A 72089-nucleotide genomic window follows, 5' to 3' on the forward strand; every position below is an offset into this window, starting at 1 on the left:
AATAAAGAGGGAATAAACAGTGAGCCGTTGAAGAGTCACGAGACAGAAGGGCTCATCAGTGGAATTAGACTCTGAGTTGGCAAGACTGGAATACGAATGAAAAGAGGACGGGGGAGCTTAGATCAAAGGAGAGGAGTTATTATTATTACTACAAAAGCATGGGAGAAAAAATTGTTGAGGGTCTAAGGAGGTCACAAAATTTCGTGGAGAAAGTAGAGAGTTCCCGTGAGACTAATTCTATTTTATTTGTGAAGTGACAGGAGACGTTAACTGCTGACACTAAGCAGGGAGATGGCGGGGTAAGCTTCGCTCTTCGTTTATCTCGCAGAGTCAATACTGGTGGACTCCTTGTGGCCCTTTCCTTTTGTGCGTTCTTTTCTTTTGCCGGAGAATCAGCGCTTGATGTTGTTTATGACAAGTTACCTACCAACTGTGCAACAGACCGGGCTATAAGCCAATTGGAACTACCATTCCCAGAATGCAGTGCGGCTGCTGGGAAGTGTTGGGGATGGGAATGCAGCAGACCCCGCCCCCCCAGCCCACTCCCATTGGAGGAGCGCTCACATTCCCAGGAGGCCGCGCGCGGGCGGGGCGCTTTACGCGGAAGCCGGCGGCGTCGGGTCCCAGCCTCCTCTGGGAGCTGGCAATCGGCGGTCCGGCTCTGACTTGCGCCCCTCTGTCCTGAGCCCACGCGCTCTCAGGGGGTGCCCGGACAGGTAAATGGAACGGGGCACGCTCGGCAGGAGGCGGGGAGACGACGGCGGAGGGAGGGTAGAGGTGTGGACTGGAAGGTGCTGGGGTGGATTGAGGAAGCAGTGCAAGGGTGACTTGGGCTTCTCTGATGTCGACGGTTCGAATTGTCGGGTAGGTTCAGTTTTGGCGAAGTGCGTTTTCTGCCTCTGAAAAGGCCTCGATTTAAAGAGTGTCAGAATGCGTCACTCAAGTTGTTACAGCAGGAGGAAAATGTTAACTTTCCGTCAGTTCGTATTCTAAAAGACCTCTCTTGAGTCTTTTGACGACTCGTCTCTACGCCCTTGTTTTGATGACGTCACTTTTCTGCTTCATCTCCTACTTCTGAACTCCTTCGTGGGTTTCTATCCTTCCGCGTGCCGTTTCTTCACCACCCATTGTTGACATTCCTCTTCTGCCTCAGTTCGGATAGGTACTCTGTATTTCTACCCAGATCTATTTCCACAGCGTCAGACCTGTATGTTGTTATAATTGGCCAATATTTAACAAACTCTGGCCATGTAATGGACACTTCGGTAAATGCTTTATATCTCCCTCTCCCATAACCCCCGCCCCAAACGACCAGTTGTCAAGTCCTTTTCTTTCTGTCTTATTAATTGCTCTCAACTACCTGTACCTCCATTGCCCCACACTTGATCCCAGAGACATGTTTTCCTTTGAATAGCTGTGGCTGAGACCAGACCCATTCATATATCTAACAAATATTGATTGAACAGCTAATATGTTCTAGATACTCTTCCAAGTTCAAAGGATATAGCTAGAAACAAGACATACGAGATTGCTACTCTCATTAGTTCACATGTTTGTGTGTGTGTGGGGGGGGAACAGGAGTAATCCAGATGATGTGATGTGGTGGTGGTGGTGGTAGTTAATATAAAATAGAACAGGTTGTTGACTTAGCAGGGTAGGCTTCTATCCTGAGAAAGTCAGAGGGATTGGGTTGGGTTCAGAACATCACCCTGAAAGAATATTTGTAACGCCAAGAAGAATACACCACGTCTGTGACCAGACTCCAGGCTTTTCATAAACACATTTTCCTCTGCCATATCAATATTTGTTCATCATTCTTCTGTCTCCTCTAAGGTTATTACATCAGAATTGGTAGTTTATCTGCCATTGGCTTATTTCCTCCTAAGACCAGGACAGAAGAGTTGGGGATTAGATTAGATTAAGGCAGCTCAACTGCTTTATCTTACTTAAGGAGATAATTTAGTTATCAAAATACCCTTCTTACCAGGTCCTACTGAATATAAAGTTATCTGTTGTTTAAACCAAAACATGCTCGGTATTCATTCATTTAACAAATATTTGTGGGAAAATTATATGCCAGGCACTGTGCTGGGCACTGGAAAGCCAGTAATGATAAAATAGACTTTGACCTTTCTTCCAAAGAGAAATAATTTTAACAGTATGTTAATGAAATACTTTTGTAAAAATCTGAGTTACATATATTTTTTCCTTTTCAAATTTTTATTTCTAGTTAACATACAGTGCATTATTTTTTTAAAAAAAATTAATGTTTATTTATTTTTGAGAGAGAGAGAGAGAGAGCAGGGGAGGGGCAGAGAGAGGGAGACAAGGAATCCGAAGCAGGCTCCAGGCTCCAAGCTGTCAGCACAGAACCAGACACAGGGCTTGGGCTCATGAACCATGAGACCATGACCTGAGCCGAAGTCGGACACTTAACCAACTGAACCACTCAGGTGCCCCAACATACAGTGCATTTTTGGTTTCAGGAGTAGAATCCAGTGATTCATCACTTAAGTACAACATCCAGTACTCATCATAACAAGCGACCTCCTAATACCCGTCACCCATCGAGCCCTCCCACCTCCCTCCATCAACCCTCAGTTTGTTCTCCTGTCTTTAAGACTCTTATGGTTTGTTTCCCTCTTTTTCCTCCCCCCCCCATATGTTCATCTGTTTGTTTCTTAAATTCCACATATGGGTGAAGTCGTATGGTATTGGTCTTTCTCTGACTTATTTTGCTTAGCATAATACCCTCCAGATCCATCCACATTGGTTAATTATTTTTGATGGCTGAGTAATATTCCATTGTGTATATATACCACATCTTCTTTATGCTGAGGAGATTCCTAATACATAGGCTGACACCTGTTTTTTTTTTCTTCACCCAGGTGAAATAATCACAAAACTTTAAGAAATCTGAACAATTGTGTGCATTTTTAGATCATTCACTGGTTATACTTTATTTCATTTATTTGTTTATGTCTTTCTTTCCAATTATACTATGGCTCCCTTGAGTATAGAGGTCCTTTCTTAATGGCCTTCATGCCACCAGTGTCTACTACATTGGTTGCCATATAGTAAACCCTTAGGACATATGTGTTGAACTGAAATAGAAAAACTATTTGATCCAATCCATTAATTACTTAACTTATACAAGGCCTTCTTTATATAAGGTCATTAGACTTATCCCTAGTCCTTCCCAACCACCAAATGTGGACCATTCCATCTCATCAGGCTAGTTTACCTTCCCTAATTTGATCTCACTCCTATAGCTTCTCTTGTTCCATAGCTCCCCCCTAGAATGAGTTCCCATCCTTTCCTGAGCACTTTCCATGCCCCTCTCCCATTTAATTTATTGGGCCAATTTAATAGTATAAAAAGGTGGAAAAAATCTAATTGCCATTATGTATTTCCTGTGGACCATTCTGCTAATGAACTGTTGCAGGGATTAACATAACACATCCCCTTGCAATAATATAAATAATGATACAGAATGTGTTCTTTTGATTTTACACTGACTATAACCATGGGCTATGTCAGAAGTTAATTCTTCCACTTCTTTTTTGTTTGAACAGTTGCACATCCTTTATTCATAAAACACATTATAGTATCATTTGGTTTCTGCTTGGTTCAGACATATCTTTAAGTATTATTTTCTCCTTAGCCTGAGATCATTGTTAATGTTATTCTGCTACTCTGTCATCTGCAGCATGTCAAGTCTTAATTCTTCAAATAAAAGGTTTTTATTATGCAGATAGATTTCAATTGTAAATTGTTACTGCAAAAGATAAATTATGTCTTTGTAACTGATTAAAAAACACAGCAAGAATACAGGAGTTCTTGAGTCATTATTGTCATTATGATTTTAGGATTTGCTAGCCTAAGAGCAGCCAGACACATGCTTCCAAGACATTCGAAATTAGGCACTGTCATTTTAGAGAATTTCTTGGCACTTAGGCCTTCATAATGCAAATGCAGCATGGAATTGTGTGCCATTGCTCGTTTATAAGGTGTATGTGTAGATCCAGAATATTTACATAAATTTTTTGATGTTATCAAAATAAAAATATAGAATTAAAAAATTAGGAGTGCCTGGGTCGTTCAGTTGGTTAAGCATCTGACTTTTTGACTTAGGTTATTATCCCACAGTTGGTGAGTTTGAGCCCCACATTGGGCTCTGCTGTCAGCGCAGAGCCAGCTTCAGATCCTCTGTCTCCCTCTCTGCCCCTCCTTCTGTCTCTCTCTCTTTCTCAAAAATAAATCAACGTTAAAAAATTTGTCAGAACACATAGACTTGAATGTGAGAAAAATTGACTTGGCCTTTTTCTTTGCTCAGTTCTCTAAAACAGTCTTCAACCTCTACTTGAAGATGCCTCCACCGAGGAGCAGTGTTTGTATTGTTGCTGTGCTATTTTGTTAGCAATTTGTTTTTATTTTTTTATTTTTATTTTTTTTTCTGGATGGGGTATGGGAAGCACTTTGTTTTTAATACAGGTAATCCATTACTTACTAATGGATATATTCCAAAAATTCCTTTTTAAGATTATTTGAAACTTGATGCCTTTTCTTTATAAATAATGCTATTCAGGACATTTCAGTTGTTATGCCAGCTGGTAACATCTTACTTAATCTTTAATTGAATGGACTTAAAGACCTTCACCACAATTTAATAATTCCTCTATAAAAAACTACATCTAGAATTCTCAGTTGGATTCCTCCATAGCATATCTTTTTTTGGAATCCCAGCAACTGAAACAAAAATGACCTTTCCTTGGAATCTTCTAGGCAGTAGAAACAGGTCTTTCTAACTCCAGGCTGTTGGAGGTTGCCCTTATGGCCCATCACCCTAAAGACAGGCCTATAATGTGAGTAAGGAAAGAGGATAACGGTTTCAGAGAGAAGTGGGAGGCAAGTTGGGATGATGTGAATACATGTAGAAGAGAGAGTAGGAATGATTGGGGGGAACAGTGAGTTTCTAAGATGTTTTGTGTCCTCAAAAATGACATGTTGAATCTTGACCACTGGTACCTATGAATGTGACTTTATTTGGAAATGATGGTCTTTGCAGAGATAATTAAGATGTAAGTTAAAATGAGGACTTACTGGAATAGGTGTCCTAATAAGAAAAGACACAGAGACTGCTGTGTGAAGACATGGGTACACATGGAGAATGCCATATGACTATGGAGGCAGAGATTGAAGTGCTGCATTAAAAGGTAAGGAATGCGAAGGATTGCCAGCAAACTGCCAGAAAGTAGGAAGAGATAAGATTCTCCCCTACACATTTCAGAGGGAGCCTGGCCCTGCCAACATCTTGATTTTGGGCTTCTGGCCTCCAGAAGTAGGAGACAGTAAATTTCTCTTGTTTTAAGCCTTTGCAGCTTTTGATACTTTGTCAAGGAAGCCACAGGAAACTCATACAGGACTCTTAGCAGGAAGGAAGTAGAATTGGGATAACGGCTCTGGGACCCAGAAAGGAATGAGAAAGAGAACTGTGTTGAGACAGGGCTTTCCTTTATATTTCATCATTGGGTTTTTTTTCCCCTTCTCTTTTCTCTCTGGCTTATCTTTTTCATTCTTTTTTTCTTGAATATTATATTTATATAGCATGTTAGGATTTATTAGACATTCACATACTGCTAATAATTAGCAGAGCCAGGTTTTCTCACTTTAAATGCAGTATTCTTTTACAGCTGTTTCTATTATCCCAATACTCATGAAGACATTACAGGTTCAGGGGTGCCTGGGTGGCTCAGTCGGTTAAGCGTCCAACTTCGGCTCAGGTCATGATCTCACAGTTCTTTAGTTAGAGCCCCACGTTGGGCTCTGTGCTGACCGCTCACAGCCTGGAGCCTGCTTCAGATTCTGTGTCTCCCTCTCTCTCTACCAGTCCCCTGCTCACACTCTGTCTCTCTCTCTCTCTCTCTCTCTCTCAAAAATAAATAAATGTTAAAAAAAAAAAAGACATTACTGGTTCAGGTGATGGGGATTAAGGAATGCACTTGTGAGCACTGGGTGTTCTATGTAAGTGTTGAATCCCTGAATTGTACACCTGAAACTAATTTTACACTATGCGTTAACTAAACTGGAATTAAAAACTTAAAAAGATTGGGGCTCCTGGGTGGCTCACTCAGTTAAGTGTTTGACTCTTGATTTTGGCTCAGGTCATGATCTCAGTCATGAGACTGAGCCCCACGTCAGGCTCTGTGCTGGGCCTAGAGCCTGCTTAAGATTCTCCCTCTGCGCCCCCACCCCCACATGCATGCTCACTGTCTCTAAAAAATGAAAAAAAAAAGCTGAAAAAGACATTAAAGATTCTATTGCAAGAGAGTTACAGTGGGGGAAGATGAGACTTGATAATAGGTGAGGTTTTTAACAGTCTAGAAGAGAGTAAGAAATTCCTATTATTGACACATGAGAAGAAAGTAAAAATTTCTGTGGCTGTGTACCTGATGTTTAACAGACATTTGTTCCTAATTATATTCCAAATAATGCACTCCCTGTTCTAGGTGACTGTACTTCATGTAAACTTCAAGGCTGCTGTCACGTTCTAAGTCTTCTTTTTTTAATGTTAAATGTTCCTAGTTTCTCTAGCCATTCTTCAAATGATAGCATGTCCAGGTTCCTTAACCATAATGTTGCCCTTCCGTCCAATCTTGAAATACCATACTCAGAGTTGAGTTCAGTATTCCACATGTATTCTAACCAGCACAGAGTATAATGGTAATAGTACTTTAAAAGATCAAGACACTGTTTCTTAATATAATTTAGGATTATGTAAGCATTTTATGCAATTACCTGATGTCAGTTCATAATGAACTTCTGGTCCACTAAGACAGTAGACTTTTTTTGTATTGTTGCCAAATTGAGTTTACTTCTTGAAGCTGCTAAGGGACTGAAGCTGCTACTTTTTCATCTGTCTCATGGACCATATAATTTCTTGTCTCTGTTTCTCTTTGTGGTTTTGTTCCATTCTACTACATATCTCTTTGACTAATGACTTGCTTCTTTATTGAATTTTAGTGGCTCTTTTACAGTCTCGCTACTATGCATCAGTGAACACAGGTAGTAGCTGACACTTGTTCCTTCTTGAAGCTTGCTTTCCCTTGGGCTTTCAGGCCACCACACTCTTCTGGCTTTCCTCTGACTTTCTCAGTTGGTCCTCCTCAGTCTTCTTTGTGGGTCTCTGTTCATCTACTTTTCTCTCAACTATTTGTTGTGCCGTGAATTTTGTCTTTGGTTTTCCCTTAACTTTGGTTGTGCCTTTGTTTTTTTTTTTCTATATGCAATGTCTTCAGCAAATAAATCATGTTTAAAATAACAGGTGTAGATGAGCTCTTCTTGGGATGAGAGCGTAGAACTAATACCCATGGAAAGTCAACATTTAGAAGTTAGCTAGAAGAGGAGGGCTCAAAAAGAAAACAAGGAGCATGCAGACATGTAGGAGTGTTTCAAGAAGGAGGGTTAGTCAGCAATGTTGACTGTTCCTAAGAGGTCAAGTAAGTGATAATAGAGAAGTGTCCACTGAATTTTGTAGCATAGAGGCTGTTGATGATCTTAGCAAGCATGGGTTTGTGGACTCTTTAGGGCAAAACCCAGATTATAGTAAGTTGAAGAGGTAAGAACTAGAGAAGCAGAGATAGTGTGTAGATTGTGATTTTAAGAAGTGAAGCAGTACCTGAGGCATGTTATAGGGTCAGTTGAGGCTTTTAGGATCAAGGGATATAATATACAAGAAAGTGATTTGGAAATTGTAACTTGATACATATGTGTAAAGAGAAATCCAGAAAGAAGATGATGGCGAAGGACACAACCCGGGGGAATACCCTTATTTAGAGAGTGGAGTGAAGAAGAGACCCTGGAGGTGTTTAGCTCAAGTGACAGATGAGTGCTTCTTCTCTGTATGCTGTCTTTTAGTGTGAGATTCCAGGAAGGAGTCTCAGGATTCCCTGACCTCAAGCATTTTTATGGTCTGTTGCTGTATTTCACAAAATATGGTTGTGTGAATCACCTGCATCCAGACAGGCTTGTCTTAAATACGTATTTCCATGGTGTCACCTCAAGCCTACTGAATCAGAATTTCAGGTGATGATGCCAAGAATTTGAATTTTTAATAGTGACTGTCATTCTTCTGCCCAGGATAACTCATTAACCTACATTTTAAGAACCACTGGCCTGTTGGATGAAACTGAACATGTTAACAAAAAACATTAAGTTGAAGAGTTAGAATAGAAAAGTACTTTGTCATCTCTTTTTATAAATTTATTCTATAGATAAGAGAAATGAGGAAGTTACATGGAAAAAATAGTACAAATTCATTATATGAGAAAAATAGACCTAAACTCATGCTGTATATTGTTTTAGAAATGTTTTGTTTATGAAAGACCTTACCATAATTTATAGAGCCATTCCTCTTATAGAAGGTTTGGGTTGTTTCCAGTTTGTTTCTATTATGGATGATGCCTTTAAAGTAGAGGCACTACATAGTTTGGGATAAGATTGTGGGTTCTAGAACCATACCACCTGGGTTTAAATTCCAGCTGTTACCACTTACTAGCTCTGTAATTTTGGGAAAACTGTGTAAGTCATCTATACTTCAGTTTGCTCAGTTTAGTATAAGTATCATAATAGTGTATAATTTAATTGATGAAAGGATTGAGTGAGTTAATAATTGTAAAGTGTTTAAAATGGTCTCTGGCACACAGTAAACAATAAATATGAGCTGTTTTTATTGTTATTATGTATTTTTTGTGAATCTAGAGTCAAACTTCTGTTGAACTATTTTCTTAGGATAAATTTTCAGGATGGGATTACTGCATATGTGGAATTTAAGAAACAGAACAAAGAAAAAAGGAGACACACAAAAAACCAGACTGTTAAATACAGAGAACAAACTAGTGATTGTCAGAGGGTGGTGGGGGGGTGGGTGTTGAGTGAAATAGATAAAGAGGATTAAGAGTACACTTATGGTGATGAGCACTGAGTAATGCACAGAATTGTTGAATTATTATATTGTACACCTGAAACTAATGTAACACTGTTAATTGTGCCTCAGTTAAAAAAAAGGATGAAACACCTCTATTTATGTCCCTTTGCTTATGGTAATTGCTTTTCAAGTGGTGATATCTGATTGTGTTGTATAATTTGTAAATGCACCCTATCAATGTGTGTGTGTGACATACATTACGTTGTATACACACACATGTACATATTTGGTGTATCTCTATATGTCTATGCATATCAACATGGTTTAGGGTCGTAAGTTTGTACAAGACTGTGACCTTTTTGTTAAGCCTGTTTTTAAGTGTCTTACATTAGTGTTAGTGTTATTGACCTTGGTCAATACTGTTTCCAGGTACACAAACAAATGGAAAGGTACCCTGTACTCATGGATTGGAAGAATTAATATTGTTAAAATGTCCATACTACCTAAAGCAACTTTCAGATTCAGTGCAATCCATATCAAAATAGCATTTTTCACAGAACTGGAACAAATAGCCCTAAAATTTGTGTGGAACCACGAAAGACCCTGAATAGCCAAAGCAATCTGAGAAATAAGAACAAAGCTGGAAGTATCACAATCCCCGATTTCTAGATATATTACAAAGCTGTAGTGATCAAAACAATATGGTATTGGCACAAAAATAGACACATGGATCATTGGAACAGAATAGAGAGCCCAGAAATAAACCCACAATTATGTGGTTAATTAAACTTCAACAAAAGAGGTAAAAATAAACAATAGGGAAAAGACAGTCTCTTCAACAAACGATGCTGGGAAAACTGGACCACTGTCTTACACCATACATAAACTCAAAATGGATTAAATACCTAAATGTGAAACATGAAACTGTAAAACTCCTAGAAGAAAAATAGGCAGTAATTTCCTTGACATCAGCTTTAGCAACATTTTTTTCTAGATATGTATCCTGAGGCAAGGGAAAAAATAAAAAATAAATTATTGGGACTACGTCAAAATACAAACCTTCTGCACGGCAAAGGAAACTACTGACAAAACTAAAAGGCACCCTACTGAATAGGAGAAGATATTTGCAAATGATAGGTTCATGAGCGATTAATATCTAAAATATACAAAGGACCTACATAACTCAACACCATAAACCCCAAATAATCCAATTAAAAAGTGGGCAAAGGATTTGAATAGACATTTTTTCAAAGAAGACATACAGATGGCCAACAGACACATGAAAGGAAGCTCAACATCACTAACATCAGGGAAATGCAAATCAAAACCACAATGACATATTATCTCATTCTTGTCAGAATGGCCGCTATCAAAAAGACCAGAAATAAGTATTGGCTAGGATGTGGAAAGAAGGGAACCCTTGTGCACTGCTGGTGGGAATGTAAATTGATGCAACCACAATGGAAAATAGTATGGAGGTTCCTCAAAAAATCAAAAATAGAAATGCCATGTGATTCAGTAATTTTACTAGATATTTACCCAAAGAAATCAAAAACATTAATTTCAATGGGTGTATGTTCCCCTATGTTTATTGCAGCATTATTTACAATAATAAACATACAGAAGTAACCCAAGTATCCATTGGTAAATGAATGGATAAAGATGTGGTGTACACACGTACACACACACACACACACACAGGAATATTATTACTCAGGCATAAAAAAGAATGAGCTATTGCCATTTGCAACAACATAGATGGACCTAGAGAGTATTATGCTAAGTGAAATAAGTCAGAAAGACAAATGTATGATTTCACCTACATGTGGAATGTAAAAAAACCCCAAAAAGCAGAATCGGATGTATAAAAGCAGAGGACAAACATGGTTGCCAGAGGGGAGAGGGGTGGGCAAAAAGAGGTGAAGGGGAGTGGAAGATACAGGCTTCCAGTCATGGAATCGATGTCATAGGAATAGAAGGTATACCGTAGGGATTATAGTCAATATGTTGTAATAGTTTTGCATGGTGAAAGATGGTAACTACACTGTGGTGAGCATAGCATAACTTATAGAATTGTCAAATCACTATGCTGTATACCTGAAACTAATGTAACATTGTGTGTCAACTATACTTCAATTAAAAAAATAAATGAGTATTGAAAAAATACTGGTCTTGGGTAGGTGTTGGTATATGATAGTTTTCTTTTGAAAGATAATATCAAAGAAATATTCTAAGTTTTGTGTGTCTTTTTTCCTTTTGATAGATTGAAGCCATGGCCATTCTTTTTGCAGTTGTTGCCAGGGGAACAACTATCCTTGCCAAACATGCTTGGTGTGGAGGAAACTTCCTGGAGGTGACAGAACAGATTCTGGCTAAGATACCTTCTGAAAATAACAAACTAACGTACTCACATGGCAAGTGAGTTCTGCTCTGCATGGGTAGAGGGTGAAAGAAGTAAATTGTATTATAATCAGCATAGTAGAAAACTGGAAAACGAGGTTCTTGGTGGATAGTTTAAATAAGCTGACAGAACAATAACCTTTACCAACTTAGAAAATGGTTTGCTTCCATTCATTATAAATTTAAATTATTTTATTGAAGTTATATTACTATTTTAAAGAAAGATATGGCAATGTTACTCGTAAAAATGACTTTGCTATAGAACTCTAGGATATGTGCAACATGGAACAGATAAGAGAGATGATATTCCTTTGTTCATTCTTTCAGTAAATATTTACTGAGCACTTGACTGACTATTGCCAGGCACTGGGCTTGGTGCTGGGGATACAACAAGAAATCACACAATATTTGCCCTCATAGAGGTTAGAGTTTAATGGAAGAGAAAGTCAAATCCATAATTGAAGTAGATGGTGGGAGGTAGCAGGTAGGGAGATCACATTCTAGATAGAACGAACAGCTGGTAGAGAAATATGGAGTCATGAGATCATAGGGCATGTGTAGGGAACTGCAGGTGGTATTCTGTGACTGGTACCCAGCCTGGTGAAAACAAAGCTAAGAGGTAGAAGAGAAGTCATATAGGGCCTCATAGGCCATGTTAAGAGACGGGACTTTACTCTGTGGGCCATGGGAAGGTGTTGAAGGTTTTCAGCTGGGTGTGACATGGTCAGGTTTTGCTTTAGAGTCTGGTGGGCAGTTGGAGAATGGGTTGGGGGGGGGCACAGATGGGAAGTCTTAGTAATCAGATAAAAAGTGCCTCCACCTTCCTCATCAGTACTTAAAAAAACTTTTGTTATTTAACTCATCCTGATTTCCTTAGTTCTTATCTCAGAAGGAGGTTCTTATTGCTTTCCAGAGCTACCTCCTTGTATAATTTAGGACCTACTCTAAATCACTATAAGAGAGATACCCCAAATTATGGTGTTACTTAAATGAGGTATCCCAGAGATGAGTGCTTCCAGGCTGGTCGGGTGGCTCTGTCCTTTACAGTTAGTGTCTTTGATTAGCTGTGGCCAAGGCAGCTCCTTTAGTCTTGTTAACTCCCTGCACTTGCCCAGTGTTTTTAAAGGCCAAGTCCAGAAGTAGGCCGATGTTTTATTGTTCAGAAGTTTCTGCTTACGTTTTATTTTTCTCTACATAGTTATGTAGCTAACCGAGCTAGAAGGGAGGTTAGAATTTGTCCTTTATAGCTGTGCAACTGTATGTTCAGCTAAAATTCTGTTGCTCTAGAAGTTAGAGGATATTAGGAGACAACTTGTGCAGTCTTCCATTCTGCTCTTTTGGGCCACTCAAATATCTGTGTGTACTTTCCTTTCAAACCTAGAACACGTATCCTCTCTGCAGGAGATGGCCCGAAAGACTCCTGGTCACTGTCCAGCTCAGAGAGTCTGGGTGACATGCAGTCTTCTCCATCAGGCCCAGGTGTGGCTCCTGTGACCTACTGACCATAAACTAAAAGAGAAGTCATATGTTCCCCCTGCTCCCCCTGCCAACCCAATAGACAATTGTAGAAGAAGAACAACATCACCACAGTGGAAGTTACAAACTCCAATTTAGAAAAGGGAACAATGAGAAACACGTAGAGGTCACTGCTTCCCAGCAGTGTTCAAATAACTACTTCACAGCCATTTCAAAGACTTCCTGTTCTGATCCTAGAGTGGTTAGTGGTTCTGCTTTATTGGAAGAACTCCCTTGTCTTTTCTCCCTGAATCTTGGCTTTGTTCTCCACGAGGCTCTTCCTGGTCCGTTATCATCTGGCCACATCCAAAATGGGTGTTAGAGAGTGTGTCATCTTTGGGAACTATATAGGTTTTGTAGTCTGCTGCCCGCTGGTATAGTTTACCGGTCCAGACGTGGTCTTAGGGGTCAAGTGATCCCAGTTTCTTGTGAGTCTGGCTTTATAATTTTGTCAGACTTATTAGGCTTGTGGTCTCTGTGTTCCGAGTCAGTTCTCAGGAAAATGCCCAGGAAAAGCACATTCAGACCTTCTAGAGGCAAGACTGGGAAGTAGGGGATATACCTTCCACTCGCAGTTTATCAACCAGAACTTAGTCACATAGCCGTATCTAACTACAAGGGAAGCTAGAGTATGTAATCCAGTGAAAATATGGTTATAGTACAAGAAGGAAACATTATGCACCTGCCATGCCTCCCCACCTGCTTCCTAATCTACCCCTGCCCGGTATTCTCTAGAGTGAGGCTCCATCACTGAGTTTTTTCCTTTTAATCTTCTGTCTTTGTTTCTTTCTTATAATCATGTTCCATCATCTCTATTAAAAATATCTTTAACTATTGTACACCAGAAGAAAAAAGTCCATTTTTTTACTGTATTACAACCATTTCTGCCTGAATCTGATCTTCCTCTTGCTATTTCTTTCTTCTTTAACAACATCACCAGTCATTCAGTTGGCTAAGCCTAAAATTTAAGAATCGTATTTGACTTTCTCACCAAATCCTTGCCATTCTCCTACAAGACATTTTTCAATCCATTCCATTTCCTCTGTCCCCACTTGTCATAGTGGTAGTTTAAGCCTTTATTGTTTTTCATTTTTAATAGCTTCCTCCTAACCATTCGGCTTCTGGTTGCTCCTTCCTTTAATCTGTTTTGCATATTCCTGTGATTACACTTTCTGGCTTAAAACCCATTGCTTTTAGAGTAAAGGCCGAACTCTGCCTTCACAATTTTGTCCATTCCTGACCTTTCTACCCTTATCTCTTTAGGACTCCTTGCCATACCCTGTCCTAGCTGTGTTATTCCCGGCTTTGTTATATATGTATATATATTTTTTTTCATGCTTTTGGACTGTCTTCCTCCTCCTAGCCCCCTGGTAAACTTTTGCTAATTTTACAGGTCCCAGATGAACTATTTTCTTCATTATTACTTTAGTCCTAAAAGGGCAGTTCTGATCATGTCCCTTTTCTTCAGCAGTTACTCTGTGCAGTCGGTAAAGTTATTAATGTGACTAGGAAGATTCTTCAAGATCTGCCACTGCTTCCTTCTCTGGTCTCATCTGTCACTACTTTAGCCTTTGGTTTTGTTCTCCAGCCATACTCAGCTATTTTCATTTCAGTGCTGGGTTTTTTCTCTCTTCCTATTCTTTGCAGCAGCTATTACCTTTTACTGGAAAATGTTTATCTTTTTTAAAAATCTGACTTTGTCTTCCTGAGCTTTGATATTTCCTTTTCTAGAAACTCTGAACTCCAAGACCAGACCAAGTGCCTCCCTTTTGCTTGTCTCCATAGCATCCTTTGTTTATTCATATTGTAGCACTTAGCACTCTGTATCATAATTGCAATCTTTATTTTTTGTCTCTGTCCCCTGACAGTAGGCTCCTCGGTGGCAGGGACCATGCCTTGTAATTTTTTGTGGTCTTTGCACCAAGTTACTCCCTAATGTAGTTTAGGAGAAACAAATTTTGTGGGGAAACTGATGACTTCCATTTTGAACATTGTGTTTAAGTTGTCACTGGTATGTCCAGTTGGGTATGTCTAGTAGACAGTAGTGTATGTAAGCCTGGAGCTCAGGAAGTAGGTCAGATCTAGATGTGAGAATCATCATCATAATTGTGGTAGCTGAAAACAAACAACAACGAAACATGACAGTGGATGCCACCATCCAGGGAGTGTGTGAGAAAAGAGCAGGGAGCTGAAGATGCTGGAAAACATCAATAGAGAGGGAAAGAGACTACCACATTAACCAGGCAAGCCTGGTGTTAGGAAATCTAGTGGAGAGAAAACACTTTTCAGAAGAAGGATAGTGGTCAACACTACCATGTTTCAGAGAGAGCCACTGGACATGGTGATGTGGAAGCCATTGATGGAATTGATGTGAACGGTTTTAGAGTAGTGGAGGAAGACATTTTGCCTGAGTTCCCCATACCTCCTTGTTATTCATATTAAGCTTCTATATGGACATTAAAAGTATAATTCAAGAGGTACTCCTATCTATCCACTTGCCCAAGGTAAAATCCAGGAGGCAAAATTGAGTTATCCCTCTGCTTCACTTCCAATAGCCAGTTGTCAAGTTCTGTTCTAGTTCTTCTCTTTTCTTTTCCATTGCCCATAGTACTTTAGTTTATTTCCCTCCTCATTTGCTTACCTGCTCTACTACAGCAGTCTCCTGTCAGGTCCTCCTTTCAGTCTGTTTTCCGTGTTCTAGCCAAAACATCCCTTTACGTGGCCGATCTTACCACATTCTCCTCAGGCTAAAACCCTCTGATGCTTGTTCATTATTCTGGGGATAAAGCATAGTGAGGTTGTAACATATTCTATAACCTAGTATTTGCTTACTTCCATAGCCTCATCTGTGCAGCCAAATTGTCTTTCCATTTCATACTCTAGTCATGTGGACTCTAGTCATGTGGACTCTTTTGACTTTACTAAACCCATTATGTGCTTTTTTTTTTTTATTTATCTCCAAGCCTTTATGTTTATTGGTTTTCTACTCTGGAACACTCTGTTTGCTCTTTACCTTGCCATCTCTTACTTACTATTCAGGTCTTGGCTTACACATCACTTGCTCCAGGATGTCTTTCCCGTTACCCTCTGCTAAACTCTGTAGGTGTCTCCTTTATGTTGCCAGAGCACCGTGTACTGCCTCTCCTCATCCTATTTTACCATGTTGCTCTGTAATTCCCTGCACTGTGATCTTGGTGTAGGCAGGGACTGATGGTTTTGCCTATTTGTATCCTCAGCACCCAGCCCAGTAACTGGCTCCAAGTAGATGCCAAACAAATGTTAATGTTGAGTGTTTGGTAGAAAAAGTGTTTGCTTTGAGATCGTAAAAGAAGGCAAGGAAGACCGGATAACCCATTGGAGGTTAATCTTAATGATGTGTCCCTCCTAAGATGTCATCCCTTGTTCAGGCCTTAAGAGTCCAGTTGTGCTTTTGCAGCTGTCATTTTAATAGGTAATGTGCATACTGTTGTGCTATGTAGTTAAGGTAGAGACTTTCTTTTAATGTCTTATTTATTCTTATCAGTTTGACTTGAGAGAAACAGGTGTATAGGGGAGGGGGAGAGGGAGAATAGATAGTATCGGTAAATGATATGGTCACATTGGCAGTACTAAATTTGCTTATACATAGAAGATGGAAGTGAAAGCAATATTGCTCATAACCACAGTAAGTTTTATATCTTTTATCCTACAGTTATTTGTTTCATTACATCTGCCAAGACAGGATTGTATATCTTTGTATCACTGATGATGTAAGTAACTTGAAGACATGTTGCTATTTAAGTATGTATACTGTTAATAGAGTCAGTTCTTAATTATCTATATTTATGGTAGGTAAACATGATGTGAATATAAGTGTCCATAGATACATTTTTTTCTGTACTTTGCATTTATCATATGGAGCAGCAAATGACAAGAAGAGGTGATGTCTGGGTACATGCATATCAGCTCAGTTTTGGTAGAGTTTTAGCTTAACTAATTTCTTGCAGCTTCTACATTTATCCTATTGTGCAGTGAGAATTGGTCTTCATAATCATGATTTTTTTGTATCCAGTCCAAAATTTATTTATCTGAAATATTAAATAGGTTATTTTATTCAATCAATAATGAATTTTTTAATGTATATAGACTTTCAGAAAACAAAATCACAGTATATCATAATCAGTTTTGTAGACCTGTAGTTCACATTGGTAGGCTGTTTTTAGAGTTTGTAGGTTCTAGACCAAAATGCTCAGTAACTTAACAATGCCATCAAGGTCATTTCTCTCTCCTCTGCTATCCTTGGTGTCAGCTTCTTCCTAGATACATTTCCCTATGGTTGCATGCAGCCACATGCTTACTTATTTTGTATTCAGAGAAGAGGGACTATGTCTTCTCAAATCTCTTATTGTAAGAATGAGGGAAGTTCTCCAAAGCACACTGTCCTCTCTCCCTGCTTTCGAAGTGAACTTCTTTTCATGTCTTATTGGCTAGGAGTAGGTTACATACTTATTTCTAAATTGATCCATGACAAGAGGCATGGAATTGGCATGATTGCCATAGGTCAGGGTTTAATCTTTACTGTGCCACAGACTCCTTTGACACTCATAGGCCCCTCCTAGGATGTTTTTAAGTGTATGAAATACGTTATTATAAACAAAACCAATTATATTGAAATACAGTATTCAGAGTATTTTAAAAATTGATAGAGTAATGTATATGCTTCTTTATGAATTCGTTAAGTAACAAGATCTAGTCAGAGGTCTAATGACTAATAATAATTTTGAAATGGCGATGATATAAATGAGATTTTGAGATATCTATAACTAATGGTATGTGAAAAAAAGATTTCTTTTGGTGACAGAGTGACAGATACTGTTTGGTACTGTTTTGGTTTGTTACCTACACTCAGATTTGAAATTTAAGTTAAAACTTACTGAAAATAATGTCATTTTTCTTTCTATTCAAGTACATGGACCCCTTGAATTCGGACCATTGACCCCAGCTTACGAACCCTTGGCATAGACTAATAATCATCTTGGGTGAAATGGAGATGAGTGTCAACCATAGTGACCATCACAATGATTTTTATCCCTGGTTTCACAGTAGTTTTTTTTTTTTTTCATTTTAGAGAGAGAGAGGGCACGAGGGGTGAGAGGGGCAGAGAGAGAATCTTAAGCAAGCTCCATGCTCAGTAAAGAGCCTGATGCAGGGCTCGATCCCATGACCCTGGGATCATGACCTGAGCCAAAATCAAGAGTTGGATGCTCAACCAACTGAGCCACCCAGGCGCCCCATTGTTTTCTAAAATTATTTTTAAAATCCAGCTATATCTGAAATTGCTCATTGGCTAGGAGTAGGTTACATACTTATTTCTAAATTCATCGATGACAAGAGGCATGGAATTGGCACGATTGCCATAGGTCAGGGTTTAATCTTTATTGGAATAGATGAGAAATATCACTAAATTTGGCTTCATCAGAGTTGAGTTTTCTGTTTCTTGAGTTGTAATTTTATACATATGTAAATACTTTTTGGCTGGGACCAGACAAGAGTACATCACTTGATCTTTTCAAGTGTACCATCACTACTGAAAAAACCCAATTCAAAGTATTTATCAGTAGTGTTATCTTTGTGTGTGAAAGACTGCAGTATTATTATGGATTTATTAAGCATCTTCTTGTGCTGGGCCTTCTTATTAGATGCTGTGAAAGATATGAAGGAAGTAAAGCCCAATTCTTGCTCTCAAGAAGCTAACTTAGATCCTGTTATCTTTAGTAGGAAGTAATCAAACATTTGAATTGGACTCTCAGCTCTTTCTTTTACTAGTTGTTTAATATTTAGATTGGACTTTCAGCTCTTTTACTAGTTGTTTGACCTTTGGCAAGTTACCTTTTCAGAGCCTTTGTTTCCTTATTGTAAAATGAGGTCAGTGCTAGTTCCTCTTCATGGAATCATTGCTCAGTAATGTTAGCTGTTCTTATGGTTGTTGTTAATCATCCATATCATCTTTGTTTACTTTCTGATGTGAACTCTGTGTTGGTCTCTTTTCAGGATTTTGAACGTTCCCGAGCATTTAATTTTCTGAATGAGATAAAGAAGAGGTTCCAGACAACATATGGTTCAAGAGCACAGACAGCACTCCCATATGCCATGAATAGCGAGTTCTCAAGTGTTTTGGCTGCACAGCTGGTAAGATATTTTTAGGATGTAGTATTTTGATTCCTATCTTCTTTATTACCTTAAGGCACTTTGAATAAAGGAGACCTTAACCTGCAAATACATTTTTCTGATTTTGCCATTAAATGTGAACATAAGAAAACTTACCAGATAGAAAAATTTTAAATAACGTGATATTCTCTATTCTAGTGTTCAAAGTATCTGGGAATGGGGAAGGACATTAAATATCATCTACTTTAGCTACCTGTCTAGTGCATAAATCCACTAATATGCCAAATGGCCTCTTTAACTCATACATTAACCTTCTACCCTCCCATGAGGCAATTGTAATTTTTGAACAGCTCAACTTAGTCATTTTCAAGTCTGCTGATCTATATGAATACCTAATCATCAGCTCGGTGAAGTTTTGCGTATATATACACCTGTGAAATACCACCCTTTCCAAGATATATCTCCATTACTCTAAAAGTTCCTGATGTCCCTTTGCAGTCAGTCCCCTCCCCCACACTCTGCCACAGGCACCCTATGCTCTGTTTTCTGTCACTATAAATTAGTTTTGTCTGTTCTAGAATTTCCTGTAAAGGGAATTATACATTATGTACTCTCGTGTGTCTTGCATGCTCCGTGTAAAGCTTTTGATACTCATTCATGTTGCATAAATAAGTAGGTCTCTTTTTTGCTGAATAGTATTGTATGCATATACCACAATTTGTAATAAATCATCAAACTTTTTTCCAAAGTGGTTGTACCATTTCCAATGCTTGCCATAGTCTATCTTTTTAATTTTAGTCATCCTGGTGGGTGTGTGGTGATATTTCATTGTGGTTTTAAGTTACATTTCCCTGATGACTAATGATGTTGAGACCTTTATAAATGCTTCCCTTTTATCCATGAAACTATTTGAGTGCAAAGACATATGTTCTGTGATTGTGTTGTGAATGAGAGAAAAAAGAATTAGTATAATTGAATGCGTTCCTTTTCACTTCTCCTTTAAGTGTTTTTTTAAATATTCTTTTTGAGTATTACACTTATAAATATGCATTCTTCTGGGGATGAAGTTCCTTTATATAGTTATAAATCTTTATTCAGTCAGTTCATTTGTTTCATACTTCCCACTAGAAAACAATCAAATATATGAAACCATGTAAAACATCACCAACCAGAAATATACCAATGCACAGTCGAAGGTAAATAGGGGGAACTGGCAGCAAAACTTTCAACTTAACCAGTTCATCATTAGCTCCAGATCTGTGGGTGACCTATGAATGAATCTGTGCCAGGATTGTTATCTATAGGTGGAGATAATAATAAAAGCATCTTCATCATGGAGTTTTTGGGTGGATTAAATAATGTTTCTTCTTTGAAGCATTTAGCATGGTGAAGTGACCAGAATATTGTATATTAAGCACTCCATGGATAGCTATGGATAATAATTTCAAAATATATACTATTGGAGAGAGGAGCGGTAGTGGGTCTAGCAGTGAGGAGGTGCTGGGTGTAGGGAAGAGTGAGGGAGGAAAAAAAATATATATATATACACACACATATATACATATATATGTGTGTGTATATATATATATATATATACACATATGTATATATGTGTATATATATATATATACTATTATCAGTGTCTTAGATTTCTAGATCCTATAAGAAGCCAATGAAAATAGGATGTATACTCAGATCTCAACAGATAAAAGAACAGATGCTCAGAAGCTGGGCCAGTCCCTACTTCATCATACCGAAGAAGTGGGGAACAATTTGGGGTGCTTTTATTTGTCCTGTTCCCCCTGCCCCAACTACAGTCCTCTTTTTTCCTTTCTTGTGTGAGCATAGATTATAGAACCACATACTTCTGTCCCAAGGCAGAATGTATATTGATATATTATAATATACATACCTTTATATTATTTTATTTAATTTAATTATTTAAATAAGGTGATATTTTTATACTATAACACGTGGTATCACTTTTTTATTTAAAAAATCTTTAATGTTTATTCATCTTAGAGAGAGAGAGTGCAAGCTGGGGAGGGGCAGAGAGAGAGGGAGACACAAAATCTGAAGCAGGCTCCAGGCTCTGAGCTGTCAGCACAGAGCCCAATGCGGTGCTCAAACTCACAAACTGTGAGATCATGACCTGAGCTGAAGTCGGACGCTTAACCATCTGAGCCACCCAGGCGCCCCTAGATTGTCACTTTTTTATGCTGCCTATATTTTTCCCTAGGTCTGATAACAATTTTTAAATGAAATGGCATGTATCCTTTGTGTCAATACCAGCATAATTTAATAGCATTCCTCAATGTCATTCCTCTTCTTTTTGTTTTCCTATTGTAAATAATGTCTGGTAAGTTAAATCTTATTTTCTTATAGAAGCATCATTCTGAGAATAAGGGCATAGACAAAGTGGTGGAGACTCAAGCCCAAGTGGATGAACTGAAAGGAATCATGGTCAGAAACATAGGTATGTTTCATGGCATAGTTCACATGCATGTGGGCAAAAATGATAATAGATTACTTGATTGGGATCAAATTATTCTAGAAAGGCTGAAATAATACTTCCTTATTCTTACTATTGGAAACTAATTATTGGCTAAGATATGGGTATTACCTACTTATGATACTGCCTGCTATATGAATGGTTTTTTTCTTAGTACTATAACTGTTCTTCATTCTAATTTGTTAGTTTACTTAGCAATACTAATTTCTGAGACTCTTACAAAAAAGTTCAGCAGTGAAGAATAAATTAATCAGTTTTGGCTAGAGATACCCAGATAGCTGATGTTATCAGTAGATGCCTAAAGTATAACTATTTGACCTCCTTAGAAAGTTTGTAGCTCTTGATTGAGAGAAAGAAAGAATTGGTCCAAAAAAACTGTTGTATTCTTCAGAGGACAAACTATGATAGAAATTCAGTCAGCCTGTGTTTTCTCAAGCTGTTCAGCACGTTAAACTAATCCAGAGAAATTCATCAAGTTTATTTTATTTTAATGTTTCTTTATTTTTGAGAGAGACAGAGTGCAAGCAGGGGAGGGGCAGAGAAAGAGAGAGACACAGAACCTGAAGTAGGCTCCAGGCTCTGAGCTGTCAGCACAGAGCCCAACACAGGGCTCAAACTTGTGAATCACAAGATCATGACCTGAGCCAAAATCGGATGCTTAACCGACTGAGCCATCCAGGCTCAGTTTATTTTTTAATTGATTATGTAGTTGTATTTAGATTTGGGATGATGCTAATTTTTCTAAAAACACTGGTTCTCAAACTGTCCCTGGGCCAGTAGCATCAACATGCCTTGGGAACTGGTTAGAAATGCAAGTTTTTGGGACCCACCCCAGACCTGTTGAATCAGAAACTATGAGTGGGGCCTAGCAATCTGTGTTTTCAGAAGCCCTCCAGAGGATTCTAATGCATATTCAAGTTTGAGATCCACTCTTTCTAAGGGGAATATCTCAGATGATAACTTGTATAAAATTGAATGAAGCTGATTATATTATTGTTTTATAAGATACTTAATTGAGATTGTTAAATTTCATAAATGTCAGTTTACTTGTAATTTTGGATTTACTATTTGAATTACTTTTACGTTTATTAGAACAGGTATAAACTGTAAAGACATTTTTAAAAAGATTACTTACTCTTGGTCTCACCATTCTAAAGATTTATTTCCATTTTTTAAAAATTTTTTTATCCATATATACATATTATAATAATAGTTTATATTCAGTTTTGTTTGGGCAGTATAATACAGTGACCAAAATTTGGAGTCCTATGTGCTGGAGTTTGAGTTCTGATGTCACTTCTGCCTCCAGTCAGTCCTTGGTCAATCCTCTAACTTCTCTGAACTTTGTTTCCTAATCTGCAAAAAGGAGATGATAGCACCTAAGGTTACCAGGAAAAAGGAGAGAATATTTGTGAAGCATATTGTACAGTGCCTAGCATATAGTGAAAGCTGAATTACTGTTAGCTATCATGAGTCTACTTTTTGCTCATATAGTATGTAATTGGGTTATATTATAGGTTACAAATCATGTCCTTATTTTGGACCTTTGGTTCTTTAGAGAAGTGGTATTCAGAATACTGTTTTACAACCAGATAAAGAGCTTGCTCCAGCATGTAAGTCAGTGCTGTGCTTCCTTCATTGAGAACATCTTGTTATGAATATGTCAGTTGGACTGAACTCTGTGATTACAGATAGTTGAAGCAGTAGCAAACACTCTTAGGTAGCACTGATTTAGAGGTTTGTGTTACAGTAATAGTACTGTTATATATGGTTTTGTGCCTATTCCCAGGAATGAGATTAATAGTCAAAAGGGAGGAACTTTTTTTAAAATTTTTATTTTCATTCCAGTTAGTTAACATACAGCGTAATATTAGTTTTAGGTATACAATATAGTGATTCAACACTTCCATGCAACACCTGGTGCTCATCACCACAAGTACAGTCCTTAATCCCTGTATTAATTCCCCCACCCACCTTGCCTTTGGTAACCATCACTGTGTTCTGTATAGTTGACATTCTGTTTCTGGTTTGCCTCTCATTTCCTTTTTTTTTCCATTTACTCATTGGTTTTGTTTCTTAAATTCCACATGTGAGTGAAATCATATGATATTTGTCCTTCTCTGACTGACTTATTTCGCTTAGCATTTTACTCTCTAGCTGTATCAACATCATTGCAGATGGAAGGTTTCATTCTTTTTGCTGGCTAATATTCCTCTGTATACATAAACCACATCTTCTTTATCCATTCATTAGTCTATGGATACTTGGGCTGCTTCCATAATTTGGCTATAGTAGATAATGCTGCTATAAACATTGGGCTGCGTGTATCTCCTTGAAGTAGTATTTTTGTATCCTTTGGATAAATACCTAGTAGTGCAATTGCTGGATTGTAGAGGAGCTGTTTTAACTTTCTGAGGAACCTCCATACTGTTTTCTAGAGGGACTGCACCAGTTTGCATTCCCACCAACAGTGTGAAAGGGTTCCCCTTTCACCACATCCTCGCCAACATCTGTTGTTTCTTGAGTTGTTAATTTTAGCCATTCTGACAGATGTAAGGAGATATCTCATTGTAGTTTTGATTTGTATTTCCCTGATGATCAGTGATGTTAAGCATAAAAAGGGAGAAACATGCAATTCTTGATATGTTTTGTCTCTTGGTTATTTGAAGTGATTTCCTACCATTGATTTTAGTTTTAGTTGTATGTCTGGATGCAAACTAGAGAACCTATGGAATGAACTACTAATACTTAGTTTTCCTCTATTTTTGGTTGTCAGATGTATTTACTTCTCCTGAAAGTGAAGCATCCAACTGCTACAGTGTTATTACAAATGCATAAATTTCTCAGAAAATGAACCTTTTAAGTCAACTTTTAAATGACTTACTTATTTTTAGAATTACAGAGATATCCAATTAAAATTTAGCAAAAGCATTTCTAATAATCTCAGTTTGATTTTTTAAACAGCTTTATTAAGATAAAAATCACACGCCATACAATTCACCTATTTAAATTATACCATCCAATGGTTTATAATATATTCAGAGTTGTGCAGCTATCACTGTAATCAACTTTAGATCATTGTCATCACCTCTAAAAGAAATCCTATACCCATTTACAGTCACTTCTCTTTCGCTCTCAACATCCAGACCTAAGCAACAATTAGTCTTCTGTTTGTCTCTATCGATTTTCCTCTTCTGGACATTTCATACAAATGGAATCATATAATACGTAGCCTTTTGTATCTTGGCTTCTTTCACTTACCTTAATGATGTTGAGGTTCATTCATGTTGTGGCATGTATCAGTACTTCATTCCTTGTTATGGCTATGTTATAGTCCATTGTATTGAAACCAGTTGATGGACATTTTTGTGGTTTCCACTTTTTGGTTATTATAAATAATGCTTCTGTGAACAGTTGGGTATGAGTTTTTGTTTGAGCCTATGTTTTCAGTTCTCTTGGGGAAATACTGAGGACTATTATTGCTGGGTCACATCGGAACTCTACATTTAACATTTTGAGTAAGACCAAACTTTCCTAAAGTGGCTACACCCATTGTACATTCCCAACAGTGTACAAGCATTCTGATTTCTCCACATGTCCAAATTTATTATTGTGTTTTTTGTTATAGCCAAGCTAGTATGTGTGAAACGGTATCATATTGTGGTTTGGTTTGCATTTCCCATATGACTAATGATGTTGAGCATCTTTTCATGTGCTTATGGGCCATTTGTATTTATAGATCTTTGGAGAAATTTCTATTCAAATTTCTATTCTATTCTATTCTATCCATTATCATTTTATATTTTTTATTTTTTATTTTGATTTACTTACTTATTTTTTAGACACAGAGAGAGTGGGGGAGACGGGCAAAGGGAGAGAGGGAGAGAATCCCAAGCAGGCTCCATGCTCAACATGGAGCCCGACACAGGGCTCGATCTCACAACCCTGGGATCATGACCTGAGCCAACATCAAGAGTTGGACACCAAAATGACTGAGCCACCCAGGTGTACCCCATTGTCATTTTTTTTTTAATTTTTTATGTTTGTTTATTTTTGAGAGAGAGAGAGAGTGAGTGAGTGAGCATGAGCAGGGGAGGGGCAGAGAGAGAGGGAGACACCGAATCTGAAGCAGGTTCCAGGCTCCGAGCTGTCAGCACAGAGCCCAATGAGGGGCTCAAATTCACAAACTGAGATCATGACCTGAACCAAAGTCGGGCATTTAACTGACTGAGCCACCCAGGTGCCCCCCACATTGTTATTTTTTAATTGGGCTGTCTTATTAATCTTGAGCTGTAAGAGTTTTTTGCATATTCTGGGTATTAGGCCCTTATCAGATATGATTTGCAAATATTTTCTCCCATTCTATGGGTTATCTTTTCATTTTTTTGATAGTGATCTTTGAAGCACAAAAGTGTTTTTTAATTTGTTGAAGCCCAATTTATTTTTTTTCTTTTGTTGCTTGTCTTTTGGGTGTCATATCTAAAAAACAATCCATTGCCTAAGCCAAGGTCACAAAGATTTACTCCTGTGTTTTCTTCTAAACATTTTATAGTTTTAGCTCTTACCTTTAGGTCTATGATCTCTTTTGAGTTAATGTTTGTGTATAAGGTAAGGAAGGGGTCCAACTTAATTCTCTCAAATGTATATATCCAGTCATCCCAGTAACATTGGTTGAAAAGAGTTTTCTTTTCCTTTTGAATGATCTTAGCACCCTTATCAAAAATCAGTTAATCCATAGATGTATGGGTTTATTTCTGTACTCCTAGTTCTGTACCATTTATCTTTATGTCTGTCTTTATGCCAGTATTACACTGTCATGATTATTGCAGATTTGTAGTAAGTTTTTAAATCAGGAATTATGACTCTTCCAACTTTGTTCCTCTTTTTCTGGATTGCTTTGTCTATTCTGGGTACCTTTCCTTTCCATAAGAATTTTTTGCAGTTTCTGAAAAAAAAAGGTAGCTGGAATTTTCATAGGGATTGTGTTGAATCTGTAGATCAATTTGGGAAATACTGCCAAATTCAACAATATTAAGCTGATCCATGAACATGAGATGTCTTTTCATTTATTTAGGTCTTTTTAATTTTTTTTGACGATGTTTTATAGTTTTTGGCATACAGATCATACATGACAAAGACTCTCTGCTTGACCGAATGTTAGACCATCTCTTCTCAGCCCTCTGTTTGTCCAGGCCTCATTCTTAGGCTATGTCCCATGTCTACCTGAGTCTTAACCAAAGAATCCTGCTAAGTCAATCCCTTACCCTTGATATTTGATCACCCTTGATAGGTGATCAAGTTCCTCATCCTCTACCTTTGATGTAAAGTCCTTGGCTTGCCTTTAGGAAGATACTTTTAAGCCAGTTTAGGCCTACCCTTGATTTCTGCCAGTAATTTTTCATCTACTGACCACCCCTTCACTCTACTTGTTGGTTAATAAAACCCTACTTGTCCTTGTTTTTTTATTTTACTGAGATATAATTTACATAAACATCATGTGAGTTTAAAGTGTACAACATGTTAATACATTTTAAATAATGCAATATGATTGCCACTTTAGCTTTTGGATAACACCTCTATCACATCATATAAATTGTCATTTCTGCAGTGAGAACATTTAAGATCTAGTCTCTTAGCAATATTGAAGTATATAATACAGTGTTGTTGACTATACTCAGTATGCTGTACACTAGATCTCCAGAATTTATTCATGTTCTAGTTGCAGGTTTGTACCCTTTAACATCTCCCTGCTCTGCATCTTCCAGCTCCTGGTAACCTTCATTCTACTTCCTGTTTCTACAAATTCAGCATTTTTAGATTCTTGCATTATGTATAAGTAGTATATAATCTTTGTCTGCTTATGTCACTAAGCATAGTGCCCTCAAGATCCATCCATATTGTCACAAATGGCAGAATTTCATTCTTTTTTATGGCTCAATAATATTCTGTGTGTGTGTATATATATATATGTGTGTGTATATATATATGTATATATATATGTGGTGAAGTGTGTTGGTCATATATGACTTTTATTATGCTGAAATATGTTCTATACTCAATTTGTTGAGGGTTTTTATTATGAAATGATGTTGTGTTTTGTAAAATGTTTTCTTCTGCATCTATTGAGGTGATTATAAGTTTTTATCTTTCATTATATTAATGTGATATATCACATCTGTTTATTTGTGTACGTTAAACCATTCTTGTATGCCATAGATAAATCCCAGTTGGTCGTGGTATATGATCATTTTAATGTAGTTTGAATTCAATTTGCTAATTTTTTTTTCAGAATTTTTGCCTCTGTGTTCATTAGGGATATTGGCCTATAGTTTTATTTCCCTGTTGTGTCCTTATCTGGATAATGCTGACCTTGTAAAAGGAGTTTGGAAGTATTCCTTCCTCTTCAGTTTTTTGGAAGAGTTTGAGAAGGATTGGCATTATTTTTTCTTTAAATGTTTGGTAGAATTCACCAGTGAAGCCATCTGGTTTTGGGTTTTTCTGTGTTAGAAGCTTTTTGGTTACAGATTTAATCTCCTTACTCATTATTGGAATGTTCATAATTTCTAATTCTTTCTGATTCTGTCTTGTAGGTTGTATGTTTCTATGAATATATCCATTTCTTCTAGGTTATCCAATTTGTTGTCATATAATTGTTCATAAGAATCTCTTATGATCCTGTGTATTTCTGTAGTATCAGTTGTAATGTCTCTTCTTTCATTTCTGATTTTATTTATTTGAATCTTCTTTTTTTCTTAGTCTAGCTAGAAGTTTGTCAATTTTATCTTTAAAAAAACAGCTATTAGTTTTGTTGATCTATTATTTTTCTGGTTTCTATTTCATTAATTTCCACTCTGAACTTTATTTCCTTCCTTCCACTAACTTTGGGCTTAGTTTGTTCTTCTGTTTCTAGTTCTTTGAAGGGTAAAGTTAGGTTGTTTATTTGAGGTCTTTTGTTTTCTTAACATATTCATTTATCACTATAATCTTCCCTCGCAGAACTGCTTTTGTAGCATCCTATGTGTTTTGGTGTCCTATGTTTCTATTTTCATTTGCTCAGAGGTTTCTTTTTTTTCCCTTTTGATTTATCTCTTTAACCCGTTAGTTGTTCAAGAGTGTGCTGTTTACTTTCCACATATTTATAGATTTTCCAGCTTTCCTCTTATTGATTTCTATTTTCATGCTACTGTGGTTGGAAAAGATACTTGGTATGATTTCAGTCTTCCTAAATTTGTTAAGATTTATGTCCTATCATATGGTATATCCTGGAGAATGTTCCTTGTGCACTTGAGAAAAATGTGTATTTTGCTGTTGGATGGAATGTTCTGTGTATGTCTGTTATGACCACTTGTATGGTTTAAGTCCAGTGTTTCCTTGTTGATTTTCTGTTTGGATGATCTACCCATTGTTGAAAGTAGTGTATTGAAGTCCCTTACTGTTATTGTATTATCTCTTTCTCCCTTCAGATCTGTTAGTATTAAAAATCTTATTTAGGTGCTCTGATATTGTGTGCATGTATATTTAAGATTGTTATATCTTCCTAATGAATTGACCACTTTATTATTATATAATGACTGTATTTGTCCTTTTTTTTTTTTACTGTTTTTCTGTACAGTCTTATTTTTTCTAAGTATAGCTATCCCCACTTTCTTTTGGTTTCCACTTGCATGACATATCTTTTTCCATCCCTTCACTTTAAGCCTATGTGTGTACTTAAACCTAAAGTGAGTCTCACGTAAGCAGCATATTATTGGATCTTTTTTTTTTAAATCCATCCAGCTACTCTGTGCCTTTTGATTGGTGAACTTACTACAGTTAATTTTTGAAATATAAGAGCTTACTAATTCCATCTTATTCACTGCTTTCTGGTTGTTTTTATAATTTCATTGTTCCTTTTTCCTTCCATTTCTGCCTACTTTTTAATTTTTTCCTTTTATTTATTATTTCCCCCAGACTATATATATATATACGTACATATGTATGTACGTACATATATACGTACATACATACGTGTGTGTGTGTGTGTGTGTGTGTATCCCAGAAAATATATGTAGTTTTTAATTGAAATATAGTTGAGGGGCACCTGGATGGCTCATGCGGTTAAGTGTCTGAAGCGTCTGACTCTTGATTTTTGGCTCAGGTCATGATCTCATAGTTCATGGATTCGAGCCCCACATCGGGGTCTGTGCTGACAGCGTGGAGCCTGCTTCAGATTCTCTGTCTCCCTCTCTCCCCGCCCCTCCCCCACTTGCATGCACGCTCTCTCCCTCTGTCAAAAAAGAAAAGGAAAATAGTTGACACACCGTATTGTATTCGTTTCAAGTATACAACATAGTGATTTAACAATTATATACATTATGAAATGCTTACCACAAGAAGTGCAGTTACAGTCTGTCACCATAGAAAGTTATGATATTATTGACTATATTCCCTATGTTGTACTTTTCATCCATGTTAATTATTTTATAGCTGGAATTTTCCACCTCTTAATCCACTCCACCTATTTCACCTATCCCCCCCTCCCCTTCCCCTCTAGCAACCACCAGTTGTAATTATTTATGATCTGTTTCTGTTTGTTTTGTTTCTTAGGTTCCATGTATTAGTGGAATCATATGGTATTTGTCTTTATTTCATTTAGCATAATACTCTCTAGGTCCATCTATATTGTCCAGAATTTCTGCCTACCTTTTAAAATTGGTGATGTTTTGGGATTGTGTGCTCCATTTTCCCTTTATCTTTAGTGAATCTATTCTAGGCTTTTGCTTTGCAGTTACCATGGGGCTTACATAAACCATCTAATAGATAAAATAGTCCATTTTAAGGTGATAGCGACTTAACTTTGACTGAATACAAAACTACCTATTTATTCCCCTTTTATACTTTGGATGTCATAATTTACCTCTTTTTATATTGTGTATTTGTTAAAAATTTATAGTAGCTGTAGAGATTTATAATACTCATTTCCTTTAATCTTTATACTATAGTTAAGTGTTTAACACACCATCCTGTTACAGAATTAGAGTTTTCTAAATCTGTATACTTAACCTTTACCAGTGTATTATATACTTTTGTAAGTTTTCATGCCACTAATTAGTGTCTTTTCCTTTTAGCATTTCTTGTATGGCAAGTCTAGTGGTGATGAACTCCCCCAGCTTTTATTTGTCTGAGAATATCTTTATTTCTGCTTCATATCTGAAGAATAAATTTGTTGTATAGAGTATTCTTGGCTGGCAAGTTTTTTTCTTTCAACACCTTGGATATGTTATTCCACATTCATTTCTGGCCTTTAGGGTTTCTGCTACAAAATCCATTGATAGCCTAATGGGAATTTCTTTGTAGATTACAATCTTGTTTTCTCTTTGAGTGCTTTTGAGAGTTTCTCTTTATCTTTGATTTTTGACAGTTTTATTATAATGTATCTTAAGAAGGTCTTTTTGTGTTGAGATAATAGAGTGATCTTTTAACTTCATGAACTTGGATTTCCAGGTCTCTCTCCAGGTTTGGGAAGTTTTCCACTATTATTTCTCTAAATAAGCTTACTGTCTTCTTCTCCCTGTCTTCTCTTTTTGGAACCCCAGTTATTCTAATATTTGTACATTTGATGGAGTCCCATAGATCATGTAGGCATTTGGTTATTTTACATTATTTTCTCCTTGTTATCCTCTGTGTTGTTTCAAAGTTCCTATCCTCTAGCTCACTTATGTCTTCCATTTGGTCTACTTTGAGGTAGATGTTTTCTATTGAATTTTTCATCTCATTCATTGAATTCTTCAGCTCCAGAATTTGATTCTTTGTCATGATTTCTATCTCTCTGTTAAATTTCAGATTTTATTCATGTAGTGTTTTCCTGATTTTGTTAATATTTATTTGAGAGAGAGACAGAGTGCGAGAGGGGGAGGGGCAGAGAGAGAGAGAGAGGGAGACACAGAATCTGAAGCAGGCTCCAGGCTTTGAGCTGTCAGCACAGAGCCTGACGCGGGGCTCGAACTCACAGACCAGACTGTGAGATCATGACCTGAGCCAAAGTCGGACACTCAACCGACTGAGCCACGCAGGCTCCCCTCCTGATTTTGTTGATTATCTTTCCGGGGTTTTTTTGTTTTTTGTTTCCTTTTTTTTTGAGGGGGGGTTGCAGATTGTTGAGTTTCTTCAAAGCAGCTATTTTGAATTATTAGCTAGATTGCAAAATTTCATGCTTTTGATTTCAGTTATTGGAGGATGGTTGTTATCTTACAGTGTTGACATATTTCCTTGATTCTTTATGTTCCTTGAACTTTTGTGTGGCTGCCTTCACTTTTAAAGTAGCGGAAACCTCCTAAAGTCTTTGCTAGTTACCCTCAGGTAGGAAATAGCATTCGTCGTCCTCTTATCCGGGGTTTTCTGCAACTTTGGATATTCCTGCTACATGTTTCTTACTCTTGTGGCAGAATTCTTAAGCTTTTATATCTTTTCTGGTCTTAAAATTCACCATGCTGGCAGCTAGAAACCTTTTTATTGTTTTCCAGAAAATGACACTACAGTTTGAGTTTATGGTTTCTCCCTTGCCCTCAGACCCTGATCTGATATTCTGAGAGCACTCCTTTTACTGGAGCGCACTCTTGCCATTGCACTTGGGAGCATGCATTAGGAGCTGGCCACAGAGTGGGAGGAGGTGACTTTGTGACTGGTGTGTGGGGAGGAATCATTGGGTGAGGGTCTCCAAGAGGTTTGTGGGTGGACTTCCTGCTTAAGTTCTGAGCACAGTCATCAGGAAGTATGTTCTTTTCGTGTCCTGTGATATTTTTATTCGCCTCTTTCCCAGTCTCCTCCCTGCCCACAGTCTTGGAGTTCTTGCCTCGGTACTCTGGGTGCTGCTGAAGAGACGTGAGTTTCGCCAGTAGCTTGTCACATAGCTGATGTAGCCAGGTACTCACTCACTGTTTTTCCTTTCCCCTGGTAGAGAGATTGCCACCAGCTAGTCAGCCCAATGTTGTGTTACCTTGGGGATGGTCAGTGCTGGCAAAGTTCCTCTTACCCTCTCCAATGCATCTAAACTTAATATCTATATTTTATGCTCCAATCCCCTGCTGAAATCTCCTCTTGGCAAAGCTGGCCTTCTATAAATTATGTCTTATCCATGAGTACCTGCCTAAGTCAGTACTCTTCAGGTTTTCTCCAACTGTGGCCAAGAGGGCTTAGGGCAGGTTCACTGGTCCTGCTGGTTCCACAGCCTGCACTTAGGTCTGTCTGCCTGTTACCAATGTATGGGTGCATGAGACCCCCTCAGGTCTTTGGCATATGGTGTTGGATCTGACAACTTCGACATAGGTGCTTTTGTTTGAGGATGGATGCCTAATTAGTTTTTTAAAAGAGGGAACAAAATAGAGGGATGTCTTACACTGCCGTGATGCTGACATCACCCCACTTCTTGTTATATTTACGGTGGAGCTCAATCTTTCTTAACCTATTTTGATAGTTTTGATCCCTATTGCAGTCATCTTGAATAAAATTTTCCTTACCATTTTTGACAGGTGTCAGAATAATTTCCCTTTAATAGTATCTCTCTTCCAACATACTTCTTGCCTTGTTTCTAAGGGTTTTATTTTTTAGTTTTTTGATGCTATTGTAAATGGATTTTTTCTCTATCATTTTTGGATGGTTTCATTGCTCATGTATAGAAATACAGTTGATTTTGCATATTGATTTTGTATTGTCAACGTTGTTGAACTTTTTATTAGTTCTAATAGTTTTTTAGTGAGTTCCTTATGTTTTTCTATATACATAGAATAATACATAAGGATGTTAGATTCTGCCAGGTGCTGTTATGCACCAGTTGATCATATGGATTTCGGATTTATTCTGTTAATACAGCATATTATAATATTTGGTTTTTTGATATTAAATCAACCTTTAATAGTGGAAATAAATGCCACTTCATCATGAGGTATAATCCCTTTAATATATTGCTGGATTTCTTCTAATATTTTACTGTGGTTTTATGTCTTATATTCATGAGATAGTGATCTGTTTTTCTCTGGTGATGTCTTTGTATGATTTTGATATCAGAGTAAAACTGGCCTCATAGGATGAGTTGAGAAGTATTCCCTCCACTTCTATTTGGAAGAGTTTTTGAAAAAATGGTATTAAGTCGTCTTGAAATTCATCTTTGAAGCCATCTAGTCATGGGCTTTTCCTTGGGCAAAGTTTAAAAATTACTGATTCAGAAGTTCCAGTTCAAGTTGGCAATGTAGGAAGACCCTGAACTCACCTCCTCCATTGAACGCACCAAATTACACCTATTTACAGAGCAAATCCTCCCGAGGACGAACTGAGGGCTAACTGAACAGCTTCTGTACAACAGAAGATAGAACAGCAAAAGACAATGGCAAGAGAGATGGAGACACAGCAGTGAAGGGAACCCCCACCCCTGACGCTGTGAACTGCAGTGGGGAGAGATAGTACTGAGGGACCAGGAGCAGTCATCTGTCCTTGGGCACAGAAAAAAAGGCATGGTTTAAAAGAGAAACTAGCTCATAAAAGAGCTACTCTTAGAACTCCACCAAACACCACATAGCTGCTGGAAATCTCTGGGTCAGAGGAGGGACTGGTGAGCAACATGGTTTATGCTCCTGCTTCCCCTTGAAAGCACTGACCCAGCAAGGTCTGGATGCCATAACTAGTTTGCCACTTCTTGAGACCCAGGTTCCCTAACGCACACCAGCCCTGGGTAGCTGGGGTACAGGGAAAACTCAGTGTAAAAGGGAAACTAGCACATAAAAGAGCCAGCCCTAGAACTCCACCAAATGGTGAGGGAGCTGCTGGCATACTCTGCGGGTGGGAGGGACTGACAGACATGGTCTGTGTCCCCCGCTCCACCTTGAAAGCACAGACCAGTACACAGTCTTGGCATGAAAACTGACCTGCCGCCTCAGTGAGCCCCAGGCCTCTAGCCCACACCACACCACACCAGCCCAAGCCATCCCACCAAGGTGGCCACAGAGTAGCGCAGGCTGCACACTGGGACACCCCTGGTTAGTGCTCAGTACAGCTCCAGCTTTTGTGCCAAGGTGACACAGGTGCAAGGCACCCCAGAACACTCCAGGACCTCACCACTTTGGCCTCAGACAGCTTGCTCGGGAACCTTTGATGCAGAGTGCTCTGGAACCTCCTGGCTGATGTCTGCTTTGGATCCAGCTGCCTCACCAGGGCACCCCTGCATGAAGCACCCCGGCGCACCTCTGCCCATGCCAGCCTCAGCTCCATTCACCAAGCCAAGGCACCCCTGCATCGAGCACCCCAGGACATGTCAGCTGTACCCACTTCAGCTTCACCTGTTCTGCCAGGGCATACTTTGTAGGGAGAACCCAGACATCACACTGGCCCACATCCACTTCAGTGTTACCCATCCTGCCAGGATGCCCACTGCATGGAGCACTCCAAGACCCCCTGACATATACCTTGTCTTGGCTCCAGCTGCCCCTCCAGGGCAATGACTGTGCAGAGAGTCCTGGAACATCCTGATTTATATCCACTTCAGCTTCAGCTGTCCTGCCAAGATGGCCTCTGTGCATAGATCCCCAGGACCCTCCCATCTTCCAGCCACTTCAGCTTCAGCTAATCCCGTCAGGGCACCTTCTGTGTGGAGAGCCCATGGACCTCCCAGCCCACACACGGTCTCAGCTCCAGCCACCTTGCAGGGCATACCCCGCCCCCCCCCCCCCCCGCCCCGCCATGGGCAACGTGGAATACCCTGAACTTCAGCCATTTAAGCAATAGCTGTCCTGCCAGGGCACCTGCTGTGTGGAGAGCCCAGGGACTATACTGGCCTGCAGCTACTTCAGCTTTAGCTTTCCTGCCAGGGTGCCCACTGTGTGGAGAACCCTGCGTCCCCCAACCCATGCCAGCCACAGCTCCAGCCAGCCAGCAAAAATCACCAAGCACACACAGTCTACACAGGGAACAACCAGACACAAGATCATTCCTTCAATTTTAGAAGTAGCTGGTCCACATAATCCATAGAAACAAACATAGAAAGTTAAGCTAAATGGGGAGACAGGGCAACATGCTCTAAGAGGAACAAGACAAAAATGTCAGTAAAATAACTAAATGAAATGGAGATAAGCAACATGCCTGATAAAACATTTAAAGTACTGATTGTAAAGGTGCCCACTGGGCTGAAGATGAGTGGAAGAACTTAGTGAAACCTTCAATAAAGAGTTATAAAATATAAACAAGGACCAATCAGAGTTGAAGAATACAATAGCTGTAATGAAAAAAAAATACACTAGCAGGAATCAGCAATAGATTAGTGGATGCAGAAGAACATGCCAGCAATCTGGAAGGCAGGGTAATGATAAGCGCCCAAACTGAATAGCAAAAAGCGAAAAGAATAATTTGAAAACATGAGAGTAGGTTAAGGGATCTCTTGGACAATATCAAGCAAACAAATGTTCACGTTATAGGGATCCCAGAAGAGGAGGAGAACGGTACAGAAAACTTACTTGAAGAATTAAGACCTGAAAACTTCACTAACCTAGGGAAGGAAATAGACATCCAGTTTCAAGAAGCACAGAGAATTCCAAACAAGATGAATTGAAGGAGGTCCATACCATGACACATAATTAAAATGTCAAAGATTAAAGATAAGGAGAGAATTTTAAAAGCAGCAAGAGAGAAGCAAAAACTTACCTACAAGGGAAACTCTATGAGGCTATCAGCTGATTTTTCAGAAGACACTTTGCAGGCCAGAAAGGGAGTGGAATGATACATTCGTAGTGCTGGAAGGAAAAAAAAAAACCCCTGCAACCAAGAATACTCTATCTGGCAAGGTTATCATTCAGAATTGAGGAGAGATAAAGAATTTCCCAGACAAACAAAAGTTAAATGAGTGTATTACCATTAAGCCAGCCCTACAAGAAATGTGAAAGGGACTTCCTCAAGTGAAGAAGAAAAGACCATAATTAGACATAAGAAAATTATGAATAGAAAGATGTAAAATATGACAGCATATACACAAAATGTGGAGAGAGGTAAAAAAAATTAGTGTTTTTTTAGAATGTGTTTGAACATCAACTTAATATAGTCTGCTGTATAAGGATATTATATATGAACCTCAATGTAACCACAAACTCAAAAGCTATAAGAGATGCACAAAAATAGGAAGCCAAACATAACAGTACAGAAACTCGTCAAACAGAAAGAGAGCAAGAGAAGAAAGGAACAGAGAAGAACTACGGAAACAACCAGAAAACAATTAACAAAAGTGGAAATAAGTATATATCTGTGAATAATAACTTTAAATGTAAATGGCCTAAGTGCTCCAATCAAAAGATCTAGAGTGGCAGAATGGATTGAAAAGAAAAAAATACTCATCTCTATGCTGCCTATCAGAGACACCTCAGACCTAAAGACGTATACAGTCTGAAAGTGAAAGGATAGGAAATTATTTACCAAAAAAATAGAAGTGGAAAAAAAAAAGCCAGGGTAGCAGTACTTGTATCAGACAAAATATGCTTTAAAACAAATACCGTAATAAGAGATGAAGGGCATTACATAATGATAAAGAGATCACTCCAAAAAGAAGATATAAAAATTGTAAATATCTATGCACTCAATATTGGACCACCTAAATATGTAAAGCAAATATTAACAGATATAAAGAGAGAAATTGATGGTAGTATATATTATTAGGGTTCTTTAACACCCCATTTACTTTATTGGGTAGATCATCTGGGCAGAAAATCAATAAGGAAACAGTGGTTTTGAATGACACCCTGCACTAGATGGATCTAGCAGATATATAAAGAACATTCCATTCAACAGAGTATACACTCTTTTCAAGTGTACATGGAACAGTCTCCAGAATAGACTACATGTTGGGTCACAAAACAAGTCTCAAATTTAAGAAGATTGAAATCTTAACCATGTATCTTTTCCAGCCATAATGATATGAAAGTAGAAATCAGTCACAAGGAGAAGAACGGGTAAAAACACAGACATGTGAAGCCTAAACAGTATGGTACTAAACAACCAATGGTTTAATGAAGAAATCAAATAAGAAATCCAAAACTACATGGAGACAAATTAAAATGAAAACACAATGGTCCAAAATCTTTGGAACACAATGAAACCAGTTCTAAAAGGGAAGTAAATAATATACAAGCCTATTCCAAGAAAGAAGAAAAAGCTCAAATTATCTAACCTTACACCTTAAAGAACTGGAAAAAGAACAAAGCCCAAGGTGAGTGTATGGAAGGAAGTAATAAAGATCAGAGCATAAATAAATGACATGGAGACTAGAAAAAAAGAAAAAATGATAGAAAAAAAATAATGAAACTGAGAGCTGATTGTTTGAAGGGATCAAACAAAATTGACAAACCCTTAGCCAGACTCATCAATAAAGAAAGAGAAAAGGAAGGAGGCTAGGGATATTGTTGAATAGGAGGACCCTACACTCACCTTGGCCCATGGATGCAACTACATAACAGTCACATCAGTGTAGATAACCCAGAAAATGACTGGAAGACTGGCAGAGCAAACTCCACAACTAAAGGTAGAGAAGAGGCTACACTGAAGAGGGTAAGAATGGTGGAGATGTGGTGGAGAGCAAAATGGACCATGGCCATCCATGGTGGTGGCGGTGGGGCAAGCCACGGGTGTGAAGAGGGGAGAGAAATAGACTATTATACCAGGAAGCCTGCATGGTGAAGACAAATCCATGTAATGTTTGGCTTTGAAAGCTAGAAGGGCCAAATTTCATGAGTTCTTATAACCAGTGGGACTTAACACCTGGAATTTTAAAAATCAGGGGGCTCAGTTCTGGGAGAGCCTAGAAGGGTGAGAGGAAACTGAGTCCCCACCTTTATAGAGACAGCACGATGAACAGCCCGTGGAGATATAGCATAGAAGCAGTAGTTTGGAAAACGCCTGGGACATATGGGAGGGAGAGTAGCTTGCTCATTTCAGAGCATGTCCCAGAGAAGCAGGGATGACTGATAGACTTCTATAGGAACAAAGTAGCCGGCAGGCACCATCTTACATCCCCACCCCCCAGCATAAACACAGGGCATCTGTGGGAACAAGTGTGGGGCCAACACTTACTACCTAACCTGCTCACATGAAACTCTGCTCTCCCTATGCTTTGTTGAATCTACCCTTCCCAGTCATACTTGCCTCATTCTCCGTGCTGTGGATCCCCTCCCTCAGAAGAGCAGTGCAAACAAACCTCATCAACACTGCGTCTTCCTATCCACATGTTTTTCAGGGCCTCGGTCCTGGAGGTGGGGGCAGCAGTGGTGGTGGCAGGCCTTGTGGGAGCTTGAGACTTACCTTATTAAAATTACATGTCCTGTATGCCTTGCAGATCTGCCTAGGCTGACCTGGTCCTGGTCCTCGTGGTGGCTGCAGGTCTCATTTTGCAAGCAGACTGGTGTGCACCTTGTTAAAACTTTACAGCCTACCCTGACCAGAGACCAAACACTGCCCACAGCAGGCAAAGAGAGCCTCTGCAGATGCACCAATTGAATGAAAAAGCAGCCAGGACACAACAGCAGGGTGCATGCAGCACACATTGGTATATCCCATGAAGCACCAGGTCCTGGGGAACAAGGGACACTGAACTGCAGAGTACTACAGCACCTCTTCTTCATAAGGTCAACACCTTCAAGAGTAGGATATGTAGCTGACTTTCAGCTGACTAACACACAGAAACAGACACGGAGAAAGACAAATATATCCCAGATGAAAGAACAGGACCAAACCACAGCAAGAGACATAAGTAAAATGGATATAAGTAATATGCCTGGTAGAAAATTTAAAGTAATGATCATAAAGATACTCATCATATTTGAGAAAAGAGTGGAGGGCGTCAGTGATACCCTTAAAAAAAGATAAAAAAGAACCAATCTGAAGTGAAGAATACAGTAAATGAAATTAGAAATATCCTTGTTGGAATAAATACCAAGCTAGAAAAAAACAAGGAGTGAATTAGCGACCTGGAAGACAGAACAGTGGGAAATAATCAGGCTGAGCAGCCAAGAGAAAAAAAAAAGTTATGCAAAATGAGAATGGTCTTAGGGAATTTAGCGACTCCATCAAGCATAATAATATTGACATTGTAGGTATCCCAGAAGAAGAGAAAGGAGGGGCAGAAACTTTATGTGAAGATACAATAGCTGAAAACTTACCTAATATGGGGAAAGAAACCTATCCACATGCAGGAGGCACAGAGATCCCTTCCCAAAATTCAGCCGAGGGGGTCCACACCAAGACACATAGTAATTAAAATGCCAAAAAGTGGTAATGAAGAGATAATTTTAAAAGGAGCAGGAGAAAAGACCATTATACACAAGGAAATTCCATAAGGCTGTCAGCTGATTTTTCAGCAGAAACTTTTCAGGCCACACAAGAGTATCATGATATACTCAAAGAGCTGAAAGGAAAAAATCTGCAGCCAAAAATATTTTATGTAGCAAGGCTATTATTCAGAATAGGAGAGATAATGAGTTTCTCAAACAAAAGCTAAAGGAGTTCATGACCACTAAACCAGCCCTATAAGAAATATTAAAGGTGACTCTGAGTGGAAAGGAAAGACTGTAATTAAGAGTAGGAAACACAAAAGCAATAAAAATAAGTATATCTGTAAAAATCAGTCAAGAGATCCACAAAAGGATGGAAAATATGATGCTATATATGTAAAACGTGGTGGGGGAAAGAGGAGTGAGAAATGAGTTAAATGACCATCAACTTCATACAGACTGCTATATGCATATGTTGTATACAAACCTAATGGTAATCACAAATCAAAAGCTAGTAATACATATGCAAAGAATAAAGAGAAAAGAATCCCAAGTATATTACTAAGGAAAGCCAGTAAACCATGAAAGACAAAAGAGAGGATCAGAGAAGAACTACAAAAACAACCACAAAACAAGTAACAAAATGGTAATAAATATATATCAATAATTACTTTTAATGTAAATGGACTGAACAATCAAAAGGTACAGGGTGACAGAGTAGCTGATAAGATAAGAAAAAGGTTGTGAGAAGTGAGGGGATGGAAAAACATTTATCATGCAAATGGATGTTGGAAGAAAGCTGGAGTAGTAGTACTTCCATCTGACAAACTAGACTTTAAAACAAATACTGTAACAAGAAACAAAGAATGACACTATATAATCAGAAAGGAGAAAACCCAACAAGAAGATATAACAATTATAAACATTTATGCACTCAACATGAAAGCACCCAAATAGATAAAACACTTAATAATAAACGTAGAAGACCGAATTGATAGTAATATGATAATAGTGGGGGACTTTAGCACCTCACTTACATCAATGGACACATACAAATTTAAAATCAAGAAGGAAACAGTGGCTTTGAATGACACACTGGAACAGATAGATTTAACAGATATGTACAGAACATTCCATCCTAAAACACATTCTTTTCAAGTGCATGGGGAACGTTCTCCAGAATAGATCACATATTAGACCACAAAACACATCTCAACAAATTCAAAAAGATTGAAGTCATACCATATATTTTCTTTGGCCACAATGCTATAGAACTAGAAATCAACCACAAGAAAAAAATCTGGAAAGACCACGAATACATGGAGGTTAAATGACATGTTACTAAACAATGAATGGGTCAACCAATAAATCAAAGAAATCAGAAATCACATGGAGAGAAATGCAAATGCAAATAAAATAGTCCAAAATCTTTGGGATGCAGTGATACCAGTTGTAAGAGGGAAGTTTATAGCAATAGAGGCCTACCTCAAGAAGCAAGAAAAATCTCAAGTAAACAACCTACCCTTATACCTAAAGGAGCTAGAGAAAAAAACAAACAAAACATAAAACCTGCAGAAGGAAGGAAGTAATACAGATTAGAGCAGAAATAAATGAAATAGAAAGTTTAAAAAAAAAGGCAATAGAACAGGTCAAAGGACCCAGGAGCTGCTTCTTAGAAAAGATCAACAAAATCCATCAGTCTAGCCAGACTCATAAAAAAAGAGAGTATGCAAATAAACAATCAAATAAAGGAGGAGAAATAACAACTGACACCACAGAGATAGAAATGCTTATAATAGAATATTATGAAAAATTACATACCAACAAATTGGACAACCTAGAAAAAAATGGATATATTTCTAGAAACATATAACCTACCAAGGCTGAAGCAGGAAGACATAGAAATTTGAACAGACTAGGGGTGCCTGGGTGGCTCAGTTGAGCGTCTGACTTCGGCTCAGGTCATGATCTTCCCGTTCTTGAGTTTGAGCCCCATGTCGGGCTCTGTGCTGACAGCTCAGAGCCTGGAACCTGTTTCAGATTCTGTGTCTCCCTCTCTGTCTCTGTGCCTCCCCCACTCGTGCTCTGTCTCTCTCAAAAATAAATAAACATTAAAAAACCTGGAATAGGCTAGTTACCAGCAATGAAGTTAAATCAGTAATGAAACAACGCCCAACAAAGAAGCCCATGACCAGACAGCTTCCCAGGGGAATTCTACCAAACATTTAAAGAAGAGTTAATACCTGTTCTTCTCAAACTTTTCTAAGAAATAGAAGAGGAAGGAAATTTTCTAAATTCATTCCACGAGGCCATCATTGCTCTGATACCAAATCCAGATAAAGACGCCATCAAAAAAAGAGAACTACAGGCCAGTATTTCTGATGAACATAGATGCAAAAGTCCAACAAAATAACTAGCAAACCAAATCAGCAATAACATCAAAAAAAAATCATTCACCACATGCAAGTGGGATTTATTCCTGGGCCACAAGCGTGGTTCAGTATTTGCAAATCAATTAATGTAATACATCACATCAGGAAGAGAAAAGATAAAAACTATATTATCATTTCAAAGGATGCAGAAAAAGCACTTGACATTGTACAACATCCATTCATGATAAAAACCCTCAGCAAAGTAGGTTTAGAGGGAGCATGCCTCAACGTAATAAAAGCCATATATGAAAAACCCATGGCTAACATCATACTCAATGGTGAAATCCTGAGAGCTTTACCCCTAAGGTCAGGAACAAGACAAAGATGTCTGTTCTCACCACTTTTAATCAACATAGTACTGGAAGTCCTAGACACAGCAGTCAGACAACATAAGAAATAAAAGGCATCCAAATTGGTAAGGAAGATGTAAAACTTTCACTGTGTGCAGATGACGTGATATTCTATATAGAAAACCCTAAAGACTCCATCAAAAAACTACAACTGATAAATGAATTCCGTAAAGTCGCAAGATGCAAAATAGATGTATAGAAATCCATTGCATTTGTATACATTAATTAATGAACCAGCAGAAAGAGAACTTAACAAAACAATTCTTTTTACAGTTGCACCAGATATAATAAAATACCTAGGAATAAACTTAACCAAAGAGGTGAAAAGACCTGTACTCTGAAAACTATCAAACTTTGATGAAATAAATTGAAGATAACACAAAGAAATGGGAAAGCATTCCATGCTCATGGATTGTAAGAAAAAATATTGTTAAAACATCTATACTACCCAAAGCTGTCTATACATTTAATGCAAACCCTGTCAAAGTACCACCAGCATTTTTCACAGAGCTAGAAGACCCCAATAGCCAAAGCAATATTGAAAATGAAAAAATTGGAGATGTCACAATTCCAGACTTAAGTTACGTTACAAAGCTATAGTGATCAAAACACTATGGTACCGGCATACAAATTAATGGAATGGGACAGAGAGCCCAGAAATAAACCCACAATTATAAGATCAATTAATCGTTGACAAAGGAGACAAGAATATGCAATGGGAAAAAAATAGTCTCTTCAACAAATGGTGTTGGGAACACTGGACAGCAACATGCAAAAGAATGAAACTGGACCTCTTCCTTATATCATACACAAAATTAAATTCAAAATGTATTAAAGACCTAAATGTGAGACCTGAAACTATAAAAATCCTAGAGAAGAGCACAGACAGTATTTTCTCTGACAGTTGTAGCAACATCTTCCAAGATAATGTCCCCTGAGGGAAGGAAAACAAAAGCAAAAATAAACTATTGGGACTTCATCAAAATGAAAAGGTTCTGTACAGTGAAGGAAACTACAAAACTAAAAGAATCTATGAATGGAAGAAGATATTTGCAAGTGATATATCTGATAAAAGGTTTTTTCCAAAATATATAAAGAACTTGTACAACTCAACACTAAAAATTTAAACCAAATATTCTAATTAAAAAATGTGCAGAAGACATGAACAGATATTTCTCCAAAGAAGACATTCAGATGGCCAACAGACACCTGAAATGATCTCAACATCACTTGTCATTAGGAAAATGCTAATCAAACCCATGATAAGCTGTTGCCTCACACCTGTCAGAGTGGCTAAAATTAAAAACTCAAGAAACAAAAAAGTGCTGGAAAGGATGTGGAGAAAAAGGAACCCTCTTGTACTATTGGTGGGAATGCAAAGTGTGCAGCCACTGTAGAAAACCATATGGAAGCTCCTCAGAAAGTTAAAAATAGAGCTGCCTTACTATCCTTAATAGCACTACTGTGTATTTCCCCAAAGAATACAAAGCACTAATTCAGAGGTATATATGCATGCCTATGTTCGTAGTAGTCTTATTTACAATAGCCAAACTATGGAAGCAGCCCAAGTGTTCATTAATAGATGAATGGATGGATGAAAATGTTAGACACACACAGGAATATTATTCAGCCATGAAAAATAATGAAATCTTTTTATTTGCAATAACATGGATCAATCTAGAGTATAGTGCTGAGTGAAATATGCTAGTCAGAGAAAGGTAAATACCATGAGTTCAATCATGTATAATTAATGAACAAAACAAATGAACAAAGGGAAAAAAGAGACAAATCAAAAATCATACTCTTCATTATAATGAACAGAAGATTAACAGTGGGGGGAGGTAGGTGGGGAGTGGTGTGAAACGGGTAAAGTGGATTAAGAATACACTTATCTTGATGAACACTGAGTAATATATGGAACTATTGAATCACTATATTGTACAACTGAAGCTGATACAACACTGTATGTTATTTGCTGGAATTAAAATGTATTCATTCATTCATTTATGGTGCAAAAGGTGACCCATGGGCAGAAAGAGCTACATTGGGGTTGTGAAGAATGGTTGGTTTTATACTATGGAGTTGGGGGGGTACAGTCAAAGGGGAGGCCTCCAGAGGGACTTTGATATGCTAAAGAGGACTCCTAAGATACCTGAGGCCTTGCTATTGTCCAGCTAAGGTGGTTTTTCCCTCTAGCAAAGCATTAACATTAGGACCATAGGGGGTTCCTGGAGAAATGCTATGCTTGCTTGCCTCAAGTATCTGTCAATGGGCTGCAGGTTATAAGGAAATTTAATTTTACCTGCCATCTCCTTCTTGCCTTTGTTCCTCCTATCACTGTGGAGGGGCGATACTGGGTCATATTATGTCACCCACTGCAGTAAAGCTATAGGGGCATTTTTCATGGGCTCCTATATCCAAAATAAAACCTGTACCCCCTTCACAGGAAACTAATGAGCAAACTAATGTGCCTTCTCATTCCTGTGAACCTGCGAAAGACGTCAAACTTCTCTTATGATGGTTGTACCTTTCTTTTTCATTCTCCTTTCCCCAATTTATACTAATAATTCCTTCTTAAAATGGGCCGTTCAAAAAGATCATCACAGACATTTGGATTACAAACCAGAAAAACCCTTCTGATTCCTGCTGTTTGTTCCAACTCCCATTTGAGGATGCTTCAAGCCTACATCTAAAAAACTTTTCACTGGCAGCACTGGTAGACCCTGGGTTTGTAATTTGCTCTGTTTTATATATATATATATATATATATATATATATATATATATATATAGAAAGTCAGTGAACCATGTTGGTATGTAATATATATACTATATATTAATCTATATTTTTCTTGTTTCTATAAATATGCCTTTTACTAATTACCTGATTGTTTACTAAACAAAACAGTCTATATGATGGCTAAACACCACCTGTCACACAGTTAAGGCCTTAAATGGCTCTCAAAGTAAAATTATTAAATACTGAAATAACTCAAATGCATAAAATTATTTTAATTTAAAAAATAAAGGGGTACCTGGGTAGCTCAGTCAGTTAAGCATCCAACTCTTGATTTTGGCTTGGGTCATGATCTTACAATTGTGGGATCAAGCCACGCATAAGTCTCCTTGCTGAGCACAGAGCCTGCTTAAGATTATTTCTCTCCCCCTGCCCCTTTCCTCCATTTGTGTGTGCTCTCTCACTCACTCACTCACTCACTCACTCACTCGAAGGAAGGAAGGAAGGAAGGAAGGGGAAAGGGAAAGGAAGGAAGGAAGGAAGGAAGGAAGGAAGGAAGGAAGGAAGGAAGGAAAAATAGAGAAGGACCCATATAAATAAAATCAGAAATGAAATGGAAGTAATCACCAACACCAAAGTAATAAAAAGGTTATAATAGACTACTTTGAAAAATTACATGCCAAGAAATTGGGCAACCTAGAAGAAATGGATAACTTTCTAGAGACATACAATATTCCAAAACTGAATTAAGAAGAAAGAGAAAATCTGAAAGAACAATTACTAGTAACAAAATTAAATCAGAATTAAAAACCTACCAAAAATTAAAAGTTCAAGACCAGATGGATTCACAGGGGAATTCCACCAAACATTTAAAGAAGAGTTAGTACCCATTCTCCTCAAACTATTCCAAAAAGTAGAAGAGGAAGGAAATCTTTCAAATATATTCTATGAGGCCAGCATTACCCTGATATCAAAACCAGACAAAGACATCACAGAAAAAGAAAACAGGTCAATATCCCTGATAAACATAGATTCAAAAATCCTCGACAAGATATTAGTAAACCACATCCAGCAATACGTTAAAAGGATCATTAACCACAATCAAGTAGGATTGATTATGGGGATGCGAGGATGGTTACACATTTATAAATCAATCCATGAAATACACCATATCAACAAAACAAAGGATAAAAGTCATACAGTCATCTCAATAGGTGGGGAAAAAGCATTTGACAAAATTCAATATCCATTCACTATAAAACTTTCAGCAAACTGGTTTTAGAAGGAACATAATTCAATATAATAAAGCCATATGATAAATCCACAGCTGACATCATGGTCAATGGTAAAAATTGCAGTGCTTTTCCTTTAAGATCAGCAATAAGACAAGAATGTCCACTCTCACCACTTTTATTCAACATAGTACTAGAAGTCCTAGCCATAGCAGTCAGACAGTAAAAAGAAATAAGTGGCATCCATATTGGCAAAAGAAGAAGTTGAGCTCTTTGCAGATGACATGATAGTATACATAGAAAACCCTAAAGACTCCACCAAAATGTACTAGAGGTAATAAATTCAGTAAAATTGCAGGATACAAAAATAATACTCAGAAATCAGTAGTTGTATACTTATAACTAAAGTAGCAGAAGGAGAAATTAAAAAAATTCCACTTGCAGTTGTAGCAAAATAAAATAAATAAAATACAGTAAAATACACTACCTAGGAATAAATTTGACCAAGGAGGCAAAAGCCTTGTAATCTGAAAACTAGAAAAAGGTCCATGAAAGAAATTGAAGACAACAAAAGCAAACAGAAAGCTATTATCCCATGCTCATGGATTCGAAGAATTAATATTGTTATAATGTCCATACTAGCCCAAAGCAATCTACAGACTCAATACAATCCCTATCAAAATACCAGTAGTATTTTTCACAGAACTAGAACAACTAAAACTAAAATTTGTATGGAACCACAAAAGACTCCGAATAGACACTCTCTTTAAGAAATGGTGTTGAGAAAACTGGACAGCTACATACAAAAGAATGAAACTGGACCACTTTCTTTAACCATACATGAAAGTAAACTGAAAGTGGGTTAAGGAAATAAATGTGCAACCTGAAACCATAAAAATCCTAGAAGAGAACACTGGAAGTAATTTCTTTGACATTGCCTTAGCAACATTTTTCTAGATAGGTCTGTTGAGGCAAGGGAAACAAGCAAAAATTAACTATTGGGACTGCATCAAAATAAAAAGCTTTTGCATAGTGAAGGAAACCATCAACAAAACAAAAAGGCAATGTACTTAGTTGAAGATATTTGCAGATGACACATCTGATAAGGGTTTAATATCTAAAATATATTTTAAAAACTTGTACAACTCAACGCCCCAAATAACCTGATTAAAAAATGGGCAGAAGACCTGAATAGACATTTTGCCAAAGACAACTAGATGGCGAACAGACCCATGAAAAGATGCTCAACATCACTCCTCATCAGGAAAATGCAAATCAAAACTACAATGAAATATCACATTACATCTGTGAGAATGGCTAGTATCAAAAACACAAGATACAACAAGTACCTGTGAGGATGTGGGAAAAAACCCTCATGCAGTGTTTGTGGGTACATAAATTGTTACAGCCTCTGTCCAAACAGTATGGCAGTTCCTCAGAAAATTAAAAATCAAAATACCATATGATACAATAATTGCACCTCAGAGTATTTACCCAAAGAAAATGAAAACATTAATTGGAAAAGATATGTGCATACCTATGTTTATTCCAGAATTATTTACAATAAGGAAGATATAGAAGCAAGCTAAGTGCTCATTGATAGATGAATGGATAAAAATGATGTGGTATGTACATATAATGGAATATTATGCAGCTATAAAAAAGATATCTTGCCATTTGTAACTACATGGATGCAGCTAGAGGGTATTATGCTAAGTTAAATTAAGTCATACTGAGAAAGGCAGATACCATATGATTTCAGTCATGTGTGGAATCTAAACAACAAATGAATATATCAAAAAAGCAGAAATAGCCTTATAAATATAGACAAAAAATTGATGGCTGCAAGAAGGGAGGATGGTGTGAGATGGGCAAAATGGGGAAAGGGGAGTGGGAGATACAGTTACGGGAGTTAACAAGTCATAAGGATGAAAGGTAGAGCATAGGGAATATAGTCAATGATAGTAGTATATGGTGACAGATGGTAGCTACACTTGTAAGCAGAGCATAACAGAAGTTGAATCACTGTTGTGCAGCTGAAACGAATGTAACATTGTGGGTCAACTGTACTCAAATTTAAAAATTATAATTATTCAGTCTATTATAACTGTTCAAATTGTCTGTTTCTTCTTGAGTCTGTTTTGATGGTTTATGTCTTTCTAGGAATTTGCCCATTTTATCTAAGTTATCTAATGCATTGACATACTCTTATTCGTAGCATTCTCTTAGGATCCCTTTCACTTCTGTGAAGTTGATAGTGATTATTTCAGTAATTTGAGTTGTCTCTCCTTGCTTTTTTTTGGTCAGTTTATGCAAAGATTTGTCAATTTTGTTGATCTTTTCCAAAAACCTATTTCTGGTTTCACTGATTTTTCTCTAGTGTTTTTCTCTACTGCGTTTTAAATTTTTCTGTTCTAATTTTTATTTCCTTCCTTCTGTTAGCTTTGGATTTAGTATGCTCTTCCTTTTTCCAATTCATTAAGGTAGAAAGGTTATTAGTATGAAATCTTTTTTTCTTACTCTGCTCAGGCTACTATAAAAACATTACTGTAGACTGTGTGGTTTAAATAACAGAAATTCATTGTTTCACAATTCTGGAGGCTTGAAGTCCAAGATCAAGGTGCCTTCCTAGTCATATTCTACCTAGTCAGATTCTGGTGAGAACTTTCTTCCCAGATTGCAGGTGGCCCCTATCACTATGTCTTAACATGGTAGAAAGTAAGACAGAGTAAGTTCTTTGGTGTCTCTTCTTACAAGTGCACTAATCCTACCATAAGCCCTCATGGCCTCATCTAAACCTAATTATCTCCTAAAGGCCCCTATCTCCAAAGCCATCACATTAGGGGTTAGGGGCTTCAATATATGAATTTGGGGGGATATGATTCAGTACATAACATTTTTCTTCTTTTTAATGTAGATGTTTACTGCTTTAAATTTCCTTCTATGAACTGCTTTTGCTTCACCCCATAAGCTTTCCTTCTGTTACTGATTTTTAAATATCATTCCACTGCTAAGTCCAATAGCTGACACCCCCCCCCCAGGTAAGTTTCCAACCTCTGCTATTTTCCCTGTAGATCACAGTTTCCTCTTTTTTTCATATCTCATAATTTTTTGTTGAAAACTGGATGTTTTAGGTAATGTATCATAGCAACTCTGGGTACTGATTCCCATCCTCCAGAGTTTGTTGTTTTGTTGTTTATTTGCTTAGTGACTGGGCTGCACTTTTTCTTTGAACTTGAGTTCTCCTACAGTGTGCAGCCTCTAATGTCATTTCTCAGAGGGAATAGCCTTGAGCATATGCAGTCACCCTGGAATGACACAATCCTCTTCGAGTGTCTCTTTTCCTAATCTCCCTGTCAGGCTGATAGCTGGTCTGCCTCTGTTGCTGTCACACCCAGATGTCAGCCTCCACTAATTGCAGGCTAATTGCTGTATTCTTTGGTAAGAGGTCCCCCAGACATAAATTATTCCAGTGTAATCTAATAAAGCTTCCAATAGAGCTTCTGCCCTATGTGTGGCAGTAGGTGAAGGAAAGGAACCCAGGCCTATCAGGTGTGCCTTGCTGGAACAGAGCTTTTGCATTATGGAGCTAGGGGTAGCGTGGGATAGGAGGAGAAATGTTAATGACTTGTCCCTTGTGGGGAGAAAGCATAGCCTTTGACTGGGACCTGGAGGGAAAGAGAGCCTCCTGGCCTTACTTGCCAGGACTAGAACTTCTGTGTCAGTGTGCTGAAAGATGGGGCAGGTCATGGCTCAAATGCTGTAGACTCACTGTTTTTACTAAGAATTAGTTAATTTTCTGGTGTATGTTTCTCCCATTTTCTGTATGCCCGTAGGACACTTTAAATGGTGGTGGCTATGGTTTGTTTTCATAATTTTTCAAGTTATAGTTGTTTTGTTGGAGAGAGCATCTGTGGAACTTCTCACACTGAAATTCTGGAAGTGTCCAACTCTCACTCATGTTGAGGGCTCCATTTTTGAAAACTCTCAAATCATACCCTTAATTTAGAGCTTTACAAACTTATAGCCTTTGGATCAAATCCACATAAAGTTTCATTGGAATACCATCATGCCCATTTGTTTACATATTGTCTATGTCTGACAGAGTTGAGTAATTGCAGCAGAGACCATTTGCCCCAGAAAGCCTAAAACATTTAGAATCTGGCCTTTTACAGAAACAAAATCTGCCAATCCCTACTTTAGTTGGTCAGCTTTACTAAAGTCTTTTATTACTTAAAGGTGCTCCTGTAGTAAATGAGTTGTCAAGAGTACCAACTACAATTAAAATAATATTTGTCTTAAAAACAAAAATAGAAGATTTATAATATAAAATGATATTTACTGGGTTTTTTTCCCAACATTTTCAGATTTGGTAGCTCAGCGAGGAGAAAGATTGGAATTATTGATAGATAAAACAGAAAATCTTGTGGATTCGGTAAGTATGGGATATGGTAATGTTTTTTCAGGGTCTAAATAAAGTAGAGAAACTGTGGTTGATGGCTAACATAATAGGGAAATATGTTAAATTTAATAATTTGCGATTTTTTTTCCTTTCTAACCTCCATTATGTGATAATGTTGTGACGATGAGGATAATAATGAGGTATAGGTATAGAATAAAAGCCACAACCCATTAGAAGCCAGTAAGAAAATTTTGGTTTGGGGAATATACTCAATATACAGTATGGAAACAGTTTTGTAAAGCTTTAGATTGGTGCCTTTATAATTTAGCTCAGCAGCATATACCAGTTTCTATACATTTTGTGAAACATGAAACAAATATGCAGGCCAGTTGTGATCCAGCATGAATCATGAAAACTGAACAGTTCAGTCTCTTTCTTGCTGACCATGGCAGCTTGAGCCTTCATTGTATCAAGCAAGAGTCATTTGATATTGGGAGGGGCCAATGAGCCCTACTTACGCTACAGTTATATGTGTCTTTGCACTTTCCATTGGGAAAGTGGATGAAGGTTTTGAGGAAAAGATGATAGATATACAGTGAATAGATGTGAGTAGATGGAGGGCAGAGATCAGTTAAATTTTAGGTCTACACAATTACAAATTTAAATATAGAGTAGTTTACACCTTGAAATGGATCAGTAAGTAATCATGTTTATTCTTACTGGCAGCTAGATCGTAGTGGTTAGGAGCACAAGCTCCACAGTCAGGATGCCTGGGATGAATCACATCTTTGCCACTTAGTAGTTTTGTGATCTTAGGCAAATTACTTAACCTCTCTATGCCTCAGTCCTCATCATCTGTAAAATGGAGATGTACCTCATTAAAGCAGGTAATGCATGCAAAATGCCTAACACAGTATCTGGTGCAAAATAAGAGCTATTTCAATGTTTACTGTTATTGTTAGTTTTATAGAGACATCTATTAACAATAGTTCTTAGGAGGATAATAGTTTTATTTCAGTCAAAGCACATGGAAATTGGAGGAAGGGTGGTACCATACAGCAAGTCAGAATACCAGGTTTTTATAATGGCTCACTTTGTCACCCATTGCTATGGGGCAAAGAAGTATCTGATTCCAGATCTGCAGACTAAATTCTTAATCTATGAAGATTGCCCTATATTTGGCTAGAACAGTCTGTGTTTGGCCAGTGTTAGTATAGTTTGTACTTTCCAAATAAGTCTTTAATTTTGTTGGCTGTGTGACCCGGAATAACGAAAGATACTAATTAACTAACAGATGTCTCTCTTTATGGAGGAATAACCTATATAGGATAAAGTGCGGCAAGTGTACCATTCAGTAATCTTTTACACATATATCTATACCTATGTAACCACTGCTTAGGTCAAGATAAAAAACATTTCCAATACCTCAGAAAGCTGCCTCATGCTCCTTCCTATTAATAATCCCCAACAGAAGTAGCCATTTTATGACTTATTTCACTCTAGATGATGTTTTGCTTGTTTTTAAATGTATAGAAATGGATTCATATGTTATATACTGTTTTCTCTCTGGCCTCTTTCACTATTAGGCCTATGAGATTCATCCACATTGTTGCACGTGGTAATAGTTTATTTTATTGTTTTATACTATTCCATTGTATAAATTTACCTACCACAATTTGTTTATCCATGCTCACCTGTTGGGATTCCATTCTAATTCTAGATTCTCTATTTTGTCCCATTGATCTGTTCATTTTTTCAGCCTTTTTTCTTTCTGCATTTCATTTTGGATACTTTGTATTACGTTTCTTTTGTGGTTTGTAATCTGTTATTATTCCCTCCTCATGTATTTTTTGTCTCTACAAGTTTGATTTGGTTCTTTTTTAGATCTTCCACATGTTTCCTTTGCAGATGCATACTTTCCTCTACCTTCTTGAGCATCTGAAGTATATGTATAATTGAAATGTTTCTTCCACTTTTGGTGAACTTGAGCATACAACTTTGTTTGGTATATACCTAGGAGTGGAATTGCTGGGCTATTAGGGAATTTTGTTGTTCAGTTGTTTTAAACTGTTTGTGTCCTGGTGGGAATTACTGAGAAGTCACTCTTGCAGAAGAAAATGGATAATGGATGAAGCAAAGTTCCTTGGGTTTTGGGCCTCATACAAGTAAATACATAACCTTCTTGTGGAAATTGAACAGGTTTTTATGGCTCAAATCCCACAATTATATTAGGCAGAACAGGCAAATGTGTTTGCAAACAACTGACTTAGAGGGAACCTTTCTTACTGGAAAAGCATAAAGAGGAAAAGGCTTTCACACTAGCAGGAAGAACCACTTCTGATGCTTGGCACCATACATATTACTTTGGTGGAGAAGAAAAAGGGGAGAAGCTTTTCCAGTGGGCTCATACTGCTTACTGTATATCTGACAGAGTCCTGCTTCTGAGAACTAGTGATTATGAATGGCTAGTCTCTACCTGTGATGACAGTAATAAATTCTTGATTCAGCATGATTAATGAAAGTAAAGTGTTTACAGAAATTACTACAAATCAGTCATGCAGTCAGTGCCAGGGATCAAATAATTCATGTTTTTTTCCCCTAGTCTGTGACCTTCAAAACAACCAGCAGAAATCTTGCACGAGCCATGTGTATGAAGAATCTCAAGCTCACTATCATCATCATCATCGTATCAATCGTAAGTTTTTGGCATTATAGTGTGTTACTTTATTTTTCAAACTTCAAGAAGTTCGAAGCTGGAATTCTTTCTCAGTTGTTAGCACTCTGAAATGAGCTACATATAACTTTCAGTGGTAAGACACATGAGCAAGAAGAAGCTTTGCTATGAATTCACTCCAAAATATTCTACTTACATCTCATCTTGCTATTGAGAATGTTTATATGTAAGGAGTCATGCAAGGCATTCCAAATATTCCTGGATATTTAATGTTTTTGTCACTACTGAAATGGCGTTCTTTTAAAATTACATTTTGTGGGGCGCCTGTGTGGCTCAGTCGGTTGAGCCTCCGACTTCGGCTCAGGTCATGATCTCACGGTTCGTGAGTTCGAGCCCCGTGTTGGGCTCTGTGCTAACAGCCCGGAGCCTGGAGCCTGCTTTGGATTCTGTGTCTCCCTCTCTCTCCTTTTGTATTTAAAAAAATACATTTTGTAATTGACTCCATATTTTCTAATTACATTTCTATTTTCTAGTTGATTGCATGTTCCATTTCTTTAGTTCTCTTTTCTCTTTTCTAATCTGTTTTTGTGTCTGGCAACTTTCCATAACTCTTACTAGTTATAGTAGTTGGTCAGTTTATTCTGTATTCTGATTCTTCTGTCAGGAGTCAGCAAACGTTCTGTAAAGTGCCAGGTAGTAAATAGTTTAGGCTTTTTAGGCTGCATGTAGTCTCTGTCACATATCCTTTTTTTTAAAAACAAACCTTTAAAAATATAAAAACCATTCTTAGCTCACAAGCCATGGGCTGTAATGTGCTGGCCCCTGCTATAGGTAAATTATGATACCATCTGTTAATAATTTCAACCTCATCAAATTTATACATGCACATTATATATAATTCTGTGTAATTACATATAGGTATGTATACATATATATATATAATTTAAAGTTACTAGCAATGTGGAATAATTATGGTGTCAGTGGCATCTTTAGTTTCTGGTTTTAATAGGAATGCTTCTAATATTTCATTTTTAAGAGTAATAGGTACTATGAATTCTTGTTAGATTTTTATTTTCAAGTTAAATAATTTTATTTTTGTTTCTAGATTGCCTAAAGTTTTAGTCAGGAATAGGCATTTAATTTTGGGAAATGACATTTCTGTTCCCAATGAATTAATAATATGACTATCTACATTTAATATTAATATAAATAATTACATTAATAAACGTACTTAAAATTATCCTTTCATTTCTGGGATAAAATACTAAGTGGCTATTATGTAGTATTCCTTTAATGCATTATGAGTTCTGTTTCATAATGTTTATTTAGTAGTTCTCTTATCTAGTATTTCTCTTGTCTATAAATATAAATGAGTCTATATGCTGTTCTCCTTTTGTAACCCCTATGTAAAAATAAATTGGACCTCTTTGAACTATCCTAAATGTCTGGTAACCATTTTAATATGCTTAAACTCCTTTTTGCATTGCATTCTGGAAGAATCATTCAGTTCACTCTTCCTGCAAGTTAATTTTCTTTTCAGCTCTCTTCATTCTATGTATTTATTTTTCATAGCCATGCTTTAAATTTCTAAGGACTCTTATTATTCTTAGTATAACCTTTTTTTTTTCCGTGGAATTGTCCTTGTAACAGATGTACCATCTCCTTGAATTTCTCCGGATATATATTAAGATATGCATCACAGGGAAGTAGCTTATGCTATGGTGGGAACGGCTAGGCAAGTTCAAAATCCTCAGGGCAGGCTGTCAGGAAGGGCAGGCTGGACCTCTGGGGCAGGAACAAAGCTGTAATACACAGGCATAATTTCTTCTTCATCAAGGAAACCTCAGCTCTGCCCTTAAGGACTTCTAACTGGTTGATTTAGGCTAATTCAGATTATGTAGGATAATCTGCTTTACTGAAGAGCAACTGATATATGAGCTTTAATCACATCTACAAAATACAGTAACACCTAGATTTGTGTTTGATTGGGTAACTGTGTACTGTAGCCTAGCAAAATTGACACATAAAACTGACCTTGGAGAAAAATAGTCATGTTTATCTCTAATGGGTCTATTATTTTTATTTTAAGAGCTATTTGGAATCCTCAGTAAATTTTAAGAGTATAAAGAGGTTCTGAACCAAAAGTTTGAGACTTGCTGCTCTAAGGAGAGTGGGAGGAAGATGCTTTACATTGAAGGTAGTTTGTGGCTGGGCAAAGCAGCCTTTCTCCCTATCCTGTTGCCATTTGCAGAAGCCCAAAGTTAATTCTGAGCAGATTCCTCTGAATCAGCTCCACTTTTCCTTGACCCCCTGTTGAAAGACCTCCAGTTTAGATAGCTGGATCTACCTAACAGAGAAGGGCAGCCATCGATCTGTTGATGTTATACTGGAAATTGTGCCATGGCCTTGAATGTTTCCTTGCTCAGGATACTCAGGTGGCACATTCTAGGCTCCTTAGCTTAGCCTTCTTCCTTCTGCTTGGGTCTGGGAATTTAGATTGATTTATAAAGCTAGATTATTGTTAAATTCAGACTGTATTTATTGATTACTTACTACATGCATAGCACCGCTCTTAATGCAGTATCAGTCTTTCCCAAAAGCTGTTGTCACCTAATATATTGTACTTTAGCTTTAAAAATCCTTATATTTCGTCTGTAGCAAATAGTCAACTTCATGTCAAATTGGAATATCTGTGTGTGTGTGTGTGTTGTCTGTGTGTGTGTGTGTGTGTTGTCTGTGTGTGTGTGTGTGTGTGTGTGTGTAGAGTTTAAACTATTCATTAATAGCCAGAATTTGCTATAAACCATCCCCCTCCCTGACATTTATAGAGTAGGCAAAAACACTCTGCTGACTTTTGGAAGTGAGCATGGAATTCATAAATGTATTTTTTTCCAGGCACTGAGTAATGAAATCAGCCACTTAAAGATCTCAAAAAAGTTGAAATTTAAAGAAAGACAAATGACTAAATTAATGCAGTGAACCTAATTTTTAAAATAAATATATCTTTGGAATTTAGTAATGTGAACAAGCATATACCATTAAAAAATCATACTTTAAAATTACAATACAGTTAAAAAGCTAACACATCTACAATAGGACTAGTGTTTTTACTGTTACTTGTATCGTCAGCTTTCCTTTGATTCGGTAATTGTAATTATATCATTATTCACTAAAAGTTTCATAACATTCTTGTTCATAGATTATATAGATGTAGAATCTCTCCTTATACTTTTAAATATTTCTAATCATCCTAATAATGAAAAGCAATGCATGTGTAAAACCTAAAAATGTGCTTCATAATAAAATCATACTTCAGGAGAATTATGATAATTTGCGATCTTGATAATTAATGATGTTTCATGAGCGTTAACTCATGTAGCTTGATTCTGCCTGGTTCCTAGTGAAGAGAAACAACTCCAGTGCTTTCTCTCCCAATGAAGAAAGTATAGTGGAATTCAAACGTGTGAGAGCTATAATAAAAAGGATCACTTTAATTCCACTTCTACCTTTGAAAATACTTGGTTAGTGTATTATATTATTACACAACTGCTACTATAATGGAACTAATATCTGTTAATAGGTTTCTGCTTTGCTTTATATTTATGAGCCTATGATAGATTCAAGAAAAAAAATTGCCTTCCCTCTCCCTCTAGGTGTTCATCTATATCATTGTGTCACCTCTCTGTGGTGGATTTACATGGCCAAGTTGTGTGAAGAAATAAAACAAGGAAAAGTTATCATTAACCAAGGATATGAGAGAACAAGGAGTTAAAAGCAATCCATGTGATTCAAGCCTTTGAATACTGACAGATGGTGTCTGCCAGTCTCTTCAACTCTCTTCTATTTCTTTTTTTTAATCTTGTTGTATGCTTCCAGATTTATCTTTGTCCAGTTTATTCCAGTGCACTTCAGATTGAACCATTTATTGCAGCAGTAGCCTTAAAAAGGCTTTTGTTTCTTTAGTTCATTAACTAGAGTCATCTGCTTAGAGAAACATTTTTGTTTGCAATTGCACAAAGCTATCACCAAGGTAGAAACCACCAGTCTTAAACACTGTCTACTAAGACTTTGGATGAACTTTGTTTGTGCACACAACAGTATTCAAGAGAAAGCATTGCTAACATCTCATCCTAATGTCTTTTGCTATTGAAGAGTTTTAGGTGCTTGAAAACAATATAAATGGAGAATTGTTGTTACTTGGGGAATTGTAATTAATTTGTTGGTGCTGCTTGTTTCCAGGAGCCCATGCAGGTAAAGTTTTAAACATTTTCTTTCAGTCATATGGGGAACATTTTGCTAGCCCATTAGAAACACACAGATGTAACCTTGTCCTCCTAGTATTCACTTTCAGGAAGAAAGTTTTAACCATTCACAAACTTTGCAGAGCTTGATATCCTCTCTTTCCCCCATTGCAGTTGATTTGAAAAGATGATGGTTTAAATATTGTTGAAGGTTGTGGTTTTTTATATATTTCTTTCTCTTTGGTGGATAATTAGGGCAATTGTACGGTTAATAGAATGGGTAGTATAGGAGATGGAAAGGCAAACTCTTCTGGCTCACCAGAGAAAAATAAAAGAACCACAGTGGATGTGCTAGTGTTTTAGAGATGTATGAAGAGGAGGTAGTGTGGGTAATTTTTTCCAGTCTGGGAGAAGCCCAAACTGAATATAGACAACTGCCAACTCTAGGGTTTGGGTTTGACTGCTGTTGAGTACTAGTTTTAGTATCCTTTGTGGATTAATAAATTCTCTAATCTGACTAGTTTTGAAGAATTCTTTTGTGAAACTTGAGAGTAGACATCATGGTGTATAGAAACAATACCAGAAAGTGTAACATCCATTTAACTGCAGTGTGGGAAAACTGGAGTGTGATCATACTGCTTTGGCTACACTGGCATCTGTTAGCTATTATGTAGTTTGGTGTGTATCTGAAAGGACATTTGCTGCCCTAAATCTAATTGCATTTATTTATCAGTAAATGCCAGTAAATGGAAATTATACTACACTTGACTATTTTCCAAATGAAAGAACAATGTAGTCTGTAAAATCTAGCCATCTGTGTAATCCTAGTCACGTGCCTTGAATATATACGTGTCACATAATCTGACTCATGCTACCTGTTCTTCCATCTGCATACACCTTTTCATTCATGCTCTCTGATTCATTTCTTTCACATACACTTTAGGCCCACTGGAACTCTTCGTGATCACACATAGCACAGGTGTTTCTCGGTCTTCTTTATCAACACTAATGCCTTTTAATTACATCAGCATTTCCTACTGGAAAACACATTTCTTCCAGGAGAACATTTGGCATTCCTGCATAATAATTTCCAGATGTCTTTAATCCAAAGAAAAAGACTTAAAAGCTTATTTCCCTTTCTTATACACACCTGAGTAAAACTGATGTGCATGTTTTAGGGATAAATTACTTAACTGTTCATTGGTCTATTTATGTATAAGAATGCTTTTGAAAGCACATATCTTGTTTTAAATGACGCACAAATTGAAGGCATTAATAAAATTTAAGACTACTGCAATGAGCTTTCCTCCTTGAATCTAATTTCGTCTGATGACGTTTTATCATAGTTCACTTGTGCTAAAAATACATTAAGAATTGTGGCCCGGGAGGAGTTAAGATGGCAGAGTAATAGGGGGAGCCTATGCTTGCCTCATCACTTGAGCACAGATAAATATCAAATCATTCTGAATACCCAAGAAATCAATCTGAGGACTTAGAGAACAAACTGCACAACTAGTGGGAGAAAAGAGGCCACACTGAGGAAGGTAGATGTAGAGATGGGATCTGGAGGAGAATAGAATCATGGGTGCTGCAGAGAAGCAGAACCCCTGATTAGGGAGAGAGGAGAGAAGGAGAGTGAGAGTGCATGTGCAGTGCACAAGGTAAACAATTCCCCAGGGGTGCCTGGGTGGCTCAGTGGGTTAAACATCTGACTCTTGGTTTCGTCTCAGGTCATGATCCCAGGTTATGGGATCAGCCCCATATCGGGCTCCGTGCTGAACATGGAGCCAGCTTGGGATTCTCTCCCTCTCCCTCTGCCCCTCCCTGCCTTGCATGCTCGCTCTCTCCCTCCCTCCCTCTCTCTCTCTCTCTCTCAAAATAAATAAACTTTTAAAAAATTCCCCAAAATCATTGATGGGGAAAATGAGAGGACCTGATTATCCCAAGTTTTTATAAGCAACAGAGCTCAAAGTCTGAAGTCATAGAAGTGCACACCATCACCAGGGTGGAGCTTGGTGGGCATAGAGGTGTTCCTGTGGAGGAGGGCAGAGGCCCAAGAATGGACAGCATGGTCTGAGAATCCTCTGGGTGGCACTGGGAGAGACAGTTCCCCTTCTTGGAGTGCATTTAGGAGAGGTGGCACTGTCTCTCCACAGACAGCAGAGTCATTAGGTACCATTGAGTTCATTAACATAGCAGAGGCACCTGCTGAGGGCAGCTAACTTGGATGTTGGCTTTTTGCTGAACTTTACCATAAACTCCAAGCCGCTGTGCTTTTGTGCAACTGCCCTTCTGGGACACACCACCAGCTGCAGCACAGCAAGACTCTCCCCTAGAAGATCAGTGCAGGCCCATGCCATGACAGATCCCTAAAATTTGGAGTTTTGAAACCCAACCAGTGCACCTGAGGTACAACACAGGACTGTGCTGCTGGGTGGGCAGATAAAACACAGGACTGTGCTATTGGGTGGGCAGACAGCTCAGACACAGGGTGAAGTCAGGGATCTGAGGGATACCTGGGACACATGAGGGGAGATTATTTACTCTTCTGTGAGAGCTTCATGAACAGCAGTGGGCATGAACTTCTCAGGGATGAGAGAGGAGTGGGATGATGCCATTTTTACCCCTGCCCATCAGTATGGACAGACTTCAGTGAGCAGCACAGCACCCACAGTGGAGTCTTGAGCAGCTTGCGCCAAGCCCCACCACCCCACCCCACCCCCGTGTTCTGCAGGTGCTTTTTTTACTAGGGCATGTGTGCTGTGAGAGCAGCAGTGGGCCCCTCCCCCAGAGGACCACAAATACACACACACACACACACACACACACACACACACACACATCAAGTCTGCTGGCCATAGAGTGTTTCAAAGCTTCAGCTCTTAAGAGAAATAGGATCTAGCCTCTTTTAACAAGCAGACCAAAACACACCTAATTAAAACCCACCAACCAGTGGGCAGGGTCCAAACACTCCCCAACACAGGCAGAGAAACTCTGCAGAGAACTTAATGGAGGGAAACAGCAGCCAAAACACAACAGCAGAGTGAACCCAGCATGCACCAGAAACACTGAAGCTCCAGGCCCTGGACAGTATATGACATCTTCTTAATAGATCCATTACTGTCAGGAGTAGGAAACATAACAGGCATTCCTAACATACAGAAGACAGAGACCTAGACAAAATGCCAAGACAGGAATTTGTCCCAAAAGAAAGAACACAAAAAGATCATGGACAAGGATCTAATCAAGAAAGATAAAAGTAATATGAACCAGAATTTAAAACAACTATCATAAGGATACTAGCTGGGCTTGAGAAAAGCATAGAAGATACCAGGGAGTCCCTTACAGCAGAGATAAAAGACCTAAAAATTAGGCTGAAATAAAAAATGCTATCACTGAGGTGTAAAATCAACTGGATTTAATGACCATAAAGATGGAAGAAGCAGAGGAATGAGTAAGTGATATAGAGGATAAAATTATGGAAAATAATGAAGCTGAAAAGAGGGAAAGAAAAATATTGGATTATAAATGTAGACTTAGGGAACTCAGAAACTCCATAAAGCATAATAACATTCATATCATAGAAGTCCCAGAAGAAGAGAAGGAAAGGGGGACAGAAAATTTATTTGAGCAAATTATAGCTGAAAACTTCCCTAATCTGGGGAAGGAAACAGGCGTCCAAATCCAGGAGGCACAGTGAACTCCCATCAAAATCAACTAAAGCTGGCCAACACCAAGACATATCATAGTAAAATTTACAAAATACAGAGATAAGGAAAGAATACTGAAAGCAGCAAGGGAAAAGAAATCCCTAACCTACAAGGGAAGACAAGATTAGTAGCTGATCATTCCACAAAAACTTAGCAGACCAGAAAGGAGTGGTATGATATACTCAGTGTGCTGAATGGGGAAAATATGCCAAGAATACTTTATCCACTAAGGCTGGCATTCAGAATAGGAGAGATCAAAAGTTAACCAGATAAACAAAAACTAGGAATTCCTGACCACTGAACCAGCACTACAAGAAATATTAAAGGGAAAGAAAGACCAAAAGCCACAAAGACTAGAAAGGAACAGAGAAAATCTCCAGAAACAATGACTTTACAGGTAGTACAATGGCACAAAATTCATATCTATCAATAATCACTCTGAATGTAAATGGGCTAAATGCTCCAATCAAGAGACATAGGGTATCAGAATGGATTAAAAAAGACAAGACCCATCTATATGCTGCCTACAAGAGATTCATTTTAGACCTAAGGACACCAGCAGTTTGAAAGTGAGGGGATGGAGAAACATCATGCAAATGAACATCAAAAGAAAGCCAGAGTAGCCATACTTATACTAGATTTTACACCAAAGACTAACAGATGAAGAAGGGCATTACATCATAATTAAGGGGTCTATCCATGAGGAAGATCTAACAGTTGTAAATATTTATGCCCCCAACTTGAACATCCAAATATATAAAACAATAACAAACATAAAGAAACTCAATAATAATACTACAATAATAGTAGGGGGCTGTAATACTCCACTTATAACAATGGATAGACAATATAAGCAGAAAATCAACAAGGAAACAATGGCTTTTAGTGACACACTGGACCAGAAGGACTTAACAGATATATTCAGAACATTTCATCCTAAAGCAGCAAAATGCACATTCTTTTAGAGTGCACATGGAACATTCTCCAGAATAGATCACATACTGGGTCGCAAATCAGCCCTCAACAAGAACAAAAATATTTAGATCATTGTGGGGAATAAGCTTAGGAATTTCCTGAGCTTGCACCTATGGGTAACAAAGCATAAAGAAATAGCCGTAGGATGTACACACCCAAGTTTGGGTAAATGAGATTAGGTAAATAAGATTAGGTAAATGGGGCAAAGTCCCCCAGTATAGGACAAAGGTATAGGAATAGGGTATCTCAGGATGAAAACATCCAAGATGAGGTAAAAAAGATTAGGTATTCAGGACGGAATTGCACCCCAACTTAGTATAATAGCAGAAAGCTGCTTTCACAGGAAGGAAGGGCCAAATTAGGTAAACAGGTAAATAGGGCTATGGACCGTAGCAGAGCGAAGTTGCCCAGAGTGGAACTAATTAGCAAAAGAAAGGTGCCTTGTTGACCCTGGGGTAGCATGCTCTTTCGTGTCCCCTAGGCCAGTTTAGGTAAACAGAGGTGGGGCCTCACCTCAGCTGTAAACTAAGATTTTGTTTTGTATTGACCCAAACCCTTACTGCATATCTTCAAAACCCCCTTTCCCTCACGCCCATGAATTAAAGTTCATGATTCCATTGTCTCTGTGCACATCCATCACCATGTTTGTAAGCCTTCTGATCCTAATAAAAATGGAGAAAGGACCCTTACTTGGTGCTGTTTCCTCCTGGACATTAGCCTCTCTCACATTTTTAATCCTGTGTCCTGCTTTCTTGCTGGACAAGAGAGAACTCCAGACCCAGAGTCTACAACAGATCATACCATGCATATTTTCAGACCACGATGCTATGAAACTTGAAGTCAACCATAAAAAATTTCGAAAGGCTACAAATCTATGGAGATTAAAGAACATCCTACTAAGGAATGAATGGGTAAGAGGAGATCCAACATGGCGGAGAAGTGTGGGGACCCAAAGTTCCCTTGTCTTTCAAACACAGCAGTGTTGAGGCCAAAAGACTTTGAATTCCAAGAGTCAGGGCTGCAGAGTGACAGAGATGTCTCCAGGGGCCCACAGAGACAACCTGGAGGGCCATAGGTGTGTGATTGCAAACTGGGAGAGATAAAACAGGTGGTGCAGGCACAGATGGGAGGGATCCCCTTCTGCGTAGAGACAAAGGGAAGAGAGAGAGAGAGGCTTGGGAAGTGTAGGACTGTATCTGGACAAGAGAAAAACCAAGATCCAATCTCTGTGGGGCTTTCCCCAGACTGGCGCTGTTTGCCCTATTCATGCACCTGGGGAGGAGGGGAGCCAGCCCTGGGCTTGGTAACTAGTTCAGAGGCGCAGTCCTCAGTGAAAAAAGCAACCCCCTCGAGGCATGGAGAGCTGTGGGAAGAAGGTATATAACCATTCGAAGGACAAAGACTGCCTGCGCCCACCAGCCAGAGACCATATATCAGTGGGCACGTAGTGGCACTTCCCTGGAACCTGGACGCACACGGAGCAAGACCCTTTAAGACATCGGGGTTTAAATCCCAGCTGAGTGCCAGGGAGGTGTGGGAGTCAGCGGAGTGGAAAAAACTGCCTTGTTTGTGACTGTGGCACTCTGAGGATGGACTGAACAGAGTGGTTTGAGAAACCTGGCCCGTGGAGGAGAGACTGGGGTGTCGCCATTTTTCTCCCCATCACCAACAAGGTGGGGCTTCAGGGAATAGACAGCAGGTCCACAGTGGAGGCAGGACCTGCCTACATGAAACCACACCCCTCTGCACCTGGTAACTGCATATCTACTGGAGCGGGATAGATGCTGACGAACCAGACGACCCCTCCTCCAGACCAGCACTGCCACCAGTAAGTACCAAGGCACCCAGCAGTTTTGCATTTTCTAATTTAATTATTGGACAATTCATATATATATATATATATATATATATATATATATATATATATTTCCCCCCCTTCCTTTTCTCCTTCTTATTTCTTCCCTTCTCTAGTCTGGTATTCTGGTTGTTGGCTTGTTTAAGCAGACATATATAATCTATTCTCTTTATACATATTCTATGTCTCCTTTATTTTCCTCTCTCTCTCTCTGATTTAAGCCATGTAGTTTCTCTGCCTGGTCAATTCTCTTTTCTTTTCTTTTTCCCTGCCCCTGTCATTTCTCTCTTGGTAAGGGATAAGGCCTCTTTCATCAACACCACCGTCACCCTGTTGTTTTTTGTAGATGGTGTTTTTGGGTTTTCTGGTTTGTTTGCGGGTTTTTTTTGTTTGTTTGTTTCATTGTTTCGTTTTGTTTATTTTTGGCTTTTGTTTGTGTTTTTTTGTTTGTTTTCTTTCCAGGGTTACTTCAATGAACAAATCAAAGCACAGCTGGTGGAGGGTCCAAACATCACTACAAGTAAGGAGATAAAGCAACCAAAGTCACAACAACAGAGAGCAAGTAACACACTCCAAAAAACACCTCCTGAAGGGTCAGGCCCTGGGCAGTGCATGACTCCTCTCTAATATAGTAGTGCTCGCAGGTGCAGGACACACAATGAGCTTTTAAAACACATAAGGGACAGAAAAGTAGCCAAAATGATGAAAAGAATAATTCTACTCGAAAGAAGTTCTGGGAAGAAATGACAGCTAAAGAATTGATCAAAACAGATACAAACAATATAACTGAACAAGAATTTAGCATAATAGCCATAAGATTAATTGCTGAGCTTGAAAAAAGCTTGGAAGACAGCAGGGAATATATTGCTGCAGAGATCAAGGAACCAAAAAATAGTCATGATAAATTTAAAAATGCTGTAATTGAGGTGCAAAATAAACTAGAGGTGGTGATAGTGAGGATTTAAGAGGCAGCGGGGATAATAAGTGAAATAGAAAATTAAATTATGGAAAAAGATGAAGCTGAGAAAAAGAGAGATAAAAAAATTCTAGACCATGAGGGGAGAATTAGAGAACTGAGTCAATGAAATGTAATAACTGTATCATAGGAGTTCCAGAAGAAGAAGAGAGAGAGAAAGGGGCCGAAGGTGTACTTGAACAAATCATAGCTGAGAACTTCCACAATCTGGGGAAGGAAGCAGACATTAAAATCCAGGAGACACAGAGAACTCCTTTCAGACATAACAGGAATCGATCTTTTGCACAACAATATCATGGCAAAATACAAAGATAAAGAGAGAAATCTGAAAGCAGCTAGGGACAAATGGGCCTTAACCTACAAGGATAGACATAACAGGAGTAGCAGACCTATCTACTGAAACTTGACAGGCCAGAAAGGAGTGTCAGGAAATATTCAATGTGCTGAATAGGCAAAATATGCAGCCAAGAATCCTTTATCCAGCAAGCTTGTCATTCAGAATAGAAGGAGAGATAAAGGTTTTCTCAGACAAACAAAAACTGAAGGAGTTCATCACCACTAAAGCAGCCCTACAAGAGATCCTAAGGGGGACTCTGTGAGTGGAATGTTGCAAAGACCACAAATGACCAGAGACATCACTACAAGCATGAAACCTACAGATAACCCAATGACTCTAAATCCATAGCTTTCAATAATAACACTGAATGTAAATGGACTAAATTGCTCCAATCAAAAGACATAGGGTATCAGAATGGATAAAAAAACAAGACCCATCTATTTGCTGTCTACAAGAGACTCATTTTAGACCTGAGGACACCTTCAGATTGAAAGTAAGGGGATGGAGAACCATCTATCATGCTACTAAAAGTCAAAAGAAAGCTGGAGTGGCCATACTTATATCAGACAAGCTGGATTTTAAACTAAAGGCTGTAATAATAAATGGAGAAGGGCATTATATCATAATTATGGGGTATATCCATCAAGAAGAGCTAAAAATTACAAATGTTTATGCACCCAATGCTAACAATTATAAATGTTTTTTCACCCAATTTGGAAGCACCAAATATATAAAACAATCAAAAACATAAGCAATCTTATTGGTAAGAATATGGTAGTTGCAGAAGACTTTAATACTCCACTTACAACAATGGACAGATCATCTAGGCAGAAAATCAATAAAGAAACAATGGCCCTGGATGATACACTGGACCAGATGGACTTGGTGTATATATTCAAAACTTTTCATCCTAAAGCAGCAGAATACACATTCTTCTCTGGTGCACATGGAATATTCTCCAAGATAGATCACATTTTGGGTCACAAAACAGCCTTCAATAAATATAAAATAATTGAGATCATACCATGCACATTTTCAGATCACAATGCTATGAAGCCTGACATCAACCACAGGAAACAGTTTGGAAAACCTCCAAATGCATGGAGGTTAAAGAACATCTTACTAAACAATGAATGGGTCAACCAGGCAATTAAGAAATTAAGAAATATATGAAAATAAATGAAAAAGAAAACATGACAGTCAAACCCTTTGGGATGCAGCAAAGGCAGTTCTTAGAGGAAAATACATTGCAGTCTAGGCCTATCTCAAGCAATGAGAAAAATCCCAAATACAAAATCTAACAGCACACCTAAAGGCATTAGAAGCAAAACAGCAAAGAAATCCCAAGGTCAGCAAAAGAAGAAAAATAATAAATTTCAGAGCAGAAATAAACAATACAGAATAAAAAAAAAAACAGTAGAACAGATCAATGAAACTAAGAGCTGTTTTTTTTAAATAAATAAATAAACAAAATTGATAAACTCCTATCCAGACTTTTCAAAAAGAAAAGAGATAGGACCCAAATAGACAAAATCACAAACTAAAATGGACTTATCACAACCAATCCTTCAGAAATACAAACTATTATCAGAGAATACTATGGAAAATTATATGCCAACAAACAGGACAACCTGGAAGAAATGGACAAATTCCTACACACCCACACACTACTGAAACTCAAACGGGAAGAAATAGAAAACAGACCCACAACTAGTGGAAGAAATTGAATCAGTTATCAAATATCTCCCAACAAATAAGAGCCCTGGGCCAGATGGCTTCCCAGGGGAATTCTACCAGACATTTAAAGCAGAGTTAATACCCATCCTTCTCAAGCTGTTCCAAAAAATAGAAATGGAAGGAAACCTTCCAGACTCATTCTATGAAGCCAGCATTACTTTGATTCCCAAACCAGACAGAGACCCCACAAAAAGGAGAATTACGGGCCAATATCTCTGATGAACATGGATGCAAAGATTCTCAACAAAATACTAGAAAATTGAATTCAGCAGCATATAAAAATAATTATTCACCATAATCAAGTGGGATTCATTCCTGGGCTGCAGGGCTGGTTCAATATTCACAAATCAATCAGTGTGATACATCACATTAATAAAAGAAAGGATAAGAACCATACGATCCTGTCAATCGATGCAGAAAAAGCATTTGACAAAATACAGCATCCTTTCTTAAAAAACCCTCGAGAAAGTCAGGATAGAAGGAACATACCTAAACATCATAAAAGCCATATATGAAAAGCCCACATCTAATATCATCCTCAATGGGGAAAAACTGAAAGCTTTCCCCCTGATATCAGGAACACGACAGGGATGTCCACTCTCACCACTGTTGTTTAACATAGTGTTGGAAGTCCTAGCATCAGCAATCAGACAACAAAATGAAATCAAAGGCATCAAAATTGGCAAAGAAGAAAAACTTTCACTTTTCATAGACGACATGATACTCTACATGGAAAACCCAAAAGACTCCACCAAAAGGCTGCTAGAACTGATACATGAATTCAGCAAAGTCACGGGGTACAAAATCAATGCATAGAAATCGGTTGCATTTCCAGACACCAATAATGAAGCAACAGAAAGAGAAATTAAGAAACTGATCCAATTTACAACTGCACCAAGGACCATAAAGTACCTAGGAATAAACCTAACTGAAGATGTAAAAGATCTGTATGCTGAAAACTATAGAAAGCTTATGAAGGAAATTGAAGGAGACACAAAGAAATAGAAAAACATTCCATGCTCATGGATTGGAAGAATAAATATTGTTAAAATGTCAATACTACCCAAAGCAGTCTACACATTCAGTGCAGTCCCAATAAAAATTGCACCAGCATTCTTCTCAAAGCTAGAACAAACAATCCTAAAATTTGTATGGAACCACAAAGGACCCCAAATAGCCAAAGTAATATTGAAAAAAGAAAAACAAAGCAGGAGGTATCATAATCCCAGACGTTAGATTCTATTACAAAGCTGTAATCATCAAGAAAGTATGGTTTTAGCACAAAAACAGACCAATGGAATAGAATAAAGAACGCAGAATTGGACCCACAAATGTATGGCCAACTAATCTTTGACAAAACAGGAAAGAGTATCCAATAGAAAAAAGACAGTCCCTTTAGCAAATAGTGCTGGGAGAGCTGGACAGCAACATGCAGAAGAATGAAACTAGACCACTTTCTTAGACCATACACACACACACACACACACACACACACACACACACAAACTCAAAATGGATGAAAGACCTGAATGTGAGACAGGAAACCATCAAAACCCTAGAGGAGAAAGCAGGCAACAATCTTTTTTACCTCAGCCGCAGCAATTTCTTGCTCAACACATCTCCAAAGTCAAGGGAATTAAAAGCAAAAATGAACTATTGGGATCTCATCAAGATAAAAAGCTTCTGGGGGCGCCTGGGTGGCGCAGTCGGTTAAGCGTCCGACTTCAGCAGGTCACGATCTCGCAGTCCGTGAGTTCGAGCCCCGCGTCGGGCTCTGGGCTGATGGCTCAGAGCCTGGAGCCTGTTTCCAGTTCTGTGTCTCCCTCTCTCTCTGCCCCTCCCCCATTCATGCTCTGTCTCTCTCTGTCCCAAAAATAAATAAACGTTGAAAAAAAAAATTTAAAAAAAAAAAAAAAGATAAAAAGCTTCTGTACTGCAAAGGAAACAATCAACAAAACTAAAAGGCAACTGATGGAATGGGAAAAGATATTTGCAAATGACCTTTTGGAAAAGGGTTACTATCCAAAATATATAAAGAACTCACCAAACTCAACACCTGGAAAACAAATAATCTAGTGAAGAAATGAGCAGAAGACATGAATAGACACCTTTCCAAAGAATACATCCAGATGGCCAGAAGACACATGAAAATATGCTCAACATTACTCATCATCAGGGAAGTAAGAATCAAAACCACACTGAGATACCACCTTGCACCAGTCAGAATGGCTAAAATTAACAACTCAGGAAACAACAGATGCTGGCAAGGATGCGGAGAAACGGGAATCCTCTTGCACTGTTGGTGGGAATGCAAACTATTGCATCCACTCTGGTAAGCAGTGTGGAGGTTCCTCAAAAAATTAAAAATAGAGCTACCCTATGACCCAGCAATATCACTACTAGGAATTTATCCAAAGGATACAGGAGTGCTGATTCATAGGGGCACAATGTACTCCACTGTTTATAGCAGCACTTTCAACAATAGCCAAATTATGGAAAGAGCCTAAATGTCCATCAACTGATGAATGGATAAAGAAGATGTAGTTTATATATACAACGGAGTACTACTTGGCAATGAGAAAGAATGAAATCCTGCCATTTGCAGCTATGTGGATGGAACTGGAAGGTATCATGCTAAGTGAAATAACCCAGTCAGAGAAAGACATATGTCATATGTTTTTATTCATATGTGAATCTTGAAAAACTTAACAGAAGACCATGGGGGAAGGGAAGGGGAAAAAATAGTTACAGAGAGGGAGGGAAGCAAACCGTAAGAGACTCTTAAATATAGAGAACAAACTGAGGATTGACGGGGGTGAGTGGGGGAGAGGGAAAATGGATGATGGGCATTGAGGAAGGCACTTGTTGGGATGAGCACTGGGTGTTGTATGTACGTGATGAACCATAGGAATCTACCCCCAAAACCAAGAGCACACTGTACATACTGTATGTTAGCCAATTTGAAAATAAATTATATTTTAAAAAGACAAATAAATAAATAAATACATAAATAAATAAAGGATGAATGAATGAATGGGTTAACTGGGAAATTAAAGAAGGAAAAAAAAAAACATGGAAGCAACTGAAAGTGAAAACACAACAGTCCAAAGCCTTGGGGTGCAACAAAAGCAGCCATAAGAGGGAAGTATATACCAGTATAAGCCTACTTCAAGAAGGAAGAAAATTCCCAAACACAAAACCAAACTTACACCTAAAGGAGCTAGAAGAGGAAATTTTCTAGGAAATTTCCAAGAATTTTTCAGGAAATTTTAATTCAAAGAAGAATTAATAGTCTATTAACTCTATTCTTCTCAAACTCTTTCAAAAAATGGAAATGGAAGGAAAACTTCCAAACTCATCCTACAAGGTCAGCATTACCTTGATTCCAAAACCAGACAAAGACCCCACTAAAAAGGAGAATTATAGGCCAATCTGCCTGATGAACATGGGTGCAAAAATTCTCAACCAAGATACTAGCAAACTGAACCCAGGAGTATATTAAAAAATTATTCACCATGATCAAGTGGTATTTATTCCTGGGCCACAAGGAATAAAAGATGGTTCAATATTCATAAAATCAATCAACATAAATCACCACATTAATAAAAGAAAGGATAAGAACAAAATGATCCTCTCAATAGATGCAGAAAAAGCATTTGATAAAGCATGCATTCTTGATAAAAACCCTCAACAAAGTAAGGATACAGGGAACATGCCTCAACATCATAAAGGCCACACACAAAAGACCACAGCTAATGTCATTCTCAGTGGGGAAAAAGAGCTTTCCCTCTATGGTCAGGAACAAGACAGGGATGTCCCCTCTCACCATTGCTACTTAATATAGTACTGAAAGTCCTAGCCTCAGCAGACAACAAAAGAAATAAAAGGCATCCAAATTGGCAAGGAAGAAGTCAAACATTCACTTTTTGCAAATGACATGATACTCTATGTAGAAAACCTGAAAGAATCCACCAAAATATTGGTAGAACTGATACACAAATTCAGCAAAATCACAGGACACAAAAATCAATGTGCAAAAATCTGTTGCATTTCTTTCTATACACAAATAATGAAGCAGCAGGAAGATTAATCAAGGAACAGATCCCTTGGGGCGCCTGGGTGGCGCAGTCGGTTAAGCGTCCGACTTCAGCCAGGTCACGATCTCACGGTCCGTGAGTTCGAGCCCCGCGTCAGGCTCTGGGCTGATGGCTCGGAGCCTGGAGCCTGTTTCCGATTCTGTGTCTCCCTCTCTCTCTGCCCCTCCCCCGTTCATGCTCTGTCTCTCTCTGTCCCAAAAATAAAAAAAAATAAAAAAAAAAAAGGAACAGATCCCATTTACAATTGAACCAAAACCCATAAGATATCTAGGCATAAACCTAACCAAAGAGTCTAAAGACTTGTACTCTGAAAACTATAGAACACTTATGAAAGATGTTGAATATGACACAAAGAAATTGAGCATATTCCATGCTTATGGATTGGAAGAAAACATATTGTTAAAATGTCAATACTACCCAAAGCAATCTACACATTTAATGTAATCCTTGTCAAAATACTAGCCACATTTTTCACAGAGCTGGAACAAACAATCCTAAAATTTGTGTGGAACCAGAAAAGACTCCGAATAGCCAAAGCAATCCTGAAACAGAAAAGCAAAGTT

General features: G+C 38.0%; 1 protein-coding gene across 2 annotated transcripts; it reads left to right on the top strand.

Annotated features, from left to right (window-relative positions):
* Positions 1-609: 609 nt before the first annotated feature.
* Positions 610-57498, top strand: VAMP7 (vesicle associated membrane protein 7). Of its 2 annotated transcripts, none has more exons than XM_047100699.1 (8): positions 610-716; positions 11190-11344; positions 16533-16590; positions 18872-19009; positions 21374-21464; positions 50890-50957; positions 53527-53619; positions 57252-57498. In XM_047100699.1, exons 2-8 carry the CDS (start codon positions 11199-11201, stop codon positions 57318-57320), a joined length of 663 nt encoding a protein of 220 aa, XP_046956655.1. In that variant the 5' UTR covers positions 610-716; positions 11190-11198; the 3' UTR covers positions 57321-57498. The 2 variants fall into 2 exon arrangements, with proteins under 2 accessions (XP_046956655.1, XP_046956656.1); XM_047100700.1 differs by lacking the exon at positions 610-716 and adding an exon at positions 5069-5216 and having other exon boundaries at positions 11190-11279.
* Positions 57499-72089: the final 14591 nt, after the last annotated feature.

The sequence above is a fragment of the Lynx rufus genome, unplaced genomic scaffold, assembly GCF_022079265.1.
Source record: "Lynx rufus isolate CCGP_SWC_20201006 ecotype Redwood Valley unplaced genomic scaffold, mLynRuf1.p SCAF_52, whole genome shotgun sequence".
Lineage (NCBI taxonomy): Eukaryota > Metazoa > Chordata > Mammalia > Carnivora > Felidae > Lynx > Lynx rufus.

What these genes read in the sequence shown, in the direction of transcription:
- VAMP7 (XM_047100699.1), top strand. Translation starts at nt 11,199, where the DNA reads ATGGCCATTCTTTTTGCAGTTGTTGCCAGGGGAACAACTATCCTTGCC. An exon ending in GTGTTTTGGCTGCACAGCTG is followed by an intron (nt 19,010 to 21,373) that starts GTAAGATATTTT and finishes ATTTTCTTATAG; the next exon opens with AAGCATCATTCTGAGAATAA. An exon ending in AATCATGGTCAGAAACATAG is followed by an intron (nt 21,465 to 50,889) that starts GTATGTTTCATG and finishes CAACATTTTCAG; the next exon opens with ATTTGGTAGCTCAGCGAGGA.